The 72,089-nt window shown below is 42.1% G+C and overlaps 2 protein-coding genes across 5 annotated transcripts in view; both read right to left on the bottom strand.

Moving 5' to 3' along the window:
* Positions 1-2,569, bottom strand: part of LOC147457047 (uncharacterized) — a 3,591-nt gene extending 1,022 nt beyond the window's left edge. Inside the window, exons 1-3 of the mRNA XM_086513265.1 lie at positions 2,131-2,569; positions 1,729-2,040; positions 1,089-1,566 (exon numbers count right to left, since the gene is read on the bottom strand). Coding sequence (XP_086369391.1) covers positions 1,089-1,566; positions 1,729-2,040; positions 2,131-2,569 — 1,229 coding nt within the window. The remainder of the gene's footprint in view (positions 1-1,088; positions 1,567-1,728; positions 2,041-2,130) is intronic.
* An 11,674-nt stretch (positions 2,570-14,243) lies between these two features.
* Positions 14,244-42,922, bottom strand: LOC147457046 (uncharacterized). Of its 4 annotated transcripts, none has more exons than XM_086512079.1 (8): positions 42,437-42,776; positions 41,760-41,897; positions 39,539-39,650; positions 39,228-39,360; positions 38,924-39,127; positions 14,795-14,868; positions 14,624-14,698; positions 14,244-14,536 (listed from the first exon to the last, which is right to left on the bottom strand). In XM_086512079.1, exons 3-7 carry the CDS (start codon positions 39,647-39,649, stop codon positions 14,624-14,626), a joined length of 597 nt encoding a protein of 198 aa, XP_086368205.1. In that variant the 5' UTR covers position 39,650; positions 41,760-41,897; positions 42,437-42,776; the 3' UTR covers positions 14,244-14,536. The 4 variants fall into 4 exon arrangements, with proteins under 4 accessions (XP_086368205.1, XP_086368206.1, XP_086368207.1 ...); XM_086512080.1 differs by having other exon boundaries at positions 41,760-41,850; XM_086512081.1 differs by lacking the exons at positions 41,760-41,897; positions 42,437-42,776 and adding an exon at positions 42,783-42,922.
* Between the last annotated feature and the right edge of the window lie 29,167 nt (positions 42,923-72,089).

The raw sequence follows: 72,089 nt of genomic DNA, 5'->3' as shown, positions 1-72,089 counted from the left end.
CCCCGTGCCTCCTGGATAAGTGGGAACAGTGATACTCGAGTTTGTACCCAAGATCTAGTACAATTGAACTACTCTCAATTCCTCTGCCCAGCATAGTTTCCTTAAGTCTGTGGTAAGACATCCCAACTTCGAAGCATTGATGTAATAAGTCCCGCCTTCATTGCTCCATTCGAGCTCCCAGTCTTTATCTATCCAAGTTGAATGAGGAGTGTGAGCCATCATCAGTAGCTCCATCACACTCCTCGGAAAAGATAGTTTGGAGAACGACAGGCACTCTTCAACCACAGGATAAAACAAGAGAAGGCACTAAATATCTCTTTATGTCTGCAAAACTAGCTTCGTGCTCCGCTTTCCAATCGCTTTGCATTCTTTTCTTCAGAAGTCCCGTCAAAGGTGCTACAATAAGAGCATAATCTTTGACAAAAGTCCTATACCACCCTGTAATTCCAAGAAATCCTATGACTTCACTGACAGAAGAAGGTTGAGGCCAATCCACTATATCCTTGATCTTCTCGGATCAACTGAAATTCCATCAGTGGATATAATGAAACCTAAATAACTAACTTGGGGAGTACAGAAAGTACATTTGCTTTCCTTAGCATAAAGTTGATGCTGACGTAGAATTTCCAACACTTTTCGGACATGTTCTTCATGCTCTGCTTCGTCTTTAGAGTAAACCAAAATCTTAGCAAAAAAGATTAGGACAAAGTCATCCATAGTAAGGTTTAAAGATATCCTACATTAGTCAATTGAAGCTTGCAGGTGCATTAGTAAGACCAAAGGACATAACTGTGAATTCATAATGCCCATATCTAGTATTAGAAGTTGTCTTTGGTATGTCTGATTCTTTGAGACTGATCTGATAATATCCTGACCGAAGATCAATCTTTGCAAAGATCTTGGATCCATGGAGTCTATCCAACAATTCATCAATTCTCGGAATTGGATACTTGTTCTTGACAGTCACTTGGTTAAGTCCATGATAATCTATGCATAGCCGCAAGGATCCATCCTTCTTCTTTTGAAAAATAACTGGTGCACCCCAAGGAGAAGTACTAGGTCTAATGAACCCTTGGTCGGTCAGTTGCCTAAGTTGTTCTTTAAGTTCTATAGCTTCTGGTAAAGACATCTTGTACGGTCTCTTAGAAACAGTTTCACACCCTGGTATAGTTTCTATCTCATGGTCTACTTCACGATACGGTGGCAGATTGGTCAAGTTCTCTTTTGGGAAAACATCGGCATATTCTATCAACCACTCTGGGTGAAAGTTTGAATCAGATTGTTTCACCTTGTTAAGCTTCACAATGTAAATCTGCTGTCCGTTCTTAAGTCCCTTTAGAAGTCTACTGGCTTTAACTAAATGAACCTTGGGCATCCCATTTTTCCCTTGAACTAGAACTACATTCCTGAGGTTATCTATGAACGTAAAGTTTCCCTGAGCACAATGAATATGGGCTTGGTTCTTTTTCAACCAGTCCATTCCTAAAATTCCATCATAAATTCCTAAAGGTAAAGTATGGAACTGCGCAGAAGTAGCAAAACCCCCTAATTCAAAATCTATCAAGCCTGCGAAATGTTGAGATAACACTTCCTTCCCATTAGCTAGTTCTACTACTAGTCTATTTGCAGGATACTAGCTTAGCTTTAACTTTCTCATGCATCTAGGAGATAGATTTGAATCCACAGTCTATGAGGAATTCAACTTTATCACCTTTTCAACTTTATCACCTTGGCCCATTCCAAGAGCTTGAATTACGGCAAACAATTGGCGAGCAGTAGGATTATCTATATCAGCATGCAGCACTGCCCTTTCATCTGCTTCATCTCCTACAGTCGATTGTCCAACTGCACCACGTCCTCGTCCTCTGTTTCCTCTTCCTCGTCCTCCATGATTGTTCGGTTGACCTCTACCGTTGGCATTGAGAGGTATTACATTTGCACTGAATGCACGAGTCTTTTTGGGACATTTGTTTCTATAATGGTTGTACTCTTGGCATTCATAGCAGCACACATTGGGAAATTCAGTAGCAGTTGAAGTAGCTACCACAGGACGATTTTGATAAGCAAGGTTTGTCGATCTGTTATCCTAATTATTCGGTCTGGCCCTCTTCGCTAAGTAATTTCTTCTGCCCTGAGCAGCTTTCATGATTTCCACAACTAACGGCTTGTCTCTTAACAAATCATCTTGCGATGTTGTTGGTCTAAGAGCTTCCAATCTACTGTTCAATGGTTCAATGAGACCTTGGCAGAACCTGGCCACTTGTTGTTCCAAGGTCATCTTTGGCGCATATCTCTTCAGAGTCACGAACTTGGAGTAATACTCCTCTACAGTCAAGGGTAGCTGCTTGAGTGAGAAAAACTCGTTCATTTTGATGGCCCTATGAGCTGGCGGTAAGTAGCGTTCGGTCACTGCAGTCTTAATCTCTTCCCATGACTGAGAAGATCCAACAATGACGGAGTCCCGGCAATGTTGTTTCCACCATATTTTGGCATCTCTGGTAAGTCGGAACATGGCAAGCATAGTCTGATTCTGCGGATGAGTTTCCACAGCTTCAAAATAACCCTCCATGGCTTCGATCCACACTTCTGCATCTCGTTCCACGTTAATGTTGGGGTATAAAGCCCAATGTGGTCGCCCAGGTAAGTGGGCAGGCCGCCAGGTATGTACACATATTCTTTTGTAAAAACCTGGTGGGTGCAGATCCAACTCTGCAAATTTGGGGTTTCGGCCTATGACTGCAAGTGTTGAGGATATCTACACTTCCAGAGTGCTGATTTGCGGTTGTCTACACAACAAAGAACGGCTCACAGTTCTTGGAGGCGTGTCACATACGACACGGGAGCATCTACACACAGACTGTAGGCGACATCCACTAGTTCATCAGGTAGCTTGTGTTTGCTGCTTGATATTCCAAATTTCATCCTGACACTGCAGGTACTTCCATATGGGATGTATTGTCAGAGATGATATATGTCTGTTGAGGGTTTGCTAGCTGTGAGTCACGCAGCAAACAACTGCCGCAGCGGTTACAGCATATAGTGGGAAATTTGTGGATGTATGACTTTGTGGAAGTCTATGTACTGTCAAATTTACTGCAGGCTTTGTTGAGGGTCGAGTGAGGTTTTATTGAGCTGGGGGATTCTCGAATGTTGAGATCCTTTCGGTGATACAGGTCTTGGAGCGATCCCTCGAGCACCCTTAGATAGGCAGCTAGGATGTATTGACTGTGAGTTAGACAGTTGGGATTGCATCTTTGTTTTACTGCCGTTGAGGCATTGTCGCAGTCTATGCTTACAGGACAGTGACAGGACAGTGAGAGACAGTACAGGTGCACGACAGGTTTACCCACAGCTTACAGTGTTAGAGAGACAGTGGTTTTTTGAGCTGTTTTTGGTCTGTTTTTTGAGTACACCAGAGCCATTTTACAAAGGAGACTGCCAAAATTTCTGCAGAATCTGAAGCTTTCTTAGTTCATTTGACAGGTTGATATTGGTTCAGAGGTCAGTTTACAGGGGAAACACTGCCGAATTTTTCCCAGGAAAGTAAACTACGATGAAGCGTAGCTATGGCTGGATCACAGGACACTACTCTTTACAATATCAAGAAGCTGGATGGAACCAATTTCCCATTGTGGAAGAAGCAAATTTGGCCTGTGTTGGTACAAAAGAAGCAGATAAAACCTATAAAGCTCAAGGGGATAAAACCAGAAGATATGGACGAAGATGAATGGAGCGAAATGGACGAATTGGCACTTTCTACCATTATGCTGACTTTGGCAGAAAGCGTTTACTTCAATGTAGCAGACGAGATGTCAGCTTATGAAGCATGGACAAAGCTGAGTGATCTTTATGAGAAGCAGAGTGTAGCTTCACAGGTATATTGGCTTAAGAAGCTTGTTGACTTGAAGATGAAAGAAGGGACACCTATGTCCAATCATCTGAATGAATTCAACACCATCTACAGTCAGTTGTCAGCTCAAGGTGTCAAGTTTGATGAACCTGTTAGAGCTATTGTTCCTGTTGATCACATTGCCGGAAAGTTGGGACACTTTTCGCACAGCTTTGAGTAATTATGCACCTCCAGATGGTTTGACCATAGCAGGTGTAGAAGGCAGTCTGCTTACTGAAGAAACCAACAGAAAGACAATGGACAAAGGCAAAGGAACAACCTTAGTTGTCAGGGGAAGGACCAAAGAAAAGTACAAAGGTGGAAAGAGGGATCAGTCTCGTAGCAAGTCCCGCGGTGCTAAAGGCAAGAGTGACATAGAATGCTACCATTGTGGCAAGAAGGGTCACATGAAAAGAGACTACAGAGAATGGAAAGCAGAAAAAGGCAAAGAGAAAGCAGAAGACCATGGTGAGAAGAACAAGTCCTCAGTAAAGATTCAAGAAATATATGTGACAAACATTGTTGCAGAGGATGAAATTCTAGTGTCAGGAGATATCTACTTCTTGAAAAATACAATGGACTCAGCTCTTCTTACAGCATCTGATCGAAATGCACTGAGTGACTGGATTATAGACTCAGGGGCATCACTTCATGTGTCTCCAAACAAGGAGTGGTTTACCTCTTATGTGACCACTAAAGATCATGTTCGACTAGGCAATGGGCAGACATGTGAGATCTTAGGTGTTGGAGATGTTCAATTGAAGTTTCAGAATGGCTCTTCTTTCATGCTGAAGAATGTGAGACATGTTCCCGCAATTACAAAGAGCTTGATCAACACATGTTTACTTGATGATGTTGGCTACGTCACCACTTTTGGACATAACATGTGGAAGATATCCAAGGGTTCTATGACAGTAGCACATGGAGTAAAGTCTGAAAGGCCTTTACATGATTTATGTATCAAATGTCTCTAAAAATGTAATCAATGTAACCAAGCAGCCGAACGTTTCTTTGTGGCATAGCCGGTTAGGACATATGTCCAAGAAGGGAATGGAAATATTTTCTCGTTCTGGTTATTTGCCTAGCTTGTCATTTAATGATTTTGAATTCTGTGAAAATTGTCTGTATGGTAAGCAAACACAGTAGCCACATAAGCATAGAAGCAGTAGAAGAGATACACAGTTGGCACTTGTTCATAGTGATTTGTGTGGACCTATGCCTAACCTATCTCTAGGGGGAGCTTCTCACTTTATGACATTTATAGATGATTACTCGAGGAAAGTATGGGTTTACTTTCTCAAGCACAAGGATGAAGCGTTTAGTGTTTTCAAAACGTTTGTGACACTTGTGGAGAATCAGAGTGGCAAGAAGCTTAAATGCTTACGCACTGACAATGGTGGAGAGTATGTTTCAAAGGCCTTTCAGGACTTTTGTGAGTCAAAAGGTATAAAACGTGAACTTACTGCTCCTTACAATCCTCCTCAAAATGGTGTTGCTGAGAGGATGAATAGGACCATACAAGAGAAGGTCAGAAGTATGTTGTCTAATGCACAACTGCCAAATGGGTTTTGGGCTGAAGCTGTATCAACAGCTGTTCATCTTATAAATAGATCTCCTAGCAAGGTTTTGCAGAAGGATTCAGTGGGGCAGAGATGGTATGGTCAGGCAAAATGCCCTCATACAAGCATCTTAGAGTCTTTGGCTGTGAGGCATATACTCATGTTCCAAAGGAATTTAGGAACAAACTTGAGCCAAAGAGTAGAAAGCGCATCTTTCTAGGCTATGGTAATTCTGGTGAGATGGGGTACAGACTTTGGGATCCCGAATCGAGAAAGGTTATCCGCAGCAATGATGTTCACTTTAATGAAGCCAAATATCATTCTAAACCAGAGAGGGTTGAGGATATTAGAAGAGTTGTCTTCCAAGAAGATGGACCTGCACGTGCAAGACAAAATGTCAGGGCTCAAGAGGAGCAAGGACAGGATAGAGTGGAACCACAGGTTGTGGCTGAGCCTGAGCCACCTATTGTGCGTAGATCTGGACGTATCACGCGACCTCCTGATAGGTTTGTTCCATCTATGAACTATGTCATGTGACCGATTGCAATGAGCCTTCATGTTACAAGGAAGCAGTGCAAATGAAGGACTCCGGGAATTGGCAATTGGCCATGCAGCCAGAGGTGACAACTCTGCATAAAAACCAGACATGGAAGCTAGTTAAATTACCAAAGGGAAAAAAGGCTCTACCTTGTAAATGGGTTTACAGGTATAAGGTCACCGCTCATGATAGTCAGCCAAAGTACAAAGCAAGGCTTGTTTCCAAGGGCTTTAAGCAAGAACAAGGCATTGAATTTGATGAAGTCTTCTCTCCGGTGGTCAAGATGACTACATTGAGATGATTTCTTGCATTGGTTGCCATATTAGATTTGGTGTTGCACCAAATGGATGTCCAGACAGCGTTCTTGCATGGTGATTTAGATGTGGAAATTTACATGCAGCATCCAGAAGGGTTTGTTGAGAAAGGCAAGGAAGATTTGGTATGCCAGTTGTTAAAGAGTCTTTATGGCTTAAAACAATCACCGAGGGCATGGTACCATAAGTTCCACAAGTTTATGCTTTCTCAAGGCTACAAACGTAGTGAGTTCGATCACTATCTATATACAAAAAAGGCTAAGGATGGCAGTTGGCTGATCCTTATTTTGTATGTGGATGACATGTTAATTGCTGGCAAGCACTTGGAAGAAATTTCAGCTTTGAAGTCAAAGATGGCAAAATCATTTGACATGAAAGACATGGGTGAGGCAAGTCATATACTTGGTATGTGCATTGAGAGAGACAGATCAAAGAAGTTGATTTGGTTATCTCAAACAGAGTATATTGACAAGGTTTTGCAACGTTTCAATATGGAGAAGGGAAAGGCAGTTCCATTGCCACCATATGTGAAACTTAGCAAACAAGATTGTCCTGTGTCTGAGGAAGAACAGGCTGAAATGGATAAGATTCCATATGCGTCTGCAGTGGGTAGTTTGGTGTATGCAATGATTGCTACTCACCCAGACATTGCATAAACATTGGGAGGCAGTGAAAGGAATATTGAGATACCTGAAAGCTACAAAGAGTATGCGTATATGCTATGGGAGTCAGGAGCTAAGTGTAAAGGGTTTTACAGACTCAGATTATGCAGGTGACTTAGACAACCGAAGGTCTACGTCAGGGTATGTCTTTACATTGGCTGGTGGAGCAGTATCATGGCGTTCTAGATTACAAGATTGTGTTACTCAGACTACTACAGAGGCTGAATATGTTGCAGCATCAGAGGCATGCAAAGAATCAATTTGGCTTAATCGACTAGTAACAGATTTGGGAATCAAAGAAGAGATTCCTGTGTTATATTGTGATAGTCAAAGTACTATACAATTGGCTCGCAATCCAGTTTATCACTCAAAGACAAAGCATGTGTATGTGAAGTATCATTTCATCAGGGAAATGCTCGAGGATAAGCAACATCAGCTTGTCAAAGTTCACACCACAGAAAATCCTGCTAATCTACTTACAAAAGGACTTTCCTCAGAGAGCTTTGCGCATTTTTGGAAGTAGTTAGGTGTAGGGTAGTATATCACTTCTCTACATCTCTTGTATATTAGCTTGTATAGTAGCTTCTCTCACACTTAAAGTACCACATTGGACTTTAAGTGGGAGGTTGTTGGGGTATAAAGCCCAATGTGGTCGCCCAGGTAAGTGGGCAGGCCGCCAGGTATGTACACATATTCTTTTGTAAAAACCTAATAAGAACTCACTATGCTCTACACATTACAGTAGAGCGAGTTCACCATATCGTCGTGCTCTTCTTCTCGCACTCTCTCTCGCATCGCACTTCCGCTCGTACTCCTTCAGTTTACCCCTTCACCTTTGAAGTTGGGGGGTTGCGCTTGCTTGAGAAGAAGTTTTTTCTCTTGAATTGCGGTATAAAGAGCAGAAGCAGGTACCACATGATTTCATAAGATTGGTAGACTGATAATTTCAAAGACTTATCACACAACTAAGATTTAAACTCAGAATAGACACAAGATCAATACTCAATTCAAAAGACTTGATTCTTTATTCATAAAGTGCATATTTACAAGGATAGCCTTACAAAAAAGGCTTAGGTTATCTCATCCTACATTTTGACAAATTTCTGCTGCATCTAAAGAATTTGCATAGATGGCTGACTTGGAATATGGTGATACAAACGATGGGTGATTGGTATAATAGTTCCTATACTCATTTGAAATCGAGAAGTAAATTACAAGATCCATATTCTTAGGGATATTCTGAGGAATAGAAAAAGTTATGGTCCTTCAATATGGAATTATCTCCACCACCTTCTCCCATACCCATTCGTTCAAGGGTTCCCTGGGCCTCCTGGATAAGTGGGAACATTGATACTTGAGTTTGTACCCAAGAAGTAGTACAATTGAACTACTCTCAATTCCTCTACCCAGTGTAGTTTCCTTAAGGGCATGGTAAGACATCTCAACTTCGAAGCATGATGTAATAAGTCCCGCCTTCATTGCTTCATTCGAGCTCCTAGCCTTTAGTGTGAGCCTTCATCAGTAGCTCCATCACGCTCTATCGAAAAAGATAGTTTGGAGAATGATAGGCACTCTCATAAATAAGTTTGAAGACTTGGAATTTGTGATATTCAACTAGAGGATCTTCCTAAAATATCGTCGCATAAGCCTTGGATTAGCTATTCAATTTTTCTTGTTTTTAAAATTTTCATACAATACAAATTTTTCCAAACTAACCTAGGCTCTGAACTCTAAGCTCTGATACCAGCTGTGAGGTCCCCTCCCTGTCTCACCTTGACGGAACTGGAGGACACCTGACGATCGCTAGATCCTATGCGGAAGCAAAAAAAAATATTGGCTAACAAGAAAACCAGTGGATGGTCTCTCATCACTTAGTGAGTTGAGTCCAAGCCACCAGTGAAAGGAGTCTAGCTCGGCCCCACAGGGGAAGCGTAATTACGTATTATCGGACCTATTCTCATCTTCCAGGAGGAGAAGTAACCTCGGTGCCTTTTTCCTCGTAACTTTCAGAGGCACGTACATCGAGTTCCTTCCGCTCTGCCATAATGAGATATCTAATTTCGTACTCTATTGCACAAGGCAAAGAGTTTCCGACTAATCGAGACCACCCGTCTCGTAGGCTTTGGCAACTTGAGCCAAGCCCCCACTTTCCACCAAGCACTCACACAAAGTCTTTGTGTGGCCTAATTACTAACACATTGTTGTTCAACACTTAGGGTTCCTTTTTTTTTATTTCCTCGACACAATTCGTTAAGACATCCCTTCAAACATTGTGAAATCGGCACCAAAACATATCTTTCCTAGGAAAAAGTACTCAACAAACAATACTTCATTAAAAATTCCAATATCCTGGAGTCGTGAGGACCTGCAGCGAGTGTTAACTCCACCCGTTGTCAGCTGGCCGCCCATACAACCAATCCATGATCCACTTAAATTCATGGAGTAACTCTCCGGGTAAAATCATGTATCTACCACATCAAAAGCAAGCCATGGGCATATCCAAGTCGTGGATTTAGCTCCTGCGATAACTTCGTGAGCTACCGCCCTATGACCAGTAGGGGGTTCAGACTAAGTCGACATTGGAATAATGAATGAAACTTGTTTGAGATAGTTTTTCCTAACAACCATTCTTTCCTACCTCAAAACAGTCTTTCCATAAAGCATTTCTTTCCTATTTATTTCAAACTTAAATTTAAATAAAACCTTTGAAATACTAATGCCGTTGTCTCAGTTGGATTTCCAACATATTTCGGGGAGTTTAAACATTCCTAAAGTTATCGTAATGCAACGCTTATGTAAAATACAAAATAAAATCCATCGTACCTCATGAATTTCCTCTTCGATGCCTTGTGAGATGGTCGGATTTTCCTCTCTCATTGGTGCTTTACTGTTGTTCACCATGTTGCTAGTTCCTGCCTTGCGGTTGTTAGCACCACCGAAATGTGTCCTCGTGGGTGCCTTATCTCACTACCTTGGGTTAGAAAAACTCCGAAGAAAGAAGGGCTAAAATATGGTATCAAATAACCATATCAAAAATGATTAGGCATCCACAAGGATTAGGAAAAAGAGTACCTAATTTTACTCATAACAATACTCTACATCTAGGAGAGTGCAATGAATTGCTTTTAAACCATAGCTTTCCTCAATTAGAAGTTGATTTGAGTTATGGATAATCACACATAGACTTGTGTAAAGTAACATTGACAAGGGGGAAACTAGCTAAGATTAATCGACATGCTGTTATGCACAAGTGACTTAGAGTAAAAGAATTCTTTCTCTAATTAGGTATCTAATGATACATAGAAAGGAGGTAATTCTTTCCTAATTAGTCACTTGACCATGAATGAAAAAAACAAGCTTACCATAAACACACATGCATAATCTTTACCATAATATTACCTTAACTATATCCACCATATGCAATATAGGAATTACATCCATGCATCACTTTTGACTCATCAATACTATGCACAATGTATACCCATAACCATGCATAGACTTGGGTAAAAGAGAGGATCAGAATCTACTTTACCATGCATAAATATGTGTAATTAGATTAGTGCAAATAGAACTCTAAACATACATAATCTTTAATGCACAAGGGAACATAATCATTGAAAAATTTAATGCACAAAGAGAGATTGATTTCACTCTTTAATCAAGTATTAGCTAGAACATAAGAGGGAAGATTAATTCCTTCTTAATCATATACTAAAATCACATAAGTGGATAGGAAACAATTAAACATTAATTATGCATAATTAAGGGAATTAGATCTCCTTGAGAGATTAGGGTAGCTTTAGTGCTCCTTAATCCGGCAAGGAAGGGAATGATCAATAGGTAAGAGACTATAAATTATATTGTAACCAACTAGCAGAATAGGGTAGGCTCAACATAGGTCCTCCAGAGAGAAGAGGATATGGAGCAATTAGAGTAACATAACTTGAATTAATCACCTTGATTAAAGCCTCCTTGTATATGCTAATTGATGTGAGTAAGCTCCTCCAATGGAAGCTCCGGCAACAACACTTTCTTGTAAGACTTGGGGGTTATGTGTGTCTAGAGAGGGGTGAGCTACACTTATATAGGCAACCCCCTCAAGGAGGGTCGATTTCTCTTGCTATAAATGGATCTAGAAGTTTTACACACACACACACACACACACCTCCAAGTGCCATGCCAAGTGTGGGATTCCCTAGTAAGGTGTCCTCACTTGCCCATCCCACTTTCCTATGCTCCTCTCTCTCTCTCTCTCTCTCTCTCTCTCTCTCTCTCTCTCACACACACACACACACACAAATTGAGTCCTACAAGAGGAGGTAGCGCTAGCTTCTTGCTATAATGAGGGGTGTGGTGTCCTAGGCCCATGCTCCATTGCCAACACCTCACTCTTTGGCCCATGCTCTACCCTATCTAGGCCATGCTTAATTCCCATGCTACACTTTCCATGCTTAACCTAACACTTGTCACAAGACTAGCTATACATATGACGCATGGCCATACATGATGGGGACACATGCCCATGCACATCTATGCCATACACATACCTTAGGAATTTACTAACCTTAGGCTAACTAGACTTATACTAACCCAAATTCAATTCTGAAACTTGCTAACTCGAGACAGACCTGCACGTAACAGATACGACTACCTGCCATAAATAGCAGCCTCCGACGTCCGGACCATATTTCTAGGGAAACCTGGGTCGGTGCACAGTTTGACAAGCTGATCGACCCTAGACCTAGACCATGCAGGTAAAAAACTTTCTATTTTTGGAATTTTTCACAAAAAATTTGACCAGAATTAGAAGTTCTACAAGGATCACAACACAAAAATGACATCTGATCACTGAAGCCTGCTAAAAATAGCATCTTTTGCCAAACTGATATTTAGGCTTAAAATTTTACATAGGTAACCCTTTTCTAGGGCAGGTAGAGACCTTACACAATCCGGGTTGAAAAGCAAAACCCGTTGCCTTTAACCCCTCATTTGGCATACATATCGACCAAGGCAATGCCAAGCACAACATCTGTTTTCAACAACCTCTGACTAACAATATAATTGTGCCTATATCAGCATCTTGCGTAGAGCCACATGCCGTCAAGATACATGTGTGGGTGATTGCATGTAGAGAGAGGCCCTTGCTTTGCATGCATATCGACAAAGACAATGCCAAGTACGACATCTTTTTTATAGATAGTACCTCCGACAAAATCTACTTGTCAATCCGAGGAGTGTAAAACCATCTCCCATCTCATACCTACATACGTAGGTGATTGCATCTAGAGAGAGGCCCTCGCTTTGCATCTTCTGAAAACGGGCTAGAGCTTTCTAGCCATATTGAGTGGGGCAAATATTGCAATCAATGCATTCCAAGAGTCCACACTCTAGATAGGAAGCTCCTCGAGCACTTGTCTAGAGCCACATGTCTTCAAGATGTAAGCATAGCCTTCAGGACGAAAGTATAGGTGACTGAATTTGGAGAGATACACTTGCTTTGCATCCAATGGAAATGCTGTAGATTTTTTGGTGTTGCTCTTGTTGCGCACATTCCGCAATCTGTGTAATCCAAGAGATGACATTCCGGATAGGAAGCACCTCAAGCACTTTTTGTGCTTTCTCAAGCGCTCCATATTTGGCATACATATTGCCCAAGGCCATGCCAAGCACGACATATGTTTCAACAACCTTTGACTAACAATATAATTGTGCCCATATCAGCATATTGCGTAGAGCCACACACCTTCAAGATACATTCGTGGGTAATTGCATCTGGAGAGAGGCGCTTGCTTTGCATACGTATCGACGAAGATAATGCCAAGCACAATATCTTTTTTCAACAGTCTCTGAATAAAAATATAATTGTGGATTTTTGTGCCCATGTCAACATCTTGCGTAAAACCACATGTCTTCAAGATGCATGCATCTCGAGAGAGCCCTCGCTTCGTATCCACCGAAAACAAAATAGAGCTTTCTAGCCCAGCCGTGTGGGGAAAATCTTGCAATTAGTACGTTCAAAGAGTCCACACTACGAACAGGAAGCTTGTCGAGCACTTTCGTAGAGCCACATGCCTTCAAGACCTTCAAGACGGAAGTATAGGTGACTAAATTTGGGGACTTACACTTGCTTTGCACCCACTCAAAACACCCTAGAGCTTTGTGGCCCTGCTCTTGTTGCGCACATCCCACAATTAGTGCATTCCAAGACGCGACATTCAGGACAGGAAGCACCTCAAGCACTTTTTGTGCTTTCTCAAGTGCACCACATTTGGAATACATATTGACCAAGACAGTGCCAAGCACGCCATCTCACCTGCTGAAAACAGTCCACGTCAACATCTTACATAGAGCCACATGTCCTTAAGATGCATGCGTAGGTGATTGCATCTGTCTTTCATGCAATGCTGAAGTATCTTTTTATCCAAGCATGATGCACGTGCAGCGTGGGTGTGCAGAGTTTGCTTCGTGAATTCTTGGGTCCTCGCTTCGCATGTGCTGAAAACAAACAGAATACCGGACGACCACAATTGATAGACAATTGTGACAGACATTGGTGCAACGACGATTGGTATAAAGCTGTCGTTGATTCGATGTTGAAAATAACGAAGATTTTTTTACTTTCCAACTTTGAAGAATGCAGAACAATATAGGCATTGATATTTCTATTCTATCCTTTAAGAATTCATGCAAACACTTTGAGCATCTAGGAGCACATTCTCTTTCCTTTCCAGGAGGTCAACATCAGGAAAGGCAACCACCATGAAGCCTTTGGGGTTGACATTTCTCACCGATTATGGGAGTCTTGATTCAATCTTCCTCAGCCCCCTGGTCTCCAAGTCCCCCCTTTCAATGTTCGTCTCCTCCGTTTCCCTCATTTTCTCCTCATCCTCCTCCATGAACTCTTCTATTAATACTTCAAGTCCTTTGGGTTTTCTTGATGGAGGTATGTTGAGGATATTGAAGGTTTTCTCATCTTGTAGTGGCTTTCGTTCAAGAATTTTCCAAAGCATGTATCTCAACCTCCTTAAAGTGAAAATGTTGGTCTTGTTGCTGTGGCTGTATACCAGGTACATTCATTTGCAAAGGGTTTATGGCACTCTGTGCGAAAGAAGCTATGTTATATAGGTGCAGAGCAGTTGCACCAGCACCTCCAAGACTATTCAGGGAGGTTGGCTGAGTAGCCACACCTATTGCTTGCTGAATTGAAGAAACATTGGATTGCAATAAAGGGAAAGAATTATTGGAAGCACTATTCGACTGGAGGTCAGGTGTAGCTGAAAGTGGAGAATTCATTTGTGGAACCTGCCCAGATTTATTATCAGACTGCACACTTGGTGGAGCCTGCTGGGGTTGCTGCACTGTCTGAGCTTGACCTAGGGTGGATTGCTGTGGTGCCTCTGTCTTTTCCGCTTGAACGTCTCCATGATATTAACAATTTGCTTCTCAAAAGCTTCAACTTTGTCTTGCTTAAACTCTTTAGGAAAGGTTCCTTTTGAGGCTAAAAGGTAAGGCCTCATTCGTTCCAGCACTGTCTTGTAATGATTCAGCTTTTGCAACTGTTCTTGTGGCATTTGCTGCGTAAGCATCATTAAAGATGCTATTCAAAAGTCCTGCAAATGATTTGCTTTAAATTTCAAAACAAAATAGTCCCAATACCTTACCTATGTGCTCCTTGTTGCGAGCATGTTTAACAAATCCTGCATGTCGTCAAAGTACTTCTCTTTAAGTGTTTGCATCTGCATCAAAAGCCAAATACTCCAGTTCAGGATAGACGTCCTAAAAACACCATGCTGAAAAATGGAAAGAGTTGCATAGCCTTGTCATTAAGTGACCTTGCTCCACACTATATCAGCTTGATCCATTCCTCCTGCTTGCCCCATCTGTTGTGCTGAATCAGCAGGTCCAACTACAGACAGGGAAATGTGAGATCTCTTATGGAAACTTAAGGATGTGGCAGGTCGGAGGAGATGAAAAGAAAAGTTGTTCAAGGACATGGAAAGTCAAACAGTGGAGGAGATGAAATGAGGAGTCTCATTTGCCCATAAAAGAGAAACCTTGCACATAATCTCTCTCTCTCTCTCTCTCTCTCTCTCTCTCTCTCTCTCTCTCTCTCTCTCTCTCTCGCTGATCGACCAAGCAACCGAGCGACCGAGCTGGGGAGATCGAGACGCCCACGACTGCGGAGGACTACAGAGCATCGACGGAGGCTGCATCAGAGGATTCGGATCACTTTGGCCCGACATGCACGACGCCCAGTCAAACTACTAACCATGGAGGAGATTGATGAGATCCGCCAACGACCGATGTTGGATCTCCTATGATTTAGCTCTTTTTGAGGATACACCCACATTGTGTTGTATTAGCTCCCCATTCACCCCCCCCCCCCCCCCCCTTCATCCTACAGAATCCCAGGTAGCTGCTTAGTTCACATCTAGCAGCTTAGGATTCCACAGTATTTTTATTTTGTTATTCAGTCTTTGTATTAGATCCACCACATTGTAATTTTCTGGTCTCATAGGTCACTTTGACCTTTTGAAGACATTAATATTAATATAACATCTCATCTCTCTCTCTCTCTCTCTCTCTCTCTCTCTCTCTCTCTGTGGTAGATTGGTTCTGCCATTTCCCTCTTCAATAACAGGTCTTGAGTTCAACTCTCCTTGTCGGCTAGATCTTTAAGGTCTCTTGGGATAGTTTCCTACGACGTTAAAACTCTCTTCTTCTTCTTCTTCTTCTTCTCTCTCCCCTAAGACGTTAATATTCTCTTCTTCTCGGGTATGTGTGAGTGCGTGGGTGTGTGCTAATGAAAAAGAGGAAAATGGTATAACCTTTCTATCACCCAAGTGTGGATTGGTTATGCCATTTCCCTCTTGAATAACAGGACTTGAGTTCAACTCTTCTCATCGGATATATCTCTAAGGTCTCTTGGGATAGTTTCCTACGACGTTAAAATTATCTTCTTCTTCCAACCAATCGATGTCGAGGATGATGGCATTTATGAAACCCCGCCTAAATCGAAAGCGACATTTAGGCGGAGGTTTCGAGAGAGCACACTATCGCCAGGTTCAGTGAGAGCAGAGAAACTTTCTAGAGTCAAAGATGACTTAATGTATGAGAAGGTACAGGTGATGATTAAGGCGGAGCTGAGCCTCTTGAGGGGTGACATTGAAAAAGAGATGTATGCAAATGCAGAAACTTACAAAAAAGCTATGCATGGAGATATGAGCAAAGAATTGGACAAAGAGATGCTTAGAAAGCGTGACGAGATGTACACATCATTGAAGGCCGAAATGCAAATGATTGTGAGGGCAGAAGTGAATGTAATGGAATGTATGACGCAAAAAAAATTAGAGGACGCACTCGCTATGTTTGAATCCTGGAAATCAAAAATGGAAGAACGCATGAACAAAAAGGATGCATTGATCAAAGCACTTAAGGGAGACCTTGCACCTTGCAAAAATACCCCCGCAAAGCAGGCAAAAAATCAACCCTCAATGATCAAGGAGCTTGAAAGCATGTGAAATCTCTACAAGAAGAGGAAGAGCAAAAGGCACGAACAACCTCTTCGTGGGCGGAGCACCTATTCAAAACACAAGAGAAGGTTGATAAAGCTGAAAAGTGGATTGAAGACGCAAAGAAAGGAAAAGATAAGATGCCTGAATCCACACCGACATCGACTATCATCAATATGACAATCGAGAAGGAGCAAAAGAGAGAGACTAGAGCCCTTCATGCGCGTGTTACACGTCTCAAAGACACTGCAAGAAAAAGTGGAAGAGCTCTTGAAGCGCATGGGTATTTCTGAACCCATACACACAGGTGCTTAATGAGTTGGCAAGAAGAGAAGTGATGAGAAAGGAAGGCCCAAGGAAAGAGCACTCATTACACGTTTGCCTACACTGGAAGCTAGGAAGGAATTCCTGAAGAAGAAACCAACACTCAAGCAAACTTGGATATCTCCTGACAGCACATATTACCTAGAGTGACGGGATACCATTGGGAGACTACTTGTAGGCAAGAAGTGAGATCAACGCATAGAGGACGGGAATCAGGAGGTGTGGCAGTCCTATTCAGGGAGGAGCTGCAACCCTTCGTTCGTATTGTTCAGAGGGATGAGCAGGCCAGATATATGTGGGTCAGAGTGAGAGCAGAGATAGGGAGGCCACTCTACATTGCAATATGCTATTTTGTCACCCTACATGATATTGGATGAGGACATATGGGAGTTCTCTAGGGATGGAGATGTCATTCTTTTGGGAGACTTCTGTAAGGTGCAGTGGATCTGAATGTTGGAACTGTGCTCAAGGGTTCCTTTTACTTACGGATGGGAGAGCCTTCAATTCCTTTAGTGAGAGAGTGCAAATGATCACAAACAAAGTGGTAAACACTGTGAATGAAGGTGCTGAGACTGAGAAATAGAGAGAAGAATACGACACCAGAATGTTGTCAAACCCTCCTCTGAAGGCCCCACTCTCTATGGCGGGGTGGTCTATTATTGATTGCACAATCTCTACAATGCAATGGACTTGCCGATGATGTCGATGACGATGAGGACGACGACGAGACAGGCTGAAATCTGAAAACGCTAATGGCTGAAATGTGCAAATCTTTATCTGCTGAATTCTAACTGTATGTTGGTGACGACGGTGATGACGACGATGCGACGACGACGCGCTGAAAACACAAATGCTGAAATCTGCGTTTTCTGGCTGAATCTGCAAACCTTGGCTGATCTGACCGCGCGGCGAGGATCTGCTGCGGAAAGGTGAGATCTGCAGGGTTTGGGACTTGCGGTACGGAATCTAAGTGTTGAAAACTGAAAACGTTGATGCTGTAATAGACTTGGACACTTCAAGTCAAGAATCTACTGCGACAGCACCAAATAACCACTTCAAAACAGTTCACAGTCCACAATTTATTCCACTGGCCTGGCGGAGTTCCGTGCCTAGAGATATTGGCCCCAAAGACCGACACCCCTTTCGGTATTTCTTTTTGTATTAATCTGAGTTCAAAGTACAAGAGTGCGGGCAGGCGTTCACACTCAGACTCTGCGTCCAAATGCTCTGAGTTGTGAGAGGCCAACCCGTTTATTTAAAGGTTACATGGGATGCTAAAAGCAGAGTTCCAAAAGCTGAGAAATAAAATCAAAAGCTTGGGTTCTAAAAGCCTTCATAAAAATAAAGCAAAGGCTCTTTCTCTTCCTCTTATGCCTTAATAAAACAAAGCAAAAGCTGGCTCTCTCTTTCTCTTGCAATTGCGTAGAAAAGCAGCCAAAAATCAACGTAGCCAAAAGCCGTACAACCAACCACGTCATTAGGTTCCGTACGCTCTACCACGTCAGCACATGTCAACGGATTTTTCGGCGCAAAATCTGGAATCTGCCATACAGCCACGTTAGCATTCTGCCGCCTTTTCCGGATCTGCCTGCAAAAGGGAGAGTGTGTAGATGTGTACTGGCATGCCACGTCACCGGTTTGTGACATACCCCCCTCTTGAAAGCATTGTAATCGCCCTCGATTACACCTACAAAACAGGCAGAAGCCATGAACTGCCTTAGCAGACACTGACTGTTAGTACCTACGTACTAGGAACACACATCTAGCACACGTACCAATCGACAGTCACATCACATGACATCACAGGACATCACATGACAAATCACATTCAACATTCATTCGGATCTTAGACCATGATTTATCGGCAATGTAGCTAGCAATCGCATCTAGATCCAGTCGGGACCTCATAGATGCCCGATTGACTAACCCCTATTGCATTCGAGATCATTTAGACCAAAATGCTGCAGTCATTTCGTCTATCAGTTCCTGCACATTAAAACCAAGTCAAGAACAAATCAGTTTCATATTCAAAGAATTCCATTTTATAAAGTCATCCAAAAAGTCATCCAATAGAATACTGTCAGCTCTCAATATCCCTGAAGCTCAAAGAGACATCAGTGACTCTAGTATTCAAAAATCGAGGCATCTGTTGACAAAGGAGTGGCGAAGTAGGTCTTGAATTTAACCAAGAACCGTCAGTTCGCTTTACCTTCTTACTTTCTTTCTGTGCCAATGTCTGTTCTGGAACGAGTATCTATTAGTTTTCGTCCATTTCGGGTTGTTCATCATTAGGCACATCGCCTTCAAAAGGCTTCAAGAGACTCACATAAAAAAAACATTGTGAATCCTCCAAGTATTCTGGCAGCTTTAGTCCAAAGGAGATATTATTTATCTTTTCGGAAAATCTGGAAAGGTCCACACTATCTCATGCTAAGCTTTCAAAGAAGCCGCTCCTTTCCCTTTTTTTCTTTCTCGGGCGTGCATTCCCATAATGTAAGAGCACCCCATCATTCTCCTTCAATTTCAAATCGCGACAATGGCGATCTGCTGCCCTTTTCTGTCTATCCTGAAATTTCTACAAAGCCTTGCGGATCAAGTCCCTCGTGAACTAATCGGCTTCAAAGAAAAATCTTATCTTTCGTGCTAAGGAAGGGTGGAACCTTCGTAGCAGATACAAGAATCTCAAACGGCACCTTCCCTATCAAAGAGTTAATCGTGTTTCTGTAGGCATATTCAACCAAAGGTAAAAACCTTTCCCAAGTAGTCTTCTGATCCAACAAAGAAGACTACAACAAATCCAGTACCACTGAATTAGCAGTCTCTAATTGCCCGTCAGTCTGTGGGTGGAACGATGACAAGAACTGCAACCGTGTGCCTATGTTCTCCCAAATAGCCGTCCGAAACCAACTCGTGAACCTGGGATCCCTGTCGAAGACAATCGTCTCAGGCATGCCATGTAATCTAAAGACCTGGGCAATAAACAATTGTGCCCACACTATGTTCTCGGGAGATGAAATCCATTGCAATACTTTCCCAAGGGCGGGTGGGTATGGGTAAAAGGCTGTAACAATCCCTGTGCTTTATGCCTGTCAAACTTGACCTTATAGCATACCAAGCAACTGCGCACAAACTCGTCCACATCCTTCTTGAGTCTCGGCCAAAAGAAGTATCTCTCTACCCCTTTCAAGGTGGTAGCAATCCCGTGGTGACCCGTATAAGGCGGACAGTCGCATTCGGTTATAACCTTTTCCCTCAACGGCTGTGTAACGCACAACATGATTTTCTTGATCAAGTATGTAGACATGTAGTAGTGTTAGTGTGTATACGCGCTTCACCAGGGGTACTTTTCTCCCACTGGGTTTTCCCCCTGGACATCCGGTGTGAAAGGACACCTTATCTCTTAGGATTTCATATAAGCTTTGTAGCTCTGAGTTTGTATATACACTATTATTCCAATACAGAGAGAGAGAGAGACTACAGAGATCTCGTACACAAGCTCTGTGTCTTCTCCTTCTCCATCTTCTTCCTACTCTGAGTTGCTGTCTTCCTTCTGTTTCCTGTTTCATCATCTTCAACAATTGATATCAGAGCCAGGTTATTTCCAGAGCCTCTACTTGCGTTTTCGCGTCCGCGCGCGCAATCGCAGTTTTCAGGCAGTTTTCGAAAAATTTGCTCGTGGGAGCATCCTCGACGTTCCGGGAGTATTCTGAATAGGCGACCTGGGGTCTTACCCCCCTTTCGAAGCCGTTCGAGCCCTCAGAATTTTGTTCTGAGCAGCGTAGCAGAAGTTACTTTTCGCAAGCGTTTAGATCAAGAGGGTGTGCTTTTTGACAGATTTTCTTCAGGTAAACAGTTCTTTTGGGAAGCAGCTTGTCTTAGCTTTGTGCTGAGATTTTGTATAGAGTTTTGCTTGCATTGGAGAGGAGATTTGTGAATCTCTTGGAGGTTCTTTTGCTCTCTTGTGTGCATCTACAGTATGGCTCAATCTACGGAGAAAGAGATTTTTGGTGCGTTTACATCCGAAGACAAATTGGATGGTACCAACTATTCTCTTTGGTCTTTTATGGCCAAAAATGTTTTGGTTGGTAAAGGATTGTGGGATTATGTATCTGGAGATGAAATTCGTCCAGGTAGCATTGCACCTGCCACGCCTGGTCGTGGTGCAGCTGTTGGTGCAGGACCCTCATAAGTCACTCCAAAGCAAAAGAGATGGGATACTAGAGATGCACAGGCTATGGCTGTGATTGCCTTAACCATAAAGAGGACAATCACACCACATATCAGATCTTGCAGAACTTCTGAGGATGCTTGGAACACTCTGCAAGCTATGTTTGGAGGAAGAAACGCTGCCAGAATAGAGTTTTTGAAGAAACAACTTGACAAAATACAGATGGACGAAGGTGACGATATTGTCGAGCATCTTACAAAAATCAGGGATCTTAAAAATTGCTTAGCATTGATGAAGTGATTCCAGAGAAGGACTTGGTTTCCAAAACACTCAATTCACTACCACCATCTTATCTGACTTTTCAGACTTCTTTGACTCTGTCTTTGCGAGCTAATCCTGAGCCTCTTCATTTTGAAGAGTTAGTGGCTTTGCTATTGCAGGAGGATCAATCACGTAAGAACAAGTCTTTACAGGTGGATGGTATGGATCATGCTCTTGTTGTACAGAACAAAAACAAGGGTAAAGAGAGTGCTCATTACTCCAAGTCTGGTGCAGGACAGTCTTCAGAGAAGTCTAAAGGTGATTCCGACAAGTCCAAGAAGAAAAGTAAATGTCACTATTGTAAGAAACCTGGTCACTACATTAGTGAGTGTAAAAAGCGAATTGCTAAAGAAAAGAAGAAAGAGTCAAGTTTGGTTGTTTCAGCTTCTGGTGATTCTTCTACAACTAAAGAAGAGTCTGCAAACTTTGTGCAGGATTCTTATGCTTTTGTAGTATGTTCAGATTTTTCTGCTTACAGTGTTGACAAGACACAAATGATTTGGTACTTTGATAGTGGTGCATCCAGGCATATTACTTCAAGGAAGGATTTGTTTTGTTCATTGGATGCAGCTCCAGCACGAAAGAAGGTGACATGTGCAAATAATGCTTCTTATCCAATCAAAGGCGTTGGTAAGATTTTGATTACCATTTCAGATGGTTCAGATTTATGCTTGCCAGATGTCTTATATGTTCCAGGGATCAAGAAGAATTTGTTGTCTGTATCCTCTCTTGCAAAAAATGGTCTTCGGGTCATTTTTGAGGATGACAGATGTGTTGTACGAGATCGAGAGAATGGTTATTCTCTTATCACTACAGGTACGCTGGACAATGGACTATTTGTGCTAGATCGTTATGAAAAGCAGATTCAGGTATGTATTGCAGAAACAAAGACTCAGGCCATGCAGGATGCTGAGTTGTGGCATGCTAGATTTGGGCATGTTGGTTATGGCAGTTTGATGACTTTACAACGTCATAATATGGTGCATGATTTGTCTTTATTGGAGATGCCACCAAGACATGTATGTGAAGGTTGCGTTCTTGGAAAGATGCACAGATTTGCATTTTCGCAGGATGGTTCAGTTAGAGCGACACGAAAGTTGCAGCTTGTACACAGTGATGTATGTGGTCCTATGAGGACGCCATCTATAGGAAACAGCCTTTATTTTGTGACCTTCATTGATGACTTTTCCAGGTTTTGTTGGGTGTATCCACTCAAAGCAAAGTCAGATGTGTTTGCAGTTTTTCAATATTATGTCGCCATGGTTGAAAATGAAACAGGTTGCAAAGTACAGACTCTTCATACTGATCGAGGAGGTGAATACATGTCAGGTGCATTTAAGGATTTTTTGGGAAAGAAAGGCATTAAACACCAATGCACTATGCCATACACACCACAACAGAATGGTGTTGCAGAAAGGAAGAACAAGTCTTTAATGGAGACGGCTAGATGTATACTCAAGGCTAAGAGTTTGCCTCATAAGCTATGGATGGAGGCAGTTGCTTGTGCAGCACATGTTTTGAACAGGTGTCCTACTCGTGCCTTGAAGACCATTACTGCATATGAAGCTTGGTATGACAGAAAACCTTCAGTCGGTTATCTTCGTGTTTTTGGTTGTCTTGCTTATGCTCAGATCCCTCAGCAGTTACGTGGGAAGCTTGATGATAAGGCAATCAAATGTATATTTGTGGGATACAGTAGTGGAAGTAAAGGTTATAGACTTTACAATCCTGCTACAAACAAGATTTTTGAAAGCGTGATGTAATTTTTGCAGAAACTACTGCTCAACCTATGGTTGCTTTTGATGTACCTCATATGCAGACACATGATGTATTTGAAGGTTTGCTTCCTTCTTTTGTGGAGAATCAAGAATCACAACAGGTTGATAATCTTGATCAATCTTTTGATCAGCATGTGACACCTCATGATGTAGAGAAAATTGTGCGTGAAGAGCAAGAAATTCTCAGGTAAGAAAGAACCTTGCCTAAATGGGTTCAGAAAACTTTGCAGGATAGCAAGTTGGATGCACCGTTGCTACGAAAAACACGTGCTGGTACTACTTTTGGCAGAGAGCAAGTAGATTTGGCTTGCTTTAGCACTCTTTGTGATGCAGATGAGCCTGATTCATTTGAACAAGCTTTAGAGTGTGTTCAGTGAAAAGATGCTATACAGCAAGAAATTGATTTTATTCATAAGAATCATACATGGGATCTAGTGGACTTGCCTACAGGTAAAAAGCCTATTGGTACAAAGTGGGTTTTTAAGGTAAAAAGGAAACAAGATGGTACTGTTGACAGGTACAAAGCAAGGCTTGTGGCAAAAGGCTATGCGCAACAGAAAGGCATAGATTATGATGAAACCTTTGCTCCTACTTCTCGTGCGTCCACAGTTAGATCACTAGTTGCAATTGCTGCTCATCATGGTTGGAAAGTGCATCAGTTGGATATCAAAACTGCTTTTTTGAATGGTGATTTGCAGGAAGAAGTTTATGTAAGTCAACCAAGTGGTTTTATTGTAAAAGGTCAAGAGCAAAAGGTATGTAGATTGCGCAAAGCTTTGTATGGTCTCAAACAGGCTCCAAGAGCATGGTATGAAAAGATACATACTTATTTGATTGGCCAGGGATTTCAGAATAGTCCAACAGAAAGTACTTTGTATGTCAAAAAGAGAGATGGAGTTCTCATTATGCTAACACTTTATGTGGATGATATGCTTCTTACAGGCAATAATGCAAATGAAATTGAAGCGTTTAAAGATGCTTTGAGAAAAACCTTTGAGATGTCTGATCTTGGTTTGCTACATTATTACTTGGGTATTCAGTTTGTGCAATCAGAGGATGGCATATACATGTTGCAGGCAAAATATTTGCATAAAATTTTGGACAAGTGTGGTATGCAAAATTGTAAGCCAATCTCTACACCCGTAGAAACTGGATCAAAGTTGAGCATGCATGATGCTGGAGAAACTTTTGATGTACATACTTATGCAGCAGCGGTTGGTTGCTTGATATATTTGGCAGGCAACACTCGTCCAGACATTCAATTTGGGGTTTCACAAGCAAGCAGATTTATGCACAGCCCAGGTATGCATCATTGGCAGGCTGTGAAGCGCATACTTCGTTACCTTTCAGGTACCCCTAATCTTGCCATGTTCTTTCCAAGGGGGGATATGTATGGAAAGCACAGTTCTATGCAGCTTCTTGGTTACAACGATTCAGATTGGGCTGGTGATTTTGACACACGACATTCCACAAGTGGCAATTGTTTTTTCTTGGGAAATGCATGTATATCTTGGCTAAGCAAGAAGCAACCCACAGTGGCTACATCAACTTGTGAAGCTGAGTACAGGGCAACTTTCACGGCAACAGTTGATTGTGTATAGATACGCAGGTTATTCGAAGATCTTTGTGAGTGTCAACAGGCACCCACTACCATTTTCACTGACAGACAGAGTGCTATGGCAGTTGCAAGGAATCCAGTATTTCATGCAAGAACAAAGCACATAGAGGTTCACTACCACTATGTCAGGGAAAGGCTACATGCAGGGGAGATCACACTAACTTACTGTCCTACACAGGATAACATTGCAGATCTATTTACGAAGGCGTTATCACGAGAAAAGTTTGAAGCTTTCCGAAAAGCTTTGGGCTTACTCTCACACACATGATGATCTGCTACCCTGTACGGATTCACACTATCACTACAGGAGGGATTTGTAGACATGTAGTAGTGTTAGTGTGTATACGCGCTTCACCAGGGGCACTTTTCTCCCACTGGGTTTTTCCCCCTGGACATCCGGTGTGAAAGGACACCTTATCTCTTAGGGTTTCATATAAGCTTTGTAGCTCTGAGTTTGTATATACACTATTATTCCAATACAGAGAGAGAGAGACTACAGAGATCTCGTACACAAGCTCTGTGTCTTCTCCTTCTCCATCTTCTTCCTACTCTGAGTTGTTGTCTTCCTTCTGTTTCTTGTTTCATCATCTTCAACAAAGTAGCCATCCCGAATGGAATCGTTCGCTACTATCTCCCTTTTCTGTATTCAACTGAATACATCTGCAAAATCTGTATCAGTGGCGTATTGACCAACCATATCCTCAAAGTTCCTATGATGTAACGGCCTTCATGACAAAGTATTTGCCACCAATTTCTTATGTCCCTGCACATGGACAATCCGAAAGTAAATTGTGACAAGATGTTTACCCACTGCATCTACTTTTTCCGATAGCTGCTTCCGTAACAAGAAGTAGCGTAACCTCCTTAATCGGCTCCGAGTAGGTAATGTCGCCACTGAATAAGAGCATGGATAGTCGCCAAAAGCTCTTTCTCACAAATCTATGTTGTCAATTCCAGCCTTGAGAACAATCAGCACTCGTCGGCAATGACATTGGCCTTCTTGCATTAAGACCACATCTAGACTACAACCACAAGTATCACTATATACTTCAAACGACTTCTGCAAGTCCGGCAAAGTCAAAACTGGTCCCGTAGTCAATTTCTCTTTCAAAGTCCGAAAGGCAATCACCTATGTGGGTCCCCACGAGAAAGGGACTTCTTTCTGTGTCAAGATATGCAAAGGGGAAGCAACCTCTGCAAACTTTCTAATAAATTGCATGTAGTACAAACACAGTCCCAAGAAACTTCTAACTTCATGGACATTCTTCAAATCGGACCAACCGATAGTCTCTATCTTGGCCAGATCCATCTACACTCCTGCTACTGACACAACGTGTCCCAAAAGTCTCTCTCTGGTAGGAAAAATTCACTTTTCTTTGCATTAATCACTAACTTGTGATCTCGTAATGCCTGAAAGACTTGAAGCAGATGATCTCTAAGTTCTGCCTCATCCTTGGAGAAACAATGATGTCGTCAAAGAAAGTGCCAAATAGTCTATACTCTAGAAAAATCATGTCCATCATCCGGTTAAATGTCGCAGGAACATTGGTTAAGCCAAAAGGCATCACCAAAAACTCAAATAACCCAAAAGTCGTCCGAAAGGCTGTCTTGTAAACGTCTTCCAGTGCGTTTTGGATCTGATGATATCCACTCTTCAAATCAATCCTGCTAAAACACAGAGATCCCTGTAATCTGTCGAGTATATCATCGATCCTAGGAATCGGAAATCTGTTCTTGATCAGGTGGTACCAACCGTACTGTACGTGGTGTATATGTACGAACAACGTACAGGAGAAAAATTTATATACGTAAAAATACGTACTCTTGTAAAAAAACCGCAAGATACTAAATTTTCTAGGACATTTCCAACAAAAAACAAGAGAGAAGTCAACAACTTATAGAGACATTCAAAGACATGTTTTACAAGACAACCACATATTGTGTAACTACTGCAAGAGACTTAGATTTTGATTTTAAATCAGCACCGTACGGGCTTCCCACCCAGCCCCAAAATAATTTATTATTATAATAAATAAATAAAATAAAAATTAAAAAAAAGGCGTACAGATCGTTTCGTACGGTACGGATCCGTACAAAACGTCCGTACGGTACGGAACCGATCCGTACGTACATTTTGATCCAACGTTGTTCTTGATGGTGATTTTCTTGAGAGCTCCATAATCGATGCACATTCTCTAAGATCCGTCTTTCTTCAAAACCAACAACACGGGAGAGCAATACGGTGAAGTACTAGGTTGGACAAGACCCTTTTCTAAGAGGTCTTTCACTTGGTTCACAATCTCTTCGTTTTGGGCTCGGCTAACACGGTAAGGTGGCCGTTCGGTGGTGTGCTTCCTAGTATCAGATCAATAGTATAATCTTCAAGATGAGCGATTGGTAACTCGCCTGACAGGCCCTCTGAAAAGCAATCGCCATGAGTGTGGAGAAAATCTTGGCGTTCTTTTGTTCAGGTCAAAACATATTCGACCTTCATCCATCGTTCAGTTCTCTCCCAAAAAAGTGAGTAAAGAAATTGAAATTCATCAAGTACAATCTCTGAGCCCTTCATTTATCAAAGTTGCATCCTCGGCCCGATAGTCAACCACGGCATTGTTCTTGTGGTACCAAGGGATTTCGAGTAGAACGTCACAACCTTCCAAGGCAATTATGTAAAACTCTGTGTGCCCTAAATACCCCTGTCATTGCAAACAAAGTTTTCCAATGCTCGGTGTAATGGAAACATCCCGTCCGGGTGCCACTCGAACTACATCCGCCTGTGGCCTCAGTTTGTTGGGCGTAATTCCAAATCGAGCCGCCAATTCAAGAAGTTGGCCTTGGCTCCTTCAAAAGAGCTTCCTGATCTTTCCCTTTGCCCGGCAAAGTTTGTACTATCATTCATTAAATTCGGTTCAGGTCCGATGCCATGTGGTACCAGTTCTGCTAGTTATCTGCCTTTTCTGCCACGTCTCTCAGCTGCTTTAGAACTTTCTGGTCTTTCGCTATCTTGTTCGTTAAGTGCCTTGTTAGGACACTTCGCGGAGATATGCCGAGTTTCCCCGCATTCAAAGCACTTCCCCTCCTTTATGTAGAGAGCCCTCTCTTGAGGAGTAAGCTTGGGTCGTGCATCCTTTTCTTTCTGTTCTGGGTTGCTCTTTCTCTTTCTCATTCTTTCTGAGGGGGTTCTTTGGACCTAGGCTCGAGAGCCAAGATCAGTTCTTCGTGATTGATTGAATCTGCAATGAGGTTAGCTTCACTAGAAACAGTATCAACTAACAATCACACCGTGGTCATACAAATCATCACGCTCGTGAGAAATCACATCTTGATCAAGCAAATCATCATGCTTGTCATTGTCATCCAAATCATCATGCTTGTCATTGTCATGCAATTCTTCATGCTTATCATTATCATGCAAATCATGTCTATCATGCTTTGGAGAAGACGAGACTAAGAGAATCTCCTTTTCCTGATTCTGTGCAAACTGGGCCTGCACAATAGAAAAAAGTCGCCACAACTCTTTCATGTGTTGGTCGCCCTTCTCTTGTCTTGCTTTGTTCTCGAGATCAAATTCTGCTTGTCTTACTTTGGCTTCCAAGCGTGCTTGCTCGCGCTCACGCGCTATGGCTGCCATTTTGTCTTGGTACTGACAATCAATTTCTGTCATTCTTTCTGTTGTTCGTGCTTCGCGTTCTAACTTCCTTTCCATAGACATCTGGTCTAAAGCCTCCATAGGAGTTAGTGCAATCCTTGACGTAGATAAGGAAGGGTCGGAAAAACCTCTTGGTGGGGAAAATTCTTCTTCGCCTCTCTCATGCTCATCACGTCCTAGCGAAGTATCCATTCCGCTTCGAGTGATGACCATCCACTGAAGTCGTGGGTTCTTGTGGTCTTGGGTTCTTAAGTTCACGAGGAACTCGGGTTCTTGTGGGTCTTGGTTCTTGGGGTTCTTGAGTTCTTGAAGTTCTTGCGGGTCTTGAGGTCCTTGAGGTTCTTCTTTAGCTTGCAATCTTTTCCGCGGGCGCATCCCTTAGCGGCCTTGCGCTCACACCAAGGTTGCTTTTTCCCACCTCACGTCAATTGGTTGGCCGCTTTGTGCACGGTCTGCTCTCAATGAGTGAAAAGAGGCACAAGGGGAGGTTGGACAAACCCTTCTTTCTTGGGTTTCCTGTCACTCTTCAAAAACACGATTAGAAATCGCCCAAGTGAACTTGGGTTCGTGCGACCTCAACAAGCAAAAAAAATTATGTGGTTCTTGTGGTTCTTTCCTTGAGTGATACAGAACACTACCAAAGCTTTGATACCAATGTAAGGTGCAACGGAAGTGAATGTTGAACTTTGCTCAAGATGAGTGCTCCGAACTGTGCTCAAGGTTCCTTTTACTTACAAAGGGAGAGCCTTCCGTTCCTTTGGTGAGAGAGTGCAATGGACACAAACAAAGTGGTGAACACTATGAATGAAGGTGCTGAGACTAAGAGATAGAGAGATAAGAATACGATACCAGAAAGTTGTCAAACCCTCTTCCGAAGGCCCCACTCTCTATGGTGAGAGCGGTCTACTATTGATTGCACAAATCTCTACAATGCTTGGACTTGCCGACGATGTCGATGACGGTAAACACGACGACGAGACGGGCAGAAATCTGAAAATGCTAATGGTAGAAATCTGCAAATCTTTATCTGCAGAATTCTGACTCTATGTCGGTGACGATGTCGATGGCGAGGATGCGACGACGACGCGCTGAAAACGCAGATGCTGAAATCTGCGTTTTCCGGGCTGCAACTGTAAACCTTGCGGAATCTGACCGTGCGGCGAGGATCTGCTGCGGGAAGGTGAGATCTGTGAGGTTTGGAACTTGTACTGCAGGTACTAACTGCTGAAAACTGAAAACGCGGGTGCTTGTGAAGATTTCGTCGCGAAGATCTGCAAAAACGCTGAAAGGCCTTGCAGATGCAAAAACGCTAGGGCTGAAAATGGTCTTGCTGTGGAGAATCTGCTAACGTTGGGGAGTCTTCTGCTTCTTGCTGTCGCCAATGCAAAAACGCTAGCCGTCTGCTGTGATGCAAAAACGCTAGGCCCTTGGGGGTTCTGCTAAGAAGTTGCCTGTTGAGCGTGTGCTCCTGCTGCCTCTTCTGCTAGAAAGTGCTAACTTTGGTTTGCTTATATATTATCTTAGCAAAATTGCCCTGCCTAGTTTCCAACAAAAGTCACTTAAAAATAATAAGTGAAAAATGTCAAAAATAGGGAAAATAGGTCTATGCACTGTAAACATGCTACTGATGGGATGTGACTGGAATCTGATGGTCATGATGTGTGCAACCAAAGGATATGCATCTAATCTAAGTGTCTAAATATGCACAGTCTGCGAACATACTCACAAAAGTGCCAGATCACTTCCTATTCTAGATTGACTTGACTGAACTGAACTCTGGTCATGTTGTAGCTTGTCCACGGACACATAGGGTTGGATGTGTCACGTGACAGGAGGAGTTGCAGCATTGATACATATAGCTCACAGGAATGAGCAAGCTAGGTACATGTGGGTGAGATTGAGAGCAGAGACACGCAGTATCTTTACATTGCTATTAGCTACTTTCCCCAGAGTACGTCAGTGTATGCACAACCTAGAGGACAGTCCCCCTTTTCTATTTTGGATGATGACATATGGGAGTTCTCTAGAGATGGTGACATCATCATTCTAGGGGACTTCAATGCTAGGACTACCCATCATCAGACAGTTTTTTATGATACTTCAGAGGAGATGCTGAGAGAGCTAGATGTTGCAAAGACGGCGGGCCTATCCAGACTATCACAGGATGGGGAACATACTGAGCATGGACGACACTTGATAGACATGGGGACTGCACATGGATTGGTCATCTTGAATGGCCTACAGAGATTTCCCGCTGCGGGGGGTTTAACATGCTTTCGACACAGACATGGAGCCAGTACAGTGGATTATGTCATGGCACAGCCGAGTCTCATCTCTAGTATCCAGGATCTCACAGTTGGACCCAGACCTGTTGGTGTGGCAGTGGATCATGCTCGTGTCGTTGACCATCTCTTTCCAGTTTAGTGTAGCACACAGGCACAGGCAACAGCCCTACTCGCTACACCTTCACACGGGAGACGGACTCTGTATACATAGATACGATCTACAAACGCCTCTGTACAAAAGAGCCATGGCGACCTTTGGAGGAGCTTACTGCTATACTGACACAAATATTACATGATGCAGCAGCAAAGGCATACCCACACACCCAACCCGAGTAGAGACGCCGTTTTGGGAGCATGCCCCAGAACAGCTGGTATGATGAGGAATGTCGCGAGACTAGAGCTAGACTTCAAAGGGAGGTACTTTTGGGGGACATCATTCACAGACAGTCACAAATTGACTTTCGACGCCTAGTGCGAAGAAAGAAGAGGGCATTTTTGGCTCGCCTAGAGCAGGATCTATACCAACTATTTTTTAGTCAGGACTCACGTGAGGCATGGCGGCTCTTGCATGAGCACCCCCCCCGGCCATTACCTCTACAAAGGCCTGGGCCAATACGCGTCATCTCTGTACACAGTTCCTGGACAACCGCCCCTTCCCGATCCTCCCCAAACCATGCCACTACACATGTGCTTCTCTCACCGTTGAGATGGTGAGGAAGGCCATTGACAGGATGAGGACTTGGAGAGCATATGATCATGATGGCTTAGTGGCTGAGTACTTCATGCATGCCAGAGATCTACTAGCAGAGCTCTAGCAGTTATGTTTAACCGTGCCATGTGTGAGGGCTTGCCTGATACTTGGAGCCTATCTACTATTGTACCTATCTTCAAGTCAGGAGACCCTATGGAGCATGGGAATTATCACACTATCATGATTGGACACACATTGGCACGGTTGTACGTATCCATTCTTGAGTAGCAGCTGAGTAGATGGGCAGAGAGGGAGGGTGTTATGTCCCGCTCACAGGAGAGGGGATCTAGCCCAGATGCCGCCGGGATGGGCGTCCAGTGTTCGGGCGGACGTAGTGTGAACACGGCCAGTGTGGCCGGCCATTATTATAAAAGGGAGGCCAAGGCCTCATTTAAAGTTATCGACCCCACTGGTAGAGTGCCAGTGGTTAGCCCGCGAGGCTAGGAGTGCGCGACGATCACCTCGAGGAGGTGAGGCCGGGTGGTATGGGACGCCCAGTCTTACAGGTGCACGCCTACGTCCTCGGACGCTGGCCCCAACACGGGGGAGCTACCGGATGGTGGCTATGGTCGGGTGGTTCGTCCACCGCGTATCTGTAGGCAGTCTGTGTAGCCAAGAGATCCTATCTCGTCGTTCGTTTCATGGTATCAGAGCCGGCTTGGCTGCACGAGAGACTGTGTCCACACCTACGGATAGGTTCGAGCCGGATAGCCTTTGTTTCATGCAATTTTTTTATGAAATAGTTATTTAATTAATCAATTTTCTTCTCTTGAGTATGTTCGCAGGTGTAAATCAATACTACGTTGCTGATTTTTTATAAAAATCGGCGAATTGGCATTGAAAATTGGGGGAATTACTTATTGATTTCACTGGTTTTTGATGAAATCGGTAAATCCCTCATTAAGTGGCTGATTTTAGATTAAAATTCAGCATGTAGTATTCTCTTTAAGCTCTCTCTGTAATCTCCTTCTCCTCTATGCGAAGCATAGAGAGAGAGAGAGAGAGAGAGAGAGAGAGAGAGAGAGAGAGAGTGCTACCTCTCTCTTTGCTTGGGGGCGACCACCTGCAAAACGAGAGCCAGGCCTGCGTTAACCATTCTGCCAGGATTGCGTTAATTCTCCAACGTGGAGAAGTTGGTATGAGCTGGCTCCTATGTGGCGCCCCTTGTGCGTGCTAGCCACGGGCTTTCACACGCCCCCTTCGTTTCTTCGTGAGCTCCACGCGGCAGCCTCAACGCTGGCCTTCTTTTTTTTTAACGCTGGGAGTTTACGTTGATTTTTTTTAAGAGAAGGGGCACCCATTGGGTAATATGGCCAAGGACATTTGAGTTTCTTTTATAGTATAGGCAGGACACTTTAATCTTTTTTTTAAAATGAATGTGAAACCTGCACATTCATTAAAACACTCACTTACAGAGTTGTAAAGTTTACAAAAACCTCTCATTTGCTTCTCTTGCTCCTCTCCAAAGCCTGCTCTCTCTCATCTGCTCGCGCTCCCGCCATCACCTGCTCCTGTTCCGACGCTCACGCCGACGCGTAGAGCTCTTCAAACTTCGACTTTTCGCGACCGAAAAGTGCAAAAAAGGATCTGTTTTGCGTGAATTTTCCAGTTTTTCACACACTTCGCCATAGATTCCTCTAGCTCCGATGTGCAGCGTGACGCCAGGTAACATCCAAATTCCATTCACGCATGCTCTCTACACATGGATTACAAGCACTTTCCAGAGTTTCGACCAGCGTGTTACCGCTCTGGAAAACGCGAATGTTCAGACAAACCTTCGCTTGGCCTCTCTCGAAGGGGTCGTACAGGGGCTCAGTTCCCGACTTTCTGCTCTCGAAAATATGGCTCAGTCGACGACTGCGCGTATTTCCGAGGGCGAAACCCATCTCCAGCATTTGCGGACGCAGATTGCTGCTTTTGGGCGTTCGCAGGGTGGTCCGACTGCCACAATTCCGTATAAAACTGCAAATTTCTCAGGTGAAGAGAAGGACTGTACGGAATTGGCTGTAAATAACTGGCTACACCGGTGGACCACGTACTTTGATCTCCATGGGGAGCATGATGAACGGAGGATCCAGACGATTCCTCTTTATCTGCGCAGTAAGGCGCTTACCTGGTGGCGTGATATGACAGAAAAGCCTACGACGTGGGCTGATTTTTGCGTGAAATTCAAGAAGGATTTCGCAAAAATGGACCCTTTGAAAGCTTATGCCAAAGTGTAGAGTCTTTCGATGAAAACTCTGTCTTTTGATAAATATACGACAGCTTTCAAGGAGGTGCTCACCTTCTGTAAGGTGGATTCTACGCACGCCGTGCACATGTATCTGCTGGGATTGCATGAGGACTACCGTTGGGCCTTGATTACGGATAAAGCCCCGACTGACGTCGAGGATGCAATGGCGAAGGCCAGGGACGTTCCATTTAATAAATGCCTGAGCACCTATTGCATATACGCACTGTTCTCCAAGTACTAAGAACTAAGAAGCTTTACGCTAAGGCTTCTAAGTGTGAATTCTTTAAGAAAGAGCTTCTGTGCTTGGGTCACATCATTACTCGCGATGGAATTCGCGTCGACCCTGAAAAGTTGGATAAAGTGCGAAATTGGCCCATTCTCAAGAATGTGCGCCAAGTAAAGTTCTTTTTAGGCTTTACTGGATTCTTTTGCAAATTCATCAAGGATTACTCTAAAGTTACTGCTCCGCTTACGCAACTTTTAAAAGGAGGGGTGAAAGGGCCGAAGACTTCGGGTCCTCGTCGTAAAGGTAATCCAGAAGATAGGATCTCCCAGCTACACAGACCGCCTACAGATACGCGTCGGACGAACCACCCAACCATAGCCACCATCCAACAACTCCCCCATGCTGGGGCCAACGTTAGAGGACGTAGACGTGCACCTGTAAGACTGGGCGTCACATACCACTCGGCCTCACCTCCTCAAGGTGACCTCGCGCACTCCTAGCCAACCTCGCAGGCTAACCACTGGCACTCTACCAGTGGGGTCGATAACTGTAAATAAGGCCTTGGCCTCCCTTTTATAATAATGGCCGGCCACACTGGCCGTGTTCACACTACGTCCGCCCGGACACTCGACGCCCATCCCGACGGCATCTGGGCTAGATCCCCTCTCCTGTGAGCGGCACATAACATAAAGAGGTGGACTATTGTTCACAAATGGTAAAGTCTGCGTGCCGGAAATCGACGAGATTCGACAAAGGATTTTGTGCGAATGCCACGATGTTCCTAATGCTGGGCACCCAGGCATCCAGAGAACTTTGGCTTTGTCAAGCGATATTTCTATTGGCCAAGAATGCGCTCTTACATAGAGAGCTATGTGAAGAGATGCGCTCAGTGTCAAGTCAATAAGGCAGAGCGCCTTAGGAAAGCTGGCCTACTACACCCATTGGAAATTCCAGATGCCAAGTGGCAAAGTATTTCCATGGACTTCATCGTTGGTTTGCCAAATACTAGTCGGGGCAATGACGCTATTTGGGTTGTGGTCGATAGACTCACAAAAATGGCGAAGTTTATACCAACGAAGTCGACAATAAAAAGCAATGAGTTGGCGGTTTTATTTGTCGATCAAGCTGTATGGTCTCCCAGAGGACATCGTCAGTGATCGACGTTATGTCCTGCTCACAAGAGAGGGGATCTAGCCCAGATGCCGTCGGGATGGACGTCTAGTGTCCGGACGGACGTAGTGTGAACACGGCCAGTGTGGCCGGCCATTATTATAAAAGGGAGGCCAAGGCCTCATTTACAGTTATCTACCCCACTGGCAGAGTGCCAGTGGTTACGAGAGGCTAGGAGTGCCCGAGGTCACCTCGAGGAGGTGAGGCCGGGTGGTATGGGACGCCGAGTCTTACAGGTGCACGCCTACGTCCTCGATGCTGGCCCCAGCACAAGGAGCTGCCAGATGGTGGCTATGGTCGGGTGGTTCGTCCAACACGTATCTGTAGGCGGTCTGTGTAGCCGGGAGATCCTATCTCCTCGTTCGTTTCAGAGGGGATATACGCAGCCCGGCAAGCATGGTTCAGGAGAGGTTTTTCTACTCTTGACCATATCTTGACACTCAGAACCATCATTGACGAGGGCAGATCACATGGGAGATGGATCTATTGTAGCTTTGTGGACTTCCGCAAAGCATTTGACACGGTACCCAGAGCTAGATTGATGCGCAAATTACAGGAGATGGGAGTACCCACAGAGCTCATTTCGGGGAGTCATGGCATTATACAGGTTAGTAGTGGGGCATGTATGCACCTCAGAGGGTCTATCTACACCGGTTCACTCCACTATTAAGCAAGATTGCCCGCTGTCTCCACTCTATTTGATATGTATGTGGATGAGGTTTCTGACTACATTGAGAGAGATGGTGATAGAGGTGCACAGCTGGCAAGGATATGGATGTTATATGCTGATGATATTGTGTTGATCTCCGACTCTCCGAAGGGGATGCAACGTCACTTGGATGCTTTGCATAGGTTTTGCCCATGAAAGTGGTTTGTCTGTCAACCTTGGTAAAACCAAGGTCATGGTATTTAATACCACCCCACAGTGGATCAGGAGGTCAGCGCCCGCATTCACATACGGCCAGGAGACAGTGGAGTATACAGATGCTTACACTTACCTTGGAGTGGTTTTTAGTGGACAAACATTTTCATTGAGGAGAGCAACAGAGACTAGATTGACCAGAGACCATGCAGCATTGGGTAGATTGGAGAGGATGTGTTCACAGCTACAGTTTCAGGAGCCTCGGATGAAGCTCTGGCTCTTTGACACTTTGGTGGCTTCTGCATTGCTCTATGGAGCTGAGATTTGGGGACCTTCATTGGATCATCACGGGAGGACAGGTCGCACTGATGGATGGGGCGACATGGAGAAGCCACTAGTCTCTATGATCTCGCGGCTCATTAGAGCCAAGGTGTAAGGTGCAGCGGAAGTGAATGTTGAACTTTGCTCAAGATGAGTGCTCCGAACTGTGCTCAAGGTTCCTTTTACTTACGGAAGGGAGAGCCTTCCGTTCCTTTAGTGAGAGAGTACAATGGACACAAACAAAGTGGATGAACACTGTGAATGAAGGTGCTGAGACTGAGAGATAGAGAGAGAAGAATACGACACCAGAATGTTGTCAAACCCTCCTCCGAAGGCCCCACTCTCTATGGTGAGAGCGGTCTACTATTGATTGCACAAATCTCTACAATGCTTTGGACTTGCCAACAATGTCGACGACGATAAGGACGACGACGAGATGGGCTGAAATCTGAAAACGCTACTGGCTGAAATCTGCAAATTTTTATCTGCTGAATTCTGACTCTATGTCGATGGCGACGGCGATGACATCGATGCAACGACGACGCGCTGAAAACGCAGACGCTGAAAACTGCGTTTCCCGGGCTGAAACTGCAAACTTCGATGGATCTGACCGTGCGGCGAATATCTGCTGCGGGTAGGTGAGATCTGCGAGGTTTGGGACTTCTACTGCGGGATCTGACTGCTGAAAACTGAAAACGCTAGTGCTAACTAAGGTTCTGTCGCGACGAATCTGCAAAACACTGAGTTGCTGTGCTAATCCAAAAATGCCAGGCTGAATTCTGTGTTAGTCTGCAAAAACGCTATTGCTATTGATCTGTTGGTGCAAACTGCTAACGCTAGGGCTGATCTGTTATCTTCTATCGCCAGAGGATTTGCAAATGCAAAACGCTGGATGATCTACAATGCTGAAAACGCTAGGTGTCTGCAGCAGAAAACGCTAGGTATCTGCTTCAAAAACGCTAGGTGTCTTGTGGCGGTCTTGCTGAGAAGGTGCCTGTTGAACACGTGGTTCTGTTGCCTCTTCTACCAGAAATGCTAGCGCTAGGTTTCTTATGTACTTGCTTATCAAAATTGCCTTACCTAGTTCCCAACAGAAGTCACTTAAAAATATTAAGTGAAAATTGACTAAAATAGGGAAAATAGGTCTATGCACTGTAAAAATGCTCTTGATGGGTTCTGATGGAAAATGATCATGATGTGTGCAACCAGAGGATATGCATCTACTCTAAGTGTCTGGACATGCACGGTCTGCGAACAGACTCACAAAAGTGTAAGATCACTTCCTAATCTAGGCTGTTTAAACTGAACTAAACTGAACCCTTGCCATGAAGTAGCTTGTCCACGTACACATAGGGTTATATGGGCACGTGACACAAGGCTTCAGTACCACGTGCCATTATCCGAGCAGAGCTAGCTGCCCCCCAACTAGTGGTTGAGGCGCTCACCAGATATGTCTCCTTCATACACCGCTTCCCAGAGACAGATATGCCCGCCTTGCACTTAGAGTCCTCTCGACAGTTAGCCATGCAGGGAGATACAACATGCCCATGCAGGGAGATACAACATGCTGGTATGGGGAGAAGACATCATGGTTTCAAGGGCATGGGTTCAACATAGACAGATTGCCGCCCTTCCAGTACTCACTGGATGCACCCTCTCTGACTCTTACACAGTCCAAGATCACTAAGCTCATCCGCCAGGACCTAACTCAGCTAGACACCAGGAGGACATGGATACAGCCAGCATAGGAGCCGAGCACGAAGATGGCTTTCTACAGAGAGCACTTCTCCAGCTAACGGAGGATGGTTTTGTGACGAGGCCTAGATACATGGACACCCACTTGTCTCATGGGATACAATGTGCTATTGGCCAGATACGCACATCTTCACACCAGCTACGAATCAAGACTGGGAGATACAACGGAGTACCAGCAGAGGCCGGGACATGCCTCCTGTGTGACATGGAGCCTGAGACAGAGTTGCACTACACATGCCACTGCCCCGTCTACTACGAGATACTAATCCGCTTTCACTGCTTGTTCAAGAAGGGCTTTGGACCACTCTCCAGAGTCATGCGGTATGAGGATCAGAGAAGCCCGGGTCTGTTTTTGCTGGAGCTGCACAGACACAGCGAGAGAGCCTGATGAGGGGAGAGGCTAGCCACTCTCAAAGACGGATCACAAACTTCTTTAGAGCAGACATTGGACACCCACAGGAGCTACTACCACAGGAGAGCTTGTCACCTCACACCAAGAGGCACACTGATCGACCGAGCGACCGAGTTGGGGAGATCCAGACGCCCACGACTACGAAGGACTACACAACATCAACGGAGGCTGCATCAGAGGATTCGGATCACTTTGGCCCGACGTGCACGACACCCGGTCAGACTACTGACCATGGAGGAGATTGATGAGATCCGCGAGCGACCAATGTTGGATCTCTTGTGATTTAGCTATCCCAGCTAGCTGCTTATTTCACACCTGGTAGTTTAGGATTCCATAGTATTTTATTTTGTCACTTTTGTTACTCTGACTTTGTATCAAATCCACCACATTGTAACTTCCTGGTCTCATAGGTCACTTTGGCCTTTTGAAGACGTTAATATAGCATCAAAAGGACGTTAATATAACATTCCATCTCCTCTCTCTCTCTCTCTCTCTCTCTCTCTCTCTCTCTCTCTCTCTCTCTCTCTCTCTCTCTCTCTCTCTGTACATGCAAATTCTGGGGGGAAGCGTGCCCACCACTTCCACCATTAGCTAGAGGACCCCCATTTAATGCCGGCAAACTGCTAGGTGACTGCCCAAGAACATTCAAAACTGGTGCCTGCTGACTTAAATTGGAAAAGCTTGATGCTTGCCCGCTAGCAGAGGCTTGCATTCCATTGTTCAACACTCCATCCTGAGCAGGTTGAACAACTTGCTGCCGGGATTGCACCTGTGAGACACCTAAATTCAACCAATGCCCAACATAGTACTTGTCAGAACAAAGTACTACACCCAACAGCAAAAGCTCTGATCAAAGAGAGGTGCCAAAGAAGTATATTACCAGACTCTGAAGGTCTCACAGAGCTTTGATTTGGTCCAGCTGAGCTGGTCGGCAAAGCACCACCATTCAGAGCATTTTGCGTCCTTGTTTCCAAATTCAGCATCTCTAAAGAGATTTTTCTCAAGTAATCATGCTGTGAAGGCATACCACAGCTCACAAGCTCAATATAAGCATGGTTAGGATGTTAAATGCATCCATGCCACTGTTTCAAAGTCAAGACACGAACAAGTGGTGGAATGTTCACTATGTAGAATGCAAACATCCTAACAGCCTTACGACGGCATGCAGCACACTGCGTATCAGATGGTTACCTGGTCAGAGGCAGCATAAAAGATCTCCTCCTCAAAACGATTAGCAATCTTCCAAAGCTCACTCATGCCATCTTGTCCAGCCAGAGGAGTATGCCTTTGCAGAGTTTCCATTCTGCATGCATACAATTCCCAAGATTAACAACAAAATTGGAAGCTGCATAAACAATCGATTTTTCTATTGCTCCAGTAAGACATATAATTCCATTCCAGCTGTTTGCTCTGCTCATTAACTTCCATAGACAAGACGTGACTGCTTTTACTTCTTGCCCCCTCCCCCCTGCGACCCCTCTTTTCTTTTGAGCTGCAAGAATATCTTTGAAGTAGAAACACCTTGGCTCAAGGTCAAATACAAAAGATAAAATAAAAGCCAACTACAATAGGCGTGAAGTTGTAGCATCAATTTTGCGCTTGGAAGTGGTGTGCGCGCGCGCACTACATTTCGGTGGGCATTGCGCAAGATTAAGACAAGTCTTTCACAAGATTAAGACAAGTCTGAATTCTTTCACAAGTCTCATCCCAATTGGGTAAGCTATTCGAGAGAGATGCAGTAATTTGAGGTTGTAACCTTGGTGCGTGTTGTGCATTTATCGCATTTCCTGAAAATCTACGTAACTTGAGGCTAAGCAAAGACTCAGCTCTCGAGGCCATATTGTCACCAAAGTTCGAGGCTACGTAACTTGAGCAAAGACTCAGCTCTTGAGGCCATATTGTCACCAAATTTGATATTTAAGGGCACCTTGTAAGCAGCCCTTACACGCACGGAGGTATTTTAAAAGAGGAGAGCCCTTGTTCGAGGAGATTGACCAAACAGCAAGCCTCTGATCAATTCACTAATGGCAATACCACCATAATTATACAAATTTGTTGATTAGTTACTTATATGCGTATGTATCCACACACACACACAATTGTACACAGCGAAAGAGAGATAATATCTGTCAGATGGCTAACTCGTTATGCTTTATACACTCCTTACGGAGGGGATCTTATTTGGCACACACAACCCTCTACATATATTTACATATATACACACATGTAAATAAAGACTACTCAAGGGCCGCATAGCTAGTCACATGAAATGTTTCATTCTAAGTCAAGGAAACAGAAAAATAATCTTTGCTTATAACATATGCCCACGTGCACCCGCACGCGCACACACAAACACACAAATAATATTTTATTTTTTTATTTTTTTTATTTTGGCAATAAAATGGGGCTTTGACCCTTTGCATCACATAAAAGCAACCATAGGTCCATATACAAGAAAATGGGAAAAACCCCTTAAAGTTATACAAGGAGATCATGGGGAAAAATCCCAAATCAAACCACAAGATAGATCTAGGGATACTATAATCAGGTGGTGAAGTATAGTCGAGAGAGTAGCTATCTAGATTGTGATCAAGTCTACACAAATCTGCACGAAACTTTGTCCACCTCAAGCAATGTAGCAAAAACCACAAATTCCAGTGCTGGAATCTGACTGATATAAAGCATCAGCTGTAAAAATCTCCTCTGGCAGCTCACAGAAGCCAAGGGACTGTGAAACCCCTAAGGCGTGCCTCCAAAATCATTCGCATCCATTCTTAACATTTCCTTATGATGTACCCCAACGATTTCTGGCACAAACTGTAAGAGAGGCAGGAGGGACCCAGTTGCTTACCATGCATCAATACATGGATGAAACATGTCTAATCGCGATAATCAGAGTAGCATATTCATGAAAATTATAGAGCGGTAGAGTACATAGCACAGTCACATTTTAAATACTTGATCTCAAAGTTGATCCATTCACACTACCAATCAATGACATGGAGCTCTTCACTTGATTAAAGTTTAAAACAACTCAAAGGTATTTCAAAAGATGATTGAAATTCTTTGGGGTTATATATACAGGCACCCATAGAATAGTCACGTTAACTAGAAGCATTTCATTCCAAGTCAAGGAAACAGCAAAACAATTTTTGTTGGCATGTTACCTACACTTAACTACAAATGTATATGTCTGTATGTGTGTGTGTTTGTGTGTGTGTGTGTGTGTGTGTGTGTGTGTGTGTGTGTGTGTGTGTGTGTGTGTGTGATATATAGACATTATTAACATGGTAATTCGCATCTCCGCCTCTCAAGTCTCACTTTACATAAATATGTAGATATATCCATTATAACACACACGAGCACGTGCACGTATGTCTATACTTATGAAGAAAGGAAGAGGAAAGATTACCTTTCACCAGGAGTAGAGTCATGGTGTCATACTGATGACATCTTACACAATTTCATTGTAAATATTGGCTCCCAGAGTTAATCAATTCACACTGCCCATCACATGTAGCTTCGGAATGACCCAAAGGCTTTCAATACTCTAAACAAGAAGATTGGAATTATCTAGGGTTTCAAAACAAAAATGGAATTTTTTTTACCCAATCCAACGCATTTCAATACTCTTAAACAAAAAAAATGGAATTCTATAGGGCTTCGGAACAAAAAATGGATTTCTTTCAGTTTCTGAACTACAAAACCGGAGGTTATGTCGCATAATAGAACAGTGGTACCGCAATTGAAAACCACTATGGGGTCCAAATTGAAGCTTCCATTTGGAATTCTCTAGGGCTTCGAACAAAAAATGGATTTTTCTCAGTTTCTGAACTATAATGGAAGCTTCAATTTGGACCCCATAGTGCTTTTCAATTGCGGTGCCACAGTTCTATTCTGCGACATAAGCCCCGGTTTTGTCGGGGGCAAACCATGCTGACAGAATAAAGAATCACTAATTTAGGAGTCCTACTTACACCTCAGAAGCACAGAATCATAAGCACTTGCATCAAATCACAGAGACATCCAGCCGCCCATGTGTGTGTGTGTGTGTGTGTGTGTGTGTGTGTGAGAGAGAGAGAGAGATACATTCTGCTCACAATCTTGTTGCGAGAGTCCTGTGCCAAACCCGCTCTCCAGTTTGTTTTCATGGCGCGCTCGCTCTGTTAATAAGCGGCTCTGTCTCTCATTTCCCTCTGTCCCTGCCGATCCAATATCCTCAAAGATACCCTTGTTATAAAATTCCCTCGTCCCCTCTCCCTTTGCATGTGCTCTGCCCTCTACCGCCTACGGCCCTGCACTCTTTGGCTCACTACGGTAGCACGCCCTGGTTGGGCAAACTCTGCCTGCAGTCTACATCAGGGCCCCACATCGTGAAAGAGGGACGGGCGGAGAGAGAGAGAGAGAGAGAGAGAGTCCTGTGATAGCCGCTCACCACACACTTGCGGACACGGCTGCAGTCTCATAATTGCATGAGCGAGCGAGAAACCTCTGCTGCCTCTTGGTTGAGAACCGCGAGAGAGAGAGAGAATCGTCCACCGCTTTCTTGCTTGAGAGAGATAGCTCTAGCACAACGAGCCGGACGGCAACTCGGTAGCTCGGCAGCCAACAGTTGATGCTGGGGAATCTTCCCTTGCTGGCTGGCGATATTGAGCACAACATCTCCGGCAGCAGCTCGGCCAGCGAGTGGAAGAGGGTTGCAGACTTTTGATTGGATGGCAGGAGGCTGGAGATGTTGCCGGGGGAGGTGAGGCGTGGGCTACAGCGGCCAGCCAGCCACTTGCCGGCCAAAAAGAGCACTCGACACGTATGCACTCGCCCCTGCAAGATTCTCTTTGGCTGGCCGGCTGCTCTGGTTGTGCTCGTGCTAAGAGACTTCGATGGTTGGCCCTGTTGAGAGAGACATGCCAACTTTCAGTTTAGCATAAGTCCAGGTGTTGAAAAGGTGTGGGATAAAAGTATCTCAATACATTCGTACTAATAAGGATTTTTTGAAATCGTGGCCACATATCTATTCGGACGATTAAAAAGAAACACGCTCCACAAACGTTTGTAGCCCACTTTCCTCTTGACTAGACCATAGTTTTGCTGACTTTTCTTCCATAGTAACAAACTAAAGAGACGAACGATTCAATGAGTCTTGAACTCAAGGCGTGCTTCTCGGAGGGACATGGGCTAACGTATTACCACGCTTGGCCGGTAGAACGGTTTTTTCGGACGGAGAGAGAAAGAGAGAGAGAGAGAGAGAGAAGGGCTCATGGTCAAAAAAGAAAGGGAAAAGAGAGAAAGAGAAGGTGTCACACTTGAGGATTATCTTTATTTTGACAAGGCAAAGAAAGGATGGAGAGTGAGAGTAGGGGATGACTACCATGGCACTCCTCCCAACCAAACCCCTATTTACAAGAATAGGGCCCCTGTGATGTCATCTTAGATCGGTGCTCTATACGACCCAAATCTTTGAATTACTTCCCCATTGGATTACTTGGTATGTTATCCGATTATTTTGGGGTCGTCGTGAAGCTTGTAGAGAGAAATGTTTTGCCAATTTTTTGGCTTTGGGTTCGCTAAGGGCCCATCGACAAAAAATTGGCGATTGTGTCGCCCTCAACAATCGAGACAAATTGTGATGGCCATGAAACTTTGCAGTGATGAAGATTAGTGTGCTTTTCTCGTCCCCACAAAGTTTCATGGCCATACGTTCCTGTCTCATCGGTCCAAGATGGCACAATCGTCAATTTTTTGACGATTCCAAAGCCAAAAAATTAACGATTGTGTCGTCCTTGACCATTGAAACGGATTGCGATGGCCATGAAACTTTGCACGGATGGGGATTAGTGTGCTTCCCTCGCCCCTACAAAGTTTCATGGCCATTCATTCTCATCTCGTTGGTCCAAGCCGACACAATCGTCAATTTTTTGGCTTTGGGCTTGCCACTGGGCCCAAGGGCTAAAAGTTGGCAATTGTGCCGCCCTCGACCATTGAGACAGATTAAGATGGTCATGATACTTTGCAAGGGCAGGAATTAGTGCACTTCACCTGGCCCCGCAAAGTTTCATGACCATCGTGTCTCATTTCGTCGGTCCACAGTGGCAAAATCACCAATTTTTTGGCTTTGGACTCGCGAAGGGCCCAATGACCAGATGTTGGCGATTGTGCTACCATTAACTGTCGAGACGGATTACAATGGTCATGAAACTTTGCAAGGGTGGGGATTAGTATGTTTTCCCCACCTCTACAAACTTTCATGGCCATACATTCCCGTCTCATTGGTCGAGGGTGGCACAATCGCCAAATTTTTGGCTTTGGGCTCGCCAAGGGCCCAACGACCAAAAGTTGGCGATTGTGTCATCCTTGAACGTTGAGATGGAGCGTGTAGGCCATAAAAGTTTGCAGAGGCAAGGATTAGTGTGTTTCCCTTGCATCTGCAAAGTTTCACGGCCATACATTCTCGTCTCGTTGGTCCAGGGCGGCACAATCGCGAAATTTTTCGCTTTGGACTCGCCAAGGGCCCAACTGCCAAAAGTTGGTGATTGTGACATCCTTGACCGTCGAGACGGATTGCAATGGGCATGAAACCTTGCAAAAGCGGGGATTAGTGTGCTTTCCCCATCCTTGCAAATTTTAATGGCCATATGTTTCCGTCTTGTCAATCTAGGGCGGCACAACCACCAATTTTTTAGCTTCGGGGTCGCCAAGGGCCCGACGACCAAAAGAAGGTAATTGTGCCACCCTTGACCATCACGACGGATTACGATGGCCATAAAACTTTGAAAGGGCAAGGATTACGGTGCTTTCCCCACCCTCCAAAGTTTCATGGCCATAAATTCCAGTCTCCTCGGTCTAGGGTGGTACAATCGTCAATTTTTTTGGCTTTGGGCTTGCCAAGAGCCCAAACGAGCAAAAGGTGGCAATTGTTCCGCCCTTGACCGTTGAGACGGATTGCAATGGACATGAAACTTTACAAAGGTAGAGATTAGTGTGCTTCCCATGCGCCTTCAATGTTTCATGGTCATACGTTCTTGTATCGTCAATCCAAGCAGCACAATCACCAATTTTTTGGCTTTGGACGCACCAAGGGTCCAACTGCCAAAAGTTGGCGATTACATCGTCCTTGACTATCGAGACAGATTGCGACGGCCATGAAACTTTGCAGGATTAGGGATTAGTATGATTTCCCACCCCTGCAAAGTTTCATGGCCATATGTTCCCGACTCGTCGAATCAAGGGTGGCACAATCGTCAAATTTTTGGCTTTGGAATCGCCACGGACCCAACGGCCTAAAGTTGGCGATTGTGTGGTCCTTGACCATCGAGACAGATTGTGATGGCCATAAAACTTTATAGAGACATGGCTTTCCCTACCTCCACAAAGTTTCATGACTATCTGCTCTCGTCTTGTCAGGCGAGGGCGGCTCAATCCCCAATTTCTTGGCTTTGGGCTCACCAATGGTGAAAAATTGGCGATTGTGCCGTCCTTGACCGTCGAGACTGTAATGGGAATGGCCTATGAACTTTAAGAATAGTGGAATTAAGAGAATTAAGGTGAGCATTTTTGTGAGATTACTTTGAGAACATAGAGGGTGAACTTAATTGATGGTAGAAACATGAACATAGTACTTAATTAACTTGGCATGAATAATACTTTTGCAAGAGAGAAAGTATTAGAGAACATGACAATAGTTGAGGATCGGATTTACTTGGAGCCGGTCCCCCCTCCAAAAGGCGTTTGTATTATAGATTCTCCCATCAAGAGAGTTTGTTACAATACAATCTTTGTGTTCCTTGTGACCTTGGTGATGCTATGAAGATGGAAAGCTTCATGCATCACGAGCTTAACATAAACTTTGCAAAAAGCATTAACTATCCCAAGGCCTCAAACAGCTTCGAAGGTGGAGAGAGCTAGCGGGGAATGAGGGTAGGGAAGAGGAAGAAGAAACATTCCATAGGAGAAAGAAACAGTTCCTCACTTATCATCACTCTTCTTGCTTAGCATAGCATAATAGCATAGGAATGAAGATGAAAAAGATGACAAGCTTAAGCACTAAAGCACTAAAGCATGGCTCTTGGTTATATTTGCATTCCATAGCCAAAAGTGTTGGTGTAAGCTCTCCACTTCTCAACAAGCTTGGAGAAGAAGATGGAGCTCTTGCACTTTGCACTTTACACAATGAGAGAATGTGTATGTGTGTGTGTGTGTGTGTGTGGGAGTATACCCCCACTCTTATGCTTGGTCCACACCTCTCTCTCTCTCTCTTGTATTATTTTATTATTTCATTTGGACATGTGTCCTCTTTTTCCTCTTTGAAAGAAATAACTTAATTATTTATTTTTATGTATTTAAATTCTCATTGGACCCCTTTAAAACCTATCCAATAGCATTCAAGCACATCATGAGGGCCACATGTAGAGGATCATTTGAACATGTGTTTTTTATGCTTATTAAGTCATTTGGTTGAATTGAATACTTCAAGGACTTAGTCAATCAAACAAGAATGTGTCTTTTCTGCTTCTTAAATCATTTGTTTTGAATTGAATACTTCAAGCCTTAGTCAATCAAGCATGGACGTTCATGCCTCTTAAGAATTTATCTTTGAATTTAACATTTCAAAAACCTTAGTCATTTAAGCATAAAAATCACCTTAAGCTTTGGACAAGGTTCCCACAACCACTTTAAGCGTCTTAGCACCTCATGCTTGGGTACGATTCCCACCTCGAGGTTAGCCCTAGCTTGCGTAAGGTCAAATGTCTTTTTAACACTAACTTTTGGAGGTCTTTAATAAAGCTAACCCTAAGGTCTTTTAAGCTCCATTAGATGCGCGTTGCTCTTTGATAGACTACCTCCATTTGGATCCCTTTTGAAATGTAACCATCTCTCCTCTTGGCCCCTTGCTGAGGTAAATCTAGAAGCACTTATTGCACATTGCTCTTTGGTAGACCGTTTTCTTTTGGACCCCTATTGAGATGCAACCATTTCTCCTTTCGGTCCCCTGTTGAGATAGGTTTAGAAGCACATATATATATACTAACTCTTGTTCCCCTTTTATCTTCCCATATTAAGTGATCAGTTTAATATGAGAAAATCATTTGGTAAAGTTAGATATTATATTTTATGACATTATCTCTCTCTTGAAATCATAGTCATCATCGACTATGAGGTAGAGAAGATAAAGCCTAGTCATTAGTCCATGTTTCTTAGCGGGTAGAGGATCCTTTTTTACCCTACGACATCATTCCAGAATGGATGACTAATCCATTTGGTGCTCGAGAGACTTAGTTGTTGCAAGCATGTCTGCTCTTTAGTCTATATCATACTTCCAAAGTAGAGTGACAAGTTCTACTTGGTGTTTGAGAGACGTCGTCACCACAAACATGATCCTAGGCATGCATACTTCTTAAATTTTGTGCACAATTAAAGAAAGAGAATGAGTCTTATAAGACACAAACATTGTTCATTAAAAATGCATTTTCATTTGCTTACTTTAGTTTAGCATTGTAAGCATTGACAAAGTTCATATTATCCTTAAGCTAGGTTCCTTGCATCCATCTAGCATCTTTAAAATGATAATTCTTAAACTTAACAAGATATCATTGGATAACTTTTTAGCACCTTGTCTTCGTGTCGAAGAATTGATTCAGGCTGCAACACCTCTTCTTGTTCTTCGATCTCTGGCAAGTCCTCCATTATTGATTTTTTTGGTGGCTCTCCTTTGTAAGGCTTGAGTAGGCTCACATGGTTAGCATTGTGAATGAGCCAATGGTTGGGCAACTTTAACTAATAAGCCATCTCATTGATTGGCTTAATAACTTTAAAAGAAAGAACCATAGTATCTTCTTGCTAGTTTAGCATAATACTCTTGGTGGCTCGGAGGATTCTTGCCCATAGTATGCCTTAGACAAGCCTTGAGAAACTTTAGCAAAACCCAATCATTTTCCTTAAAGGCTAAGGCTCTTCTGTGCTTATTAGCAGCAGCCCTTTTTCCCTTTGTTGTGAGATGGATATAGCCTTTTTAATCTTTGGAAAAGATTCTTGTAAGTCTCGGCTATATTCATCATTAGCAAAGATCTTCCCATATACTTTAAGTAGAAAGGGACTTTTGGATCTTCCCTCTTTAACCTCCAAAAGGTGCTTTCCCCACAGAAGTATGTACAATGTCATTGTACGCATATTCTATAAGAGGTAGGTACTTCTCTCATTGAGAACATTGATCTACTTTCATGACATAGGCTTTTAGTAGATTCAAGAATCGTTAGATTAGTTATTTCACTTTGGTCATCCGTTTGTGGATGATAGTCGAAAGAGAAATTTAATCTACTTCCTATATCCTCAAAAAGACCCTTCTAGAAATTACTGGTCATTCTAGGATCTTTTTTCGACACTATGGATGTTGGCAAGCCATGATACTTGAAAATTTGAGATCTAGAGAGGTTTAGCGTTTGATGTGCCTTAATAGTCTTTTTGACAGGTATAGAGTGTGTTTTCTTGCTAAGCCTGTCGAGACTGAAACAATCCAATTTGCTTCCCTTGATCAAATTTCAATTTTGGTATACCACGCATTTTGAAACATACTCTTGTATGTTTACTTTTCATGGTAGACCAACAGAAATACATTTCTACTCCTAGAAGAGTAGATTATGGAATCCATCTTTGCCCCGCATAAGGAGAAGCATGGGATTCGTACATGACTTTCTTATTGTATGGGTGACTAACACATAGCCTATTGCCGTTTGGAAGATAACCATTCTTCAAGGTGAATGGTTCTTTTTTTCTTCCCTGATGCAAAGGTTGTAATTACCTACTTAAAGTCTTGGTCACTAGCATACTCATCTATCATAAAAGATAGATCATTGTGAGTTGCTATAGACACCACATTTACCCTTGGCCGTTGTGAAAGTGCATCGACCACTTGATTGTGCTTGCTAGCAATGTGAGCAATATGAAATTTAAATTGCAAAAGAAAATTTTCCCACCTCATTTTTTTGTCGGAGAGCTTGGTTTGCGTCATGAATTTCTCGAGGCTTTGTGATCCATTCGTAGGATGAATGGAGCCCCCAAGAGATAGTGCTTCCATGTGTCTAGGGCATGTAGAACAGCTAAAAGCTCTTTTTCGTACATGCCCAAGACCCGTTCATTGGTATTGAGCCTTCGGCTCTCGTATGCTATGGCATGCCCTTCTTGAAGCAAAACTGCTCCAAGGCAATCACCACAAGCATCTCATTGGACCTCAAATGGCTTTGAGAGATCCGAAATCATAAAGACTGGTTGAGAGGTAAGCTTCTCTTTGAGCTTGTCAAAAGCATTTTGATCCTTAGCAGTCCATGAATACTTAACGTTCTTCTTTGTTAAGTCATGTAATGGTCCTGCTATTTGAGAAAATTTTGCTATGAAGCGTCTATAGTATGCACACATATCAATAAAGCTTCTTAGCTCATGTAGATTCCTTGGATTAGGCCATGCTTTTATAACCTCTAACTTTGATAGATCCGTACGGATACCATCTTGAGAGATAATATGACCTAAGTATTGAATCTCTTGTAATAAAAATCACTTTTCTTTTGATTAATGAAAAGCTTATTCTTTCTCACAACTTGAAAGATTACCTGGAGGTGTCACTTGTACTCCTCAAGAGAATTTGAGTGGCCTGAAGATTTTTCTCCATCGTAAGTTTGAATGCAGCTGGAGCATTTGTCAATGATCGTATTTAGTGCTCTATAGTCGACACATGTGATATGTGCCATCTTTCTTTTGCACTAAAAGTAACGGTGAACAGAATGGAGAGGAGTTAGGCCTCACCATCCATTTTTCCACCAATTCGTGCAATTGCCTCATGATCTCCTCTCTGTTGAGCTTGTGGAACTCAATAAGGAGGTTTATTAGGCGGTGAGCTTCCTAGTAGAAGCTCTATTGCATGGTCATCATCCCCTCATTTTGGAGGTAGCTCACTAGGGATGTCATTAATGAAAACATCTTGAAATCCACTTAGGAAATTAAACAACTCTAATTCCTCTTGATTCCCTTTATTGATACTTGTGAAAACATTAGAATCATTTACAGATTTTCTAACAAAAATCATATATGCAAAAATAGAGCTTTTTATTGACTTATCAAAAGCAAGAGTATTTACCGGGGATATAATGTTCCTTGAATCATTAGCATCGATGTACATGCTCTTTTTCCTGTAGGTGAAATAGATTCTCCTTTCAGGGGACTTCATGTTGGCAGCCATGCGATTGAACCATGGTGCCCCTAGGATAACATCCTCATGTTGGAGAGAAGAGATTAGTAAAAATTCTTCTTTGTCGACGCAGCTTTGGACATGAAGCCTCAGCTTCCCAATCAAGGGAGTAACGGAGGCTTGCTATCCCTTGAAAGTTGTGTCAGCAGTTACAATATCTCCCATCTCAAAAGCTTGAATGCCCAACTTGGTGGCCAACTCCGTTGATATGAAGTTGTGAGTAGAGCCAGGGTCAAACAAGATGAAGGCATCATGTTCCCTTACTTTTCCCGAAGCATAGGAGAGGAATGAGACTTTGCAATGAGTATCCTCTTTTGGAGCTTCAACCATGGAAGCTCTAGGAGTGTCATTGCAAACATTTCTTTTGGGGCAAGAACAAAAACCAATTCTTTGGGAGAGAGCTTTAAAAAAAAAAAACCTTTGTAAGATCCTTTCTCCTTGGCCTTGTTGTTGTTGGTGCTGGTGTTGCTTTGGGAAGAGTTTTGAGCATTGCTCTTCCCTTTAGATTCATTTCGATCCTTGTTTTCCATGGGCTTGAAATTTCTTCTCCCCCCTTGTTGGAAATTGATACTTGAAGCAACCATAGTGTGGTGGATGGCTTCGGTCATAGTGCTAGTCCATTGTGAGTTGACATACTCGGCCATTTCTTTAGGTAATACCACACAAAATTGTTGCTTTTGTTTGATGAAGTCTATCCTTTGAAAGAGTGTGGATTTGAGATGTAAACCCCAAAACTTGTCTACATATTTGTGAATAGACTCGCTGAAGAGTAGCTTCAAACTCCGCCATTTGGTAAGCACTTTTTCCTTTGTATCGCTTGCAAGTAATTGCTTCATGATGGAAACTTGTAGAGTTTTCCATGTCTTTGGGGCCTCGCCATTGCCATGAAGGTTAGCCCACCATTGCCGAGTAGATTTCTGGAAGTGCATAGCTACATGGTGTAGCTTGGAGGACTCCGTGAAGCCCTTGTTTCCAAAGGTCTCATCAAAATTTTGGATGAAGGGCACTACTTTGTTGGTGGCACCAAAGGTGCCATCATAGGTGAGAAAAGAGATACTCTTTCCTCCCCCTTTGAATTGCTTAAGCTTTTGGGACCTTCGCCATGCAGGGTAAGTTTTGCAATGTCCTCCCCTCTTGTATTCTCTAGGAGAATAGCCATAGCTTTTGTCGGAAGAGGAGGAAGGTGAAGGAGAAGAGAAGAGGGTGACCTCTTTCTTGCCTTTTTCTTCTTTTGTTTCCTCTCTTCCTTTTCGGAGTGACAAGGAGGACTATGGGTTGATCATTTCCTCTTGGGAGGAGTTGGTGATAGTCTGGACCGCCATCTTCATGGAGCTACATCTTTAGAGGAACTTAGTGATTCACTTCTTTCTTGTTCTTTGGATTCCTCCTCTCTTATGGGTTCCTCCTCTCTTATGGGAGAGAGTCTTCTTTTGGGGTTCTCATCAAGAGGCCCTCTTGGAGAGGAAGGGAAATCCCATAAGCACGAAGTTGTTAGGTAACTTCGGCTTGCAAAGTAGGGTTGCCCATAGCTTAATGCAACCTAGGAACAAGATAACTGATAAACATGGGGCATCATTACTAGCACCTTTATGTGCAAAATCAAAGTTATCAATATTCATTCTACTCTCTTGGTTATTTTCAACCATGCTAATTATACTTATGTGTTTACTTAATGAATCCTTTGGCAATTCAAAACCTTAGTTGCTACTCCTCTTAGCCTTTGAAAATAAGCACTTAAGTATCTACACCCACGGCTCGAATTGGTTAATTATAGAGAGTAGTGGGGTGGGTCTAACATAGCAGAATTGCCGAGGGATAGCTCCTTTTGGACTTCTTATGGCTCAATAATGGTAAAGCCATATGCAATTCTAGAAAGACCCCATTATTAAGACCAAAGCTCCCGAGGTGCACCATATTCCACATAGTGGGCTCAACAAAACTGATAATAGATCCCAATCCACTTACCTTAATATAATTAACAAAATCAACCATTAATAGGCTACTTAAGGACCTCTCTTTTTAAGCAAAAAAAGAGAAACAAAATGCTCTGATACCAATGTAATGGAAATTGCCTATGAACTTTGAGAGTAGCGGAATTAGAAAATTAGCTGAAGCACTTTTGAGAGATTCTTTGTGAGCATAGCGGTTGAACTTAATTGATGGTAGCAACATAAACATGCTACTTAGTTAACTTGGCATGAACAATACTTTTGCAAGAGAGAGAGAGAGAGAGAGAGAGAGAGAGAGTTTAAAAAACATGACAATAGTTGAGGACCGGATTCATATGGAACCGGTCTCCCCTCCAATAGGCATTTGTATTATAGTTTCTCCCATCAAGAGAGACTTGGTACAATACAATCTTTGTGTTCCTTGTAACCTAGGTGATGCAATGAAGATGGAAAGCTTCATGCATCACAATCATAACATAAACTTGAAGAAAGCATTAACTATCCCAAGCCTCAGTCCTAAGGCCTCAAACACCTTAGAAGGTGGAGAGAGCTAGCGGGGAATGAGGATAGGGAAGAGGAAGAAGAAACATTCCATAGGAGAAAGGAATAGTTCCTCACTTATCATTACTCTTCTTGCTAGCATACATAATAGCATAGTAATGAAGATGGAGAAGATGGCAAGCTTAAGCATTGAAGCATGACTCTTGGTTGAATTTGCATTCCATAGCCATGAGTGTTGATGTAGGCTTTCACTCTCACAAGCTTGGAGAAGGAGGTGGCGTTCCTTAACTTTCACAAAGTGAGAGTGGCCTTGAAAATGAGTGTGTGTGTGTGGAGTATATCCCCCTAGCACCTCCCCTCCTTTCTTTGGGCGAGTGGTGACCTTTCTACATGTTGCAAGCTCATTGGACCCCTTTCCCCCTAGCCAATCACATGCATCATGCCGTCAAGTGCATGGGTAGTCTTTTGACAAGTGTCCTCCTTACCCATTAGAGAGAGAGAGCTTGAAAATATCTAGATATTTGTTGGATGGAAGTAGAAGCTCATTGGACTTCTCTTTAACCCAACCAATAGCATTCAAGCACACCATGTGGTTAAGCTTAGTGAGAGTCTGGCATGTGTCCCATGTGCTCTTTTAGAATTCCCCTAACTTTGAGATTTTTATGCATAGGAAGTTTCTCAAGAAACTTCCTCATTAAGTGTGTAGGTTCTCTTTTTGACTCAAGCATCTTACCCCCCATGCATAGGAAGCTTCTCAAGCAACTTCCTCATTAAATGTGACAAGTACCTCAAGTATCTTAGCCATCAAGCATGACAAGCACCTTAGGTGGAGTTCCCACCTCAAGCACAGCCCTAGCTTGCTTAAGTTTAGATTGGGTTCCCACCTCAAGCACATCCCTATCTTCTTTAAGTTTAGGTCAGGTTCCCACCTCGAGCACAGTCCTAGCTTGCTTAAGTTTAGGTCGGTTCCCACCTCAAGCTCAGTCCTAGTTTGCTTAAGGTCAAAGGACTTTTAACACTAACCATTGGAGATCTTTAATGAAGCTAACCCTAAGGTCTTTTAAGCTTCATTAGTTAACCTTGCTCTTTGATAGACCATCTCTCATTTGGGCCCCTTTACCATTGGCCCCGTGTTGAGATAGATCTTTAAGCACATGTCTATATTCTAACCCTTGTTCCCGTTTATTATCCCATATTAAATGATCAGTTTAATATGAAAAAATCATTTTGGTTGGTTAGATATCAGATATTTAATGACATCATGTGTCTTTTATGCTTCTTAAATCATTTGTTTTGAATTGAATACTTCAAGCCTTAGTCAATCAAGCATGGACATTCATGCCTCTTGAGAATTTATCTTTAAATTTAAGATTTCAAAAACCTTAGTCATTTAAACATAAAAACCACCTCGAGCTTTGGATAAGGTTCCCACAACCACTTTAAGCGTCTTAGCACCTCATGCTTGGGTACGATTCCCACCTCTAGGTTAGCCCTAACTTGCGTAAAGTCAAAGGACTTTTTAACACTAATTTTGGGAGGTCTTTAATGAAGCTAACCCTAAGGTCTTTTAAGCTCCATTAGATGCACGTTGCTCTTTGATAGACTACCTTCGTTTGGACCCTTTTGAGATGTAACCATCTCTCCTCTTGGTCCCTTGCTGAGGTAAATCTAGAAGCAATTATTGCACATTGCTCTTTTGTAGACCGTCTCCTTTTGGACCCCTATTGACATGCAACCATTTCTCCTTTCGATCCCCTATTGAGATAGGTCTAGAAGCACACACACACACACACACACACACACATATATATATAATAACTCTTGTTCCACTTTTATCTCACCATATTCAGTGATCAGTTTAATATGAGAAAATCATTTGGTAAAGTTAGATATTATATTTTATGACAGAGACGGATTGCGATTGCCATGAAAATTTACAAGGGCAGGGATTAGTGTGCTTCCCCCATCCCTGCAAAGTTTAATGGCCATACGTTCGCATCTCGATTTTTTGGCTTTGGGCTCGCCAAGGGTTCAACGACCAACAGTGGGCAATTGTGTTGCCCTTGACCGTCGAGATGGATTGCGACGGCCATGAAACTTTGCAAGGGTAGGGATTAGTGTGCTTCTCCTATCCCTGTAAAGCTTCATGGCCATCCATTCTAGTATCGCCAGTCCAAGATGACACAATCCCCAATTTTTTTTGGCTTTGGGCTCACCGAAAAAAACTTGGCAATCGTGCTGCCCTTGACCATTGAGACAGATTGCAATGGGCATGAAACTTTGGAGGGGTGGAGATTATTGTACTTTCCTTGCCCCTCCAAAGTTTCATGGCCATAGGTTCCCGTCTCGCCGGTCACAATCACCAATTTTTTTTTGGCTTGAGGCCCAACGGCCAAAAGTTGGAGATTGTGTCGCCTTTGACCATCAAGATGGCTTGCGATGGCCATGAAACTTTGCAAGGGTGGGGATTAGGGTTCTTGACCCACTTGTACAAAGTTTCATTAACATACGTTCCCATCTCATCGGTCCAGGACGACATAATCGCCAATTTTTTGACTTTGGGCTCGCCAAAGGCCCAATGGCCAAAAGTTTGCAATTGTGCCGCCCTTAACCATTGAGACAGATTGTAATGGCCATGAAATATTACAAGGGTAGGGATTAGTGTGTTTTCCCTACCCCTAAAAAGTTTCATGACCATCTGTTCTCGTCTCGTAGGTCCAAGGCGGCACAATCACCATTTGTTGGCTTTGGACTCGCTAAGGGCCCAACTGTTGGAGATTGTGCCACCCTTGACTGTTGAGACGGATTGCGATGGCCATGAAACTTTGTAGGGGTGTGGATTAGTGTGCTTTCCCCACTACTGCAAAGTTTCATGGCCATACTTTCTCGTCTCGTCAGTTTGGGATGGCACAATCGCCAATTTTTTGACTTTGGGCTCGCTAGGGGCCCAATGTCCAAGAGTTGGTGATTGGGCCGCCCTTGACTGTTGAGATAGATTGCAATGGCCATAAAACTTGCAAGGATGGGGATAGTGTGGTTCCTTTCCTCTGCAAAGTTTCATGACCATTCTTTCCCATCTCGTCGGTCCAAGGCCGCACAATCGTCAATGTTAGCTTTAGGCTCGCCAAGGGCCCAAAGGCCAAAAACTGATGATTGTGCCACCCATGACCGTTGAGATGGATTGCGATATCCATGAAACTTTGCAAGGGCAGGTATTAGTGTGCTTCCCTAACGCCTACAAGGTTTCATGGACATACATTCTCGTCTCATTGATTTAGGACGACACAATTGCCAATTTTTTGGCTTTAGACTCACCAAGGGCCCAACGGCCAAAAGCTGGCAATTGTGCCGCCCTTGACCATCGAGACAGATTGCGATAGCCATGAACATTTGTAGGGGCAAGAATTAGTGTGCTTACCCTGCCCTCACAAAGTTTCATGACTATCCATTCTTGTCTCCCTAGTTTAGGGCGACATAATGGCCACTTTTTTGGCTTTGGGCTCGCTGAGGATCCAACGACCAAAAGTGGGCGATAATGCCGCCCTTGATCGTCGAGACAAATTAAAATGGCCATGAAACTTTAAAGGGGAAAGGATTAGTGTGATTCCCTTGTTTCTGCAAATTTTCATGGCCATATGTTCTCGTCTCGTCGATCCAGGACGTCACAATCACCAGTTCTTTAGCTTTGGGCTCGTCAAGGGCCCAACTGCCAAAAGTTGGTGATTGCGATACCCTTGACCGTTGAGATGGATTGTGATGGCCATGAAACTTTGCAAGGGTAGGGATTAGTGTGCTTTCCCCACCCGTGCAAAGTTTCATGGCTATACGTTCTCGTCTCGTTGGTGCAGGGCGACACAAATCGCCAATTTTTTGGCTTTGGGCTCGCCAAGGGCCCAACGACGAAAAGTGGGCAACCGTGCCTGTAAGATGTGAGCTTTGTCCTAGAGTACTAGAGTATGAGTCAAGGAGAGAAAATGTCCAATTATCCCACATGCAGTGGTGCAAGGTTGTAGAGCTACTTAAAGCTCATTTCATGAATAAGCAAACCGATTCTATTTTGCATTACATCTCCCTTGTTTATGGTGAGCTTGTGATGGATTAGGAAATACTCAAGATCGTGTTTATGAGTCCAAGTTAATTGATCTTGGAACCTAATTATCTTGAGTGATAATCTAGCCAATACACACTCACTTGTGTGCACGATGTTTCTCTTTCATCCACCCTAGCTAGCACCATATTACTCCCATCAAGTGGTATCAAAGCACCAAGTTATGCTAGTTAGGTTTGTCGTTATGCATTTATGTGTTAGCGATTAGCATCTCCATTATATTGATCATCATTTCTTAATAATCGTTACGGTCCATTGGCATTTACATAACTAGTTGCACCTCTCGCTAATTAAACCCTAATCTAGCTAGATGTGGGCATGTCCTTGGCACACCCAAGAGGCCACTACCCTCCATGGCTAAGTTGGCTTGATTAGGTAAAAGATTAGTTTTTGCTTTTGTGTTCATTTTTAGCTTTCTTATGACATAATTACTCTCATTGCAAGCACCATTAGCTAGTGCAACTTGTGTGTGCGCAAAGTGTTTCTTGTCGTTGATTCATAGAGCCTTCAAGCTTCAAATTTGCATATCATCTAGATGTTCTATTAAGCGTCTCAAATCCCCTCTGTTTTTAGCTTTTTGCACAGTCTCTGATCTTTGTATTTGGACATCATTAGCACTTAATACCCTTTTCCAAATATAGGTGTGTGTGTGTGTGTGCGTGCACACACACTTTTGAAAGCAGTTAATTCTCAAGCATCCAATTGGTTTTGCCTTTAAGAGGTCAAGCAAGACCTCGTGGAAAGGGCCCCCTCTTTCGAGTACCAAAAAAAAAAGGGTGCTCACACTGCTGGTCCCTCGGCGGAGTTCAAGGAAATCAAATTTTATATATTTTTTGTGTCCACCGGCTTACTTTCGCATACGCCTTGCACGACAACTCCCACTGTCATCATCAAGTAGGAGCCCACGACCCCACGCTCCTACTCTCGGCCCTCACAAAGACATGGTAGTGACAATAAGGAAGGGCCTGCAATGAGATCTCCAAGTGGCACGGCTAGCGCTCAGGGGGTGGAGGTAAAACTCTGTGGGAGCCAGTGAGAGGGTTGATCACCACAACGTAGTTGGATCTCCACTCAAAGGCGTCCTTGGCAGCCCTGAAGCACCACCATCACCTCACTAGAATGCCAAATTTCTACACCTAGGCAATTCGTCATTGCCCTTTTGGCTATGTGTTGTAGCGACCACAACTAATCAACACGATTAGCTCATTGTTCAAGTGCCCATGTGTTTTAATCATCAAGGGCCTGCACCCAATTCTAACAAGTTCACCTATTGTTCACACCATTTAGACCATCATCACTCCTGGTGCCCTTGTCATCAACAATACCCTTGCTATCCATGTCAATAATTGTCGAGTGCATCATTGCCCCAAGTCATCATTGGCTCCACTTGCTCCTGCTGCCCAACTGCTCCTACTGCCTAACTTGCTATAGTTGTTTGTCCAAGGTTCAACATCACCCTGCCTCTTGCGTGTAATTTGCGGACAAAGCTACTCCCACGAACCCTCGTTCACACCGCCTCCACAACCAAATTTCCACGAGCTCATTTTCTTTTCAACACACAAACTTACCAAAGCAGCCACTCCCAAGTCCCACTCAAGCCCATCTTCCTGGCTACATCTTAGAGAGAGCTCCCACATTCACAAGCTTTGAGCTTTGCCTTAGTGGGCATTCGTATGCTACCAAAGGCTTTGATCTAATTAAGAATCATCAAATTCACTTAACTACCGAAGAACTTTAGAAGTCTTTATTTGGCTACTTCAAAATGATTCCCACCATTTGTGAAGAGGGGCTTCACTTCGATGAAGAGGAGCTTCACAAAGATCAAAGGAATTCTCTCTCTCTCTCTCTCTCTCTCTCACACACACACACACACACACACACACACACACACACACACACACACACACACACACACACACACACACACACAAATTAAACTCTAAGATAAAATCTTGCAACCAAGCAACATCTTTTGCAATGTATATCGTAATCTACATTTATGGAGATGATTTTTTTTAAACTCATGCACGGGTATAGACACTGTGCATACGTTATGTATATGGTAAGACCTACCTCTCACTCACTTGCCTCGAGCACATACATGGAGCCCATAAACATGAAATCTGAATCATGAAGACCATCAACATGAAGACAAAGCACCAGAGGAAGAAGAATCGGACGAAGAAGACAAAGACCATGAAGCAGTTGAAGCCATAGCATTGAAGAAGACAAAGGTGCTTTTAGATTAGAGCAAAGCAGACATTTTTCAGGATTTTGCTCTTGGATTAGAGCGCTGTTTTTGCTCCTGGATTGGAGTGTTATGTTGTTTCTATCCTAGATTGGGGATGTATGTTGTTTGTGCTCGTGGATTGGAGTGTTGTTTTTCTTCATCAAGTTGTAGCCCAAAGTTCAAGGGGAGGATTCCTCTTGTATTGACATCCTTAGTGGATACCATATGTCATCCTTAGTGGATAAAGAATCTTCCATGTATTATTCCTATTCCAAACCTCAAGGGAAGGATTGTAAGGTGTGAGCATTGTCTTAGAGTACTAGAGTATGTCAAGGAGAGAAAAGGTGGAATTATCCTACATGCAGGGTTCAAGGCTGTAGAGCTACTTAAAGCTCATTTCATGAATAAGCAAATCAATTATATTTTGCTTTACATCTCCCTTGTTTATGGTGAGCTTGTGATGGCTTAGCAAGTACTCAAGACTATGTTTATGAGTCCAAGCTAATTGATCTTGGAACCTAATTCGCTTGAGTGATAATCTAGCCATCACACACTCACTTGTGTGCACGGCGTTTCTCTTTCATCCACCCTAGCTAGCACAATCCCATTCCCATCAATGCCCTTGATTGTTGAGATGGATTGTGATGGCCATGAAACTTTGCAAGGATGGGATTTAGTGTGTTTCCCCTACCATTGCAAAGTTTCATGTCCATCTGCTCCTATGTCATCGGTCCAGGGCGGCACAATCCCCAATTTTTTTTTGGCTTTGGACCCCCAACAGCCAAAAGTTGGTGATTGTGCCACCCTTGACGGTTGCGAGAGATTACGATGGCCGTGAAACTTTGCACGAACGAGGATAAGTATGCTTTTTTCACCCCTAAAAAGTTTCATGACCATACATTCCGGTCTCTTTGGTTCAGAGTGGCACAATCACTAATTTTTTTGGCTTTGGGCTTGTCAAGGGCCCAACGACCAAAATTTGGCAATTATGCCGCCCTTGATCATCAACGCGACGGATTGTGATGGCCATGAAACTTTCAGGGGTAAGGATTAGTGTGCTTCCCCTATCCTACAAATTTTCATGGCCATACATTCTCGTTCGGCAGTTTAGGACAACACAATCACCAATTTTTTGGCTCTCGGCTCGCTAAGGGCCCAACAATCAGAAGTTGGCGATTGTGCCGCCCTTGATCGTCGAAATGGATTGCGATGGACATGAAAATTTTCAGGGTAGAGCTTAGTGTGATTTCTTTGCCTTTGCAAAGTTTCATGGCCATACATTCTTGTTTCATCGATCGGGGGTGGCAGAATCGTCAATTTGTTGGCTTTGGACTTGCCAAGGGCCCAACGACAAAAGTTGGCAATAGTGTCGCCCTTGACCATCGAGACGGATTGCGATGGCCTTTAAACTTTGCAGGGGTAAGGATTATTGTGCTTTCCCTACATCTACAAAGTTTCATTGCCATACGTTCTCATTTCGTCGGTCCAGAGCGGCACAATTATCAATTTTTTGGCTTTGGGCTCGCCAGGGCCCAACGGCCAAAAGTTGGCGACTGTGTCGCCCTTGACCGTCGAGATAGATTGCGATGGCTATGAAACTTTGCAAGGGCAGGTACTAGTGTGCTTCCCCCACCTCTACAAAGTTTCATGGCCATACATTTACACCTCATCTTTCCAGCGTGATTAATTATCAAGGATAGTTTGTGCTTCTATACCAGTCATTTCTTTGGTTAAAAGACATGCATTGATGCTTAATATTTTGTAAAGTCTGTAGAGTATTAGAGAAAAACTTGAATGAAGTTGATGGTTGTATATTTTATATCTACTTATATTGTAAAATATTTTTGATAGAACTTTGAAATATTAAAATATTAGAATTCTAATATTATGTTTGTGGGGATACAAAAATGTTTATATGTGTATAATCGTAAAAATTATAAAATAAGTAGAAATTTTATTATTGTCTGTGAGCATATCACCATTTGCATGATTGGTTGACCATTGATTTAGATCTTTTTTACATCCATCTATAAACTCTCGTAGTTTTTCTTTATTCCCAAAACCCTCTATATACTCCATGGGTTCATACCCTAATGTACCTGCAAGTTTAACTTGTGAATCAAAAAGCTGAAATCTTATATCTTTTTCTTAAAGTAGTTTGTCTTCTATTTCTTGTTCAACTTGTGACTTTTTGAGAATTTGCTTGAAAATCTAACAAAGACAAATACAATATAGTTATTTTTTGTTTTGGCATAGCAGTCATAAATTATGACAGAAATATAAAGTAATTACCTCATCGCCTAATCCCATTGTATTATCTTTGTTGCTATATATATAGATAAAAAATATATATTATTTGTAAAATATTATAAGTATATGTGTGTTATTTGATACGTAGTTTGTTAGTAAAACTGAGGCATTGGTTCAAAATCATCTTGTTTAAATGTGTAATATTCTCATGTGATTTCTTGTTGTAACAAGTCCAAGGTTAAATGAATTTTTAATTACTACCAATGTTTTATTAACTATTGTCATTCCTTGATATTTGTGACCCGTAATTGCATATGCCAATGTTAAAGGGAAACTAGTTTCATAGTACCATTTATTCTCATATATTCTTTTTTGTTGTTTTGATCATTTAATAGAAATAATCTCATTAGTTGAAATCAAAAGAATACGTATACTAGTAATTATTGGTTTAGATGTGTGAAATTTTATAGATACAATTGTTCTTGTTGTACCATTGATTGCTCCAATATTGAAGTTAATATTATGTGTGATCATGACTTTTACATCAATTTCTAGTTCTATTATGGTATGAAATTTTGGATCTTCTATCCAACTTTTTAAAGTTGTATATTGTTCATGAAATTTTGGATCTTCTATCCAAATTTTCAAAGCTGTATATTGTTCATGGATTGAACAAGTAACATCTAATTTATAGATATTTGTATTTGAAAATAACTTATGTAACATATAATTGTTATAATATTGTGTATCAATTAAGTGAGTACGACTTATGATTATTGTAGGTTTTTTTATTTGAATAATTTTCAAGAATTCAATAAGGCCAAGATCTGACTCTTGATAAATTGAATTTGTCAGTGTGTGTAATGTTCTTTGTTTCCAAAATCCAAAATTTGTAATATGACAAACTTGACAAAAAGGTTGTCTCAATTTGCAATTACAACATGGTGGAAATTGAGCTAAATCTCCAATTAATAGTACCTTTTTAGTGTAAAAGTATGTGTAAGATTGAAATTACATGCTTCACATATTTGCATGATTATCATGTTTAATGTTTGGTTGTCATCATAGATATTTCATTTATAATTATTAAGCTTGCATTTTTTATATCAAAATAACGTTCAACAGTATATGTTAATGATGATCTGTACATGTCATTCTTTTTTGGGTAATCCAAACTGGTAATGTGCAGTTCTAGCTAACCTATTGATTTACATTGCTTCTGCACCTATGGTTGCTGTTAGAATAACCGCTTCTCCATTTTTTATAAGGTAATATGTTATATATCTTATAATGTGAGTTTCCCTTGATCTTGAAGTTCCATTTATGATATGTAAGACTCCCTTTGTATTCATTATATTATCATAAACGTATTGTTGATTGATAATTAGTTTCATGTTTTCTATACCTTTAAATTCATCTAGGTGTTTTATTACTTTTTGGGTTGTGTAGTTATAATCTATTAGATTTGTAGAATCACTTGATACTAGCATGCCATCATGTATAATTTTTAGAGGATTTTGTTGGAGTATGATGTTTGTAATTTGTTGTTTACTTTCATTGATTAACATGTGTATTCTTTTGTAAGAATCTACCAACCTTTCAATATCATTTGTGGTAGTAATTATTTCTCTTATATGACATTCAAAAAAATAAGATTGTAAGGTGTTTTATTGTGAGAAGAATTCACTCATTACAAAAGTTAATATGTTTGAGTAGTACATTATAAAAAAATGGCTCTAAATGATGTGTTGGATGAAAATCAGTGAATCTTATTAATCGCTTATATTTGTATATATAGCGTCCTAATGTGTCTATGAAGTAACTTTTGTATTTAAATCTTGGATTTTTTTCTAGAACGTAATGGGTTCTAAATTAATATGATTTTGAGCGATGAAGAATCTATATAATGTACAACCTCGCTACTTTGAATTTTTGGGATGTGCAAGCATGCAAATGCTTGCACATGCACATGCAAATGCAAATGCTGCTTTTGTACAAGATACAGGTTTGATAGTACTTGGGTTGAAATGATTTTTAATTTCAGAGGATCTAAATATTCTAAACTTAATGCCTCAACATCTTTTGAATTCAAATTTAGTTGACCGTTGGTTCTATTTTTAAAATGTATTCAAGTAAATAGTATAATAGCCCTATATGTTTGTAACTTTTTTTATATTCATATGAGTTTCCATAGTCTTAATATACCAGCATGGTATGGAACTATGTTTCTATGTTCTAAAGTAGTTCTAAAATAGGTCCATCTTTGTGTATTTTCATCTAATAAAGGATAAAAAGAGGTTTGAATAGGGAAGGAAAACCGTATTTACATTTATGTTGATTATTGTTACAATTGATCTTACAAGTAGTTGTACATCTATTTTTTGGTTTCAAATAACCATATTATATAGCTCTCTTTCTTTTGAATTTTCAGGCTATATTTCCCAATTGAGAAGATATGGAATGTGAGCATCAATTTGCGAACATATTTCTTCTATGTCTTGTTTGTGGATCCATAACATGATATGAGCATGAGTTGACCCTCGATTTTGAATTTCATAATGTATAAGATAGTAATCTACTTTTCCAAGTAGGCTATATTTATGTAGTATAATTTTTTTAAATGTTTTTAATCGTATATGAAAAAGTACAGTACATTCTATTGGACAATCTTCCCATGTAAATTCTATGTTTAAGGTTTTTAATAAATTTTCCATTTGATTTGTTTCAATTTGTTGTGTCTCAAAAACTTCATCAGATGTTAATGTAACAAATAACATTGGTAATCCATAATAGTCTACCATGGTCATTAAGTCATTTAAGTTTCTTCAATGCCATGATGGATATGTTGGTATTGTACTTGGAATATCAAATTTTACTACATGTCAAATTACCTTTTCTTCAACTAGTTGTGGATATTTTTTTCTTAGTTTAACTATTTAACTTTGTAATAGAAGTATTTAACATATTTTTCAATGTTAACGATTGTCGTAATTGATACATGACTAAAATGTATGGCTTAGGTAAAGTACATATTTTAAATAAAGCTGAAATTCTCATTCTTAGGTAGTTATCTAATGTCATTTTTCCATCATAAGCTCCTATATCAAATGGAAATATCTCTTTTTCTATTGATATGGATGCTTTGTCATTCAATCCATCTAATGTTGTTTGTAATGTTTGTTCACTAGGTGAAGTTTTGCATTGTGGTATAGTATTTCCAACATCACGAAGGTCTTTTGTGTGATTGTTTTTTTGCTTAGGAAAATAATCTATTCGTTCAAGCAATGCCATGTAAATTTTTTATGCGTTATAGTCATTAGATCAAACGTGTTATATGCACTATGATTTTGTAAAATTTTGATATTGCTTATAACGTTAAGACCTAATTTAGGATTGGCTTGTTCACCCATTGTTAAGTATTGTTGTAAGATAGGGTTGTGGTGTATATTATATTGAAAGACTTCTAACAAAGAAGAAGGAGTGTACTAATATGTGTTGTTAAAATATAATCTAATATATTAACTACTAATGGATTATCAAGTATACTCGTTGAAGAAATATTAGCAAATGCAATACTACTATATGTTTTAGTTACATTGATTGAAACATCTACTATTGAAAGTAATTATAATGATAAATTATTTATGGTAAATATGGATCTCAAATAATATGGGTCATAAAATAAAGTATATTAAGCTCTATAAGGATATGTATTATAACATAATTTGCATAGGTTTATTTGCTTAGTTGTATGATTATTAACTACAATCATTTCTAAAAATGGATTTGATAAATGAAATAGTGGTGGTATTATATTTTTATTATTTATATTGATTTCTAATAAGTTCTTACTATGTACTTTTAATTTAGCTGACCCATATGTGTCGCAATAACAGAGTATTTTGATAGTTTTACCACAATAAATATTCCAATCGATTGTATCTTTCAATGTAGACTTAAAATAGATGGTAGACATTTTCTTTTTTGATATTGCAATGTGAGTTTCTTTTGTGAAATTTTTTGTTCTTTTATTGATGATATTTTAATCTTGATTACAGAGTATATGATCAAATGCTTTAATTGGAGGTTAAAGATTTATAAATACCTTGATATTGAATGTTGTGAGTAATAGTCCAATTACTTTACTTAAAAAACTGATACTAGAAAACATTGAAATGAAAACGAAAAAATAGTCAGTATTATTAAAAAATGATAAAATTTAAAATATCTATTAGGGAGCATGTTAAGTTGTACAAATTTGCAAAAATTGCGTGTGTGTGTGTGTGTGCACACACACACACACACACAGAGAGAGAGAGAGAGAGAGAGAATATTGCTGGTTATTGAGAAAACATGTCACACTTGGTAAGGCTTTGGTTGATATGTACACAAGTGCATCGTGCTTATGAAACACAAGATGTTCTTGCTAAGCTTTGTATCTAGGATGTTGTCACTTCAAAGTGCATTAATTTCAAGTTTTGGAGGGTATGTTTAGCGATGCCCACTTGAAGAAGTGGAATGCTAGGGATGCATACAGATTGAGCGTTTCTTGGTAGCGCTTTGGGAAGTTTTGTGCGAGGAAGATTTGGGCCGTCTGTGGTGGATGCAAACACAATGTTTCTTGCCAGTGTTGTGGTTGAGATGTATGCCAAATGCAACACCTAGCAGAGGAAGTTGTGGACTGTTAGTGGTAGTTGTAAAGTGACTATTTTTTTGTAGCACTTCTTAGCAACAAGTTAGCCAAACTCTTTTCTGATCTTCATGTGTTTCTTGGAATGCAATAATTGAAAGATATGGCCAACAAGGATAACCCATGAAGGTCTCGGTTGCTCTCATTGGATGCAAAGGAGTGTTCTTCTCTAAATGTAGCCTTTTGGATGGTAATGATTATGAGATATTCCAACCAAAGGAAGTGTTCTTCTTTAAATGTAGCCTTTTGGATGGTAATGATTATGAGATATGCCAACCAAAGGAAGGTTTAGGAAGCAGTGGACTATTTTCACAATCTTTGCAAGTAGTCTTATGGAAAAACATTTTGGCATGCATACGCATCATACTCATAGGAGCATTATTTATTCTCTAAACTGGTATTCTCAGAAGATCTTTCATCCTAATCTCTCATACCTTACAAACTACATGCATTGACTATGTTAGCATAACTGATTGAACTTGAAACTTGTGTTGAGAAGATCCTACAATGATTGAATTTCAAGAGAATACACTTCTGGTGGTTTGAAACATACACTAAATTAAAAAATGTCAACCAAAGCTATGCGAGGCATGATGTATTTTGTTTCACAAACCTTGACTACCAATCTCCTTATGGACTGGCAAAGAAGCTCTTGGTTGTTCTCATCGAAGTGTTCTTCTTAAAATGTAGCTTTTTGGATGATAATGATTGTAGGACATGAAAATTAGGGGAAGGGCTTGGAAGCAATGGGCTGTTTATTAGTGAGTATTTCTCTCCAAATATAGTTTGTGAATGGCACTTCATTGGAGGATATTCTCGAAAAGAGCTGATCGAGAAAGGTATGAGCTGATATTGGTTGACGCAAAGTGAGGGCACCTACCATGTACAACAATTGCTTCTATTGTGGGAAATCTTTATTGAATGAAAATAAAATTTTCATTGGTTGACATTTATGCTAAGGGTGGTGTACCTTCAAAAACTAACGATGTGCATCTCACAAGATTTCTATAATCATGTTGGCCACTGCAAAGGGAAGGTTATTATGGAATCCCCTATGCTTGGGACTTGAAGGCTATAGCCTTACATGCAGGGATTTCATTGACATAATCACGAATCGTGTGATTACGTTAATAACTCTAGTAATTACACAAGAAAATCACGTGATCACGTTTATTGTTAACGTGACTTTGATTATGAACTGCAAAAACCCATAGAGCCAGTTAGCTCGTCGGACTTTTCATTTTCCCCTGTGGATCCTGTCGGGCTCTTTAACTTTCCCGGAGGGTCCTTTGGGCATTTGATTTTGCCCGGCGGGAGTAATTATATATAGTAAACAGTGTGGCATGTGCTTACCACGGTCCTTTAGCTAAGCAAATCCTTGGGGAGTGTATCCGAGTGCCGGGGTATAGCCATCTCCTTGTGAGTTGACCTAAGGTTACAGAGTCACAAGTCTTTTTTTTGGGTTGAACGTGATTCTTAATTCGGTAACCACTTTAAAAAAATTTAATTCCTTTACTGAACATAATGGTACAAAACCAAAGCAATTGAAAATTTGGAGAGTCATGCTCATTGCGACAAAGCCATTCGTCCAAATGAGGGCTGTGATTGGTTGTAGAGGATGAGCATATGTAAATGACGAGTCGATAGTCAAGGGTTGGTTGTCCTGTACTAGTGTAATGGGCATATAAAGAACCTTGAAGTCTTGCATTTTTCACCATCATAGATTTGAGTTGATATACACTGTCACTCCACAATATAGGAGGTATAATCCTTAATTGGGTGAAAATAACTTTTATATATTGAATTGATTGCATAAGGGGGCTACAATCCTTCACTTTACAAGTAGTTCCCAATTGTGTGATTATATTGAAGATTTATTTGCGTTAGTTCATGCATTGGTTTATACAGAAAGTCATTATGTATTATGAAAGATTATTAGTGCAACTGACATCGTTCAATGCGGAAGTTGATTATTCTTTGTAGAATTTGAAATTAGATGTGTTTTATTGTTTGCAAATCAAAGTGGACATATAATTAATCATCATAATAATAATTGCATTGAAAAATTCATAGCATTCTTGCAGTTATTATGCTGTGCATAGAGTGCATTGCAATGTGTATGTTTGCTCACAACGTAGGTGATCGATATGTGGATTGACTAGTGTGCATTGAAAATCTCATATTGTACAGTTTTGGTTACTTTCATAGTGAATGGGTTTTTAATATATATTGAAAATAAGAAAAATGTTTTAAAAACTGAACATCTGATTCTTTTGTCTTCAGTTTCAAATTGGCATTTGGTATGGAGGCAATTACCCTAGTGGAGGATGTGGTTCCGAGTTTGCGGATGCTGATTGCGGATAAGCTTCTTCCAGAAGATTCTGTAATTTATCGATTGGATGTTTTACAGGAATTAGATGAAGAGCGATTGCGCAATTTTGCGGTGTTGCAAGATTTGCAGTCCAGGCGAAAGAAATGGTTGGATCGCCCTAAAGCACGACAATTTTTACGGGGACAGTTGGTCCTGGTATTTAATTCTCGTCTTGGGAAGATGCCTGGGAAGCTAAAATTACGATGGTTGTGACCATTCTGGATTTTTAAAGCATGCGGACCCACTTCTTTTTACTTGGCGGATTTGCGGGGGGAGGTGATTTCTGTGCCGGTGAATGGAGAGAGAGAGAGAGAGAGAGAGAGAGAGAGAGAGAGAGAGAGAGAGAGAGAGAGAGAGAGAGAGAGAGAGAGAGAGGAAAGGCTCTCATGCTGATAACAATCTGCTCATACAAGTGACCAAGGGTGGTGCACTGACATGCCAACTGGACAGACCCGAGGTGTACACAACTATGATTTCTATTGACACTGCCAACTGCTCCTACACACAAGACCACTGTGATAGGGTCTCACATGGGCATCCAACCCTCAGGTGTGCTCCTCCTCTTGGCACCCACCCATATTTGGACAGAGATTTTGGCAACTCCCACCCTCTAGATGGCCATTGGACGGTTGCCCTCTAGATGGTCGACTATCTCTGCTCTCCTAGGCTCGCACTATCAGGGAGATGCTTTGCCTAAGCTTGAGATCGAACACACGAGGGTGTCTTGAGGAGGAAACGCAAGGAATAATGTACAAACCACGCTCTCATGCTGCCCCTGTCACGTGCCAAAAACGCTAGGTTGTTGCCTCCCAAAACACTAGAATGGTCTTGCTGAAACGCTAGTAAAACTAGTTTTTGCAAGGCCAGATGCGCATGGCAAAGGGCTGGCCACAAGGGCACCCTGGTGGGCTGCCTCAAGGTGCTCCGCCAAGATGCCTATATGTAGGCCTCTGATGGCTACTGTCGAACCAACATTTGGGACCCAAGATAGAGAAAGAAAATCCCTCGTAGGGAGTACTGCCAAAAAGTGGGTATGGGAAGGGAGAAAGCAACTGGGAAAAAAGAAACCTAGGGCTGCAGGAACATACATAGCCTGGACATTGAGCCAAAACCTGAACTAGACATGACTAAGCACAACCTGACATGAGAGACCTACCCTACATTGTCCGGGCACAACCAAAAAACATCCCTCACTCCTTAGCACCTCTCCCTTGGAGAAACTGGGACCGACTAAATGAATAAAGAGAGATGTCTAAACTCTAACATTTCTTCCGCTCCACATCTCTACCTCTCTCTGTCTATCATTCCCTCTCTTCAGGGAAATAAAAGGAACCATCCCTTGTCCTAAGTAACACACATTAACACACGGAAAGAAGTAAAAATTTGTGCAAGTGTAAAGTCTAGCACTTCACCATTTCAATTTTGTTGCATCTGACATTGGTATCAGAGCAGTTTTGCATGTTAATCCTTGCAAGGCCAATGTTACTACACAGAATGTTGCACGATTGTTCATAAAGCATTGGTATCCATGTGTGGTCTACCCAAATTGTGTTGGATCATGATAAAAAGTTCACATCACATTTTTGGTGTGCTTTGTTTGTAACTTTTGGCACTCAATTAAATTTTTCTTCTACAGTTAATCCCCAATCTGATGGGCAAACTAAACTATACAACCAATTGACATTTGATGTTCTCAAAGCATATGTTCGTGATAAGCAATCTTTAAGTTGAAATAATGTTTGCTGTTAGTTTAAACTATCCTAAATGATTTGTTCTCTACTACAACAATCAGTTGTTCTCCATCTGAGGTAGTGTTTGGCCGACCTTTTCAATCTTTGTTGACTAGGTCCATTTCTAAATTTAATGATGCTAATTGTGTTAGTCAAAGCTATAAGGGGTACTCGAGAGTGTTAAGCTTTGGCTCAAGAGCCCTATTCTAGGTATGCTAATAAGCATCGACATGATGTTTCATTCAAGGAAGGCGACCAGGTGTTTTTAAGAATCATGAAGCGACATCTCAAGCAAGTTGGTAAGAGGTGTCCTAGACTCTCATTTTGTATGTATGGTCCGTTCCGATTGTCAAAAAGGTAAATGATATTTCCATGCAATTATGTTTACCACCTTCTTGGACAATGCATAATGTTTTGATGAAGCCGAAGTTATGGAGACGAAACAGATCCTTTTGCATCAATTTAAGCATGGAACAAAGAAGCAAACAAGGTAATACTTCTTGAAGTTCAAGGATCGAGGGACACATGAAGCTGCTTGGGTGGACGAAGAATTTTTCATCGACTATCTAGATCTGCTAGCCTCATAGAAGGAGGCCATGCAGCTCGGTACCTGTACCTCATCTAAGCAGGAGAGGATGTCACATGCTCATGGCTCTATGTGCCACATGGACATGCTTCATCAACGTCGACATCCAATTTTCCACCTAACCCTAGATAGGAGTGTCTAGATTCCTAGGAGGATTAATTTTGTGAGATTTTTTGCAGGACCTGCATGTCCGGATGAGTCCATTAAATTAAGTTTTCCGATTTTGGAACCCTCTTGCATAAATGGATTGTACAAGCATTTGGTTAGAGGAATCCAACAAGCCATTCCCTGTGTCAATTGGATTCTTGGGTGGGCAGATGTGCGATAATTTCACCCCAAAACTTAGCCCTGATCAAGTCAATTGTATGATTTTTTAAAATAAAATTTGATACAAGTTTTGTCCTATCTAAGTCCTAAAATACTCTTAAGGATTCTCCTCTCCTATAAAAGGAGCATGGCCCTTAGTGTTTTTAGCAGAATGCATAGAGAGAGCTAGTGCTACCATCAGCTCCAGTGTTTTTGCAAGGATCAGCCCTAGCATTTTTCCTACAGATCAGGTTGACAGATCAGCCCAATGTTTTCAATTTTCAGCCCATTCCATCACCAAAGGATGTGTGGATCTGCAAAGCGTTGTCTTCCCTGATGTGGTATGGTACTTTGGAAGCCCATGGAGCCTCTTCTCAGCCATTCCCTTGCCTGTTAAGTAGCACACATTAATGCAAGGAAAGAAGAAAAGATTTGGGGAAGTGTAAACTCTAGATCTTCACCATTTCAATTTCGCTACATCAGATAGGAGAAGTCTATACAAGCGCTTGAATCAAACGTATTACCACGTTTGTTCTAGAAATAGACTCAATGGTACTCAAAAGCCTTAGCTTGCTATTCCTAGGGCAAAATCCCTATTTCAAGGAAGCAAGTGCCCTTACTCAAAATCCTTGAGAACCAAGGTTCTCGTCTCTGGATCTCACCTTCCAGACTTAGGGCATGGAAACCCTGCAACTCTTTTCCGACTCTATTCCCAAATTCCTCTTCTCACAGAGATCTTAACATCAACTCTACTTTTGTGGATGCAAAGTTGTTTCTTGGGAATCTCAA

Source organism: Adiantum capillus-veneris, chromosome 5, assembly GCF_014529385.1.
Source record: "Adiantum capillus-veneris isolate H3 chromosome 5, ASM1452938v2, whole genome shotgun sequence".
Classification (NCBI taxonomy): domain Eukaryota; kingdom Viridiplantae; phylum Streptophyta; class Polypodiopsida; order Polypodiales; family Pteridaceae; genus Adiantum; species Adiantum capillus-veneris.
Note: the sequence above shows the minus strand (reverse complement) of the source record. Positions and strands in the feature narration are given on the sequence as shown.

Bases quoted from the DNA above. Each gene is read 5' to 3' on its own strand.
- LOC147457046 (XM_086512078.1), bottom strand. From the start codon at position 42,498: ATGAAAACAAACTGGAGAGCGGGTTTGGCACAGGACTCTCGCAACAAG. The intron at 39,651-42,436 runs GTATCTCTCTCT...GTATGCATGCAG, and splicing joins AACAAGATTGTGAGCAGAAT to AATGGAAACTCTGCAAAGGC. The intron at 14,699-14,794 runs GTCACTTAATGA...CTTTTGATGCAG, and splicing joins CTGATATAGTGTGGAGCAAG to ATGCAAACACTTAAAGAGAA.